The sequence below is a fragment of the Chanos chanos genome, chromosome 2 (genome assembly GCF_902362185.1).
Source record: "Chanos chanos chromosome 2, fChaCha1.1, whole genome shotgun sequence".
In the NCBI taxonomy this organism is placed as follows: Eukaryota; Metazoa; Chordata; class Actinopteri; order Gonorynchiformes; family Chanidae; genus Chanos; species Chanos chanos.
This window is the reverse complement of record NC_044496.1, coordinates 27170974-27243062: the sequence shown is the minus strand read 5'-3', so window position 1 is coordinate 27243062 and position 72089 is coordinate 27170974. Positions and strand designations below refer to the sequence as shown.

General features: G+C 40.5%; 2 protein-coding genes across 2 annotated transcripts; one reads left to right on the top strand and one right to left on the bottom strand.

Annotated features, from left to right (window-relative positions):
- Positions 1-21817: 21817 nt before the first annotated feature.
- Positions 21818-29313, top strand: ttc36 (tetratricopeptide repeat domain 36). Its single transcript, XM_030766439.1, is given in 6 exon segments — positions 21818-21960; positions 22494-22683; positions 28878-28908; positions 28911-28959; positions 28962-29020; positions 29023-29313. Coding segments are annotated over 6 exon segments (564 nt in total). The 5' UTR covers positions 21818-21851; the 3' UTR covers positions 29149-29313.
- Positions 29314-30570: 1257 nt separating this feature from the next.
- LOC115804707 (F-box only protein 40) lies at positions 30571-69252 on the bottom strand. The gene is given in 7 exon segments (XM_030765214.1): positions 30571-30741; positions 32082-32324; positions 32326-33978; positions 58258-58458; positions 64197-64225; positions 64490-64597; positions 69204-69252. Coding segments are annotated over 7 exon segments (2454 nt in total).
- Between the last annotated feature and the right edge of the window lie 2837 nt (positions 69253-72089).

Genomic DNA, 72089 nt, shown 5'->3' with positions numbered 1-72089 from the left:
GCACCCGGAGAGACTGCGGATTTGCTTAAATAATGCATTAACCTAAAAGGGGGGAGAGAGAGAGAGAGAGAGAGAGAGAGAGAGAGAGAGAGAGAGAGAGAGAGCAGTAAACTGAGGACAAGTAAAGATATCTCAGTAGCTATTCCCTTAGGTTCAGGAGCTGCCAGAGGCCTTCAACCAACTGCTGATGCCGCTGTAACCAAGACATCCTCCTGGCAAGGGCGTGACAAGACAGAAGCCAAGCAAATAAGCGGCAACTGACGCACTGTTTAAAGACTTTTAAAAAATGAAGCGCGGTGTTGACACGGGAGGCATTCTGCTACCCAACATTTATACACTGCCCATTTAATCAAGCGTCCCACCTCTCAATCCCTCAGACACTTAATAAATGGCCTTGCCAAGTTTCATAAATTGAGGATCAATTGTAATTGATTTCATAGTCTGATACATTTATTAAAGTGACACCCATTTATGCATTCGCTTACTCTTTTTTTGTCCGTGTATGCGCTCAGAGCTCCAGAGATGGTGCCCAACTGCTGACTAACCGTACACTTTGTTAGCAGTCTCAGCCGGAGAATTTCATTACAATAAAATAATTGCAAGTGAAAACTGACAAGGCGAGGTCTGACACGCGTCGAAGGCAGCAGTTCATTTTTCATGTCGGGTGGTCCGCAGACGTATCTGCATAATTTGCTAACTGCATGTGTGCGTTATTGTGTGTTCAGCAGACAGTTTAAGAAATGGAATTTCCTTTTAAGAGCAGAATAAATTAGCTCCGCAGTGTCAGTCGCTGTCACATTTAGTGACACTCCCCCGGAGACGAACCCTGTCATTCAAATGCGCGTCAGGGAAACCTGCGGTGATTATTCCATCTTAGCAGTGTTGTCTCCTGTTTGTCCCTTAACATCAGAGCCGAAACATACCCCGCAGAGAGAGAGAGAGAGAGAGAGAGAGAGGGAGAGCGAGCGAGCGAGCGAGCAGGAGGTATGCACACAACACCGTTCATTCTGTTTTACTTTTCGCTGCAGTGGTGTCCGGACAATTTTTCGTATTAATGTTGTGCTGATTTCTATTATAATCTCATCCATGTTCCTAGAGCGGGTCTTAAAACGCTCGCATGTCCATAGATCTCCTACTTATAGATTCTAATCGTGGGGGCCACTAATCGTGTAAGCGCCATTTAAGGAAAAGAGGGCTGGCAGATGCTAGTAAAGCGGCGCTCATATTTGTTTGTTAAATACTGTTCTTGATGACACTCGTGCTCATCAGTGAGAGATCTGGAGGAGGCCATGAAAAGTTCTACAAATGAATATGTATGCCACAGTAAGAAGAGTTTCCAATGCAAATTATGCAGATTTGAAAATATGCAATAAGGAAAAAATAATAAGAGTTGTCGATGTGGAGTGTTTTGAAAGAAGACCATATGGTTAATTGGCCATTCATGTCAGCTGAACGGAGAATACGCAGCTGATGAATGTACAGCCGAACAGTGTCGGCTTATAGATTAGCATTCATGCATAAATATAAGCATCATAGAAGTAAAAGAATGTATTCAGTATGATGTGTTTTACTGCTTTTATGCATCGCGCTAATATATTCAAACGCGACGTTCACTCTGGATAACAGCCAATCAGTGCACCCCGAAGGTCTCTTTGCTTAGTGAACGCCTTGTTTAGACTTCTGCTGTGGGCCTACTTATCCTGTTGAGGAGTTGGCTTCATCATATTTGATTTCTCGCATGCCTAGATTGCTGGGGACAATCAGCCAACGCAGGCATGATGAAAACAAAAGCAACTGATAATCGGTTGAGCGAAGGCTCCAAAATACATTTGAAATTACAATTCAACTACGGAAGAGCATTTTGAACAACAAGGGTCGGCCTCTGTCTCTCTTCAAACCCATGTAATTAATGAACTTCTCATCGGAGTAAGATTAATAATGGGAGACGTCGTACCGTTCGTTTGATTAATTGCTGCCGCGACGAGGTCATTCCTCCCACCTTCGGTCTGGAATGAGGCTGTTAATAAACAACTGTATTTGCATTTCAGCACCACGGAGAGAGCCGCAAACCAACAATAATTTACAGTGCAAAGTCATGAAGCCCTCGGAGGCAGCCAAGCGTTCGGAAATCTATTAGTCCCCTGATTTGTAATAATGCTACAAATGATCTGCGATGCCCGATAACCTGGAATTTAGTCAACACATATCTTGGTCTAAACGCTTAAATGTTGCCCTAACTCCATACGTTACTAGATAAAATCTATTCGCAACGAGGTGAGCCTGGCTGAAGAGGGATATAAATCTGTTCACGGCGCAAAAGTGGTTTAACTTTCTTATTGTGCGTAGGCTTCAGGAAAATCCATGTTCAGGTCACCATTTGTACCCTATGAAACCCACTCTGAATAACAACTATCAGGCTTCCTTGTCTCTACTTCATCATTCTTCTTCAAATTTCTCTAATAGGCTTCTTCATACATTCCATTTCTCTTTAATTCATACATTCAGCCATCAGTTCTGCCAAACAGATATTCTGAAGCACATTAGCTTATGATTCAGCCAAAAACTTGGCGTTTGAACCATTGTTATATACATCGCCTTTGCCTCTTATTCTTGTCGTGGGGCACCCTCGCATGGTGCATATGTATAACTGCACAGATGACCCGAGGACGCGATGGTTTGGTGCAACCCCGGCTTTGTTTTCAAATTTTTTAGGATAACTATAGGTCGCTGTCACCTATCTTCAGAGATAAAACAACTGAATAGTCTTTCATCACTCATGTGTAATGAAGGCAAAGAAAATAATCCGCGTACTTCATGCATACATTTGCTTATTTTTACTTTCGAACGAACTCATTTTAAGATGACAATGGAGGAGGTATTCAGCTATGAAAGCGTCCAGCATGGATACACAAAGGGATGCTGCAATTCACCGTCTAGCGTAGTACTCGTCATACAGAGGAAAATTTAGATTACCTGTATATGCCTCTGATCTGGGTTAAAGCTGTTGTTTCTCTTTTTTTATAATGAGACTGTGTGCAAAAGTAATGTTGTCGACGATTCTTAATCTGTCGTTCTTTGAGCACAGCCGCTAAGCGTTCTTGCGTGCCATAGGGACCGACAGTTTGTCGTTATCTGTGGTGCTTATGCACTTGTTGGAGATTAGACATCCTGCGTCACTTCAAGGAACTTTACATTTTCCAAATGAGTTCTCCCGCCTGCGCAAATGATCTGGCTGCCTGACATCAACTGTTAAATAGGCTCGAGGTCCAAGCTATTCATTCTACTTTGCAACTTCAATGTAATGTCTGCTCCAGCATAAAAATCTTATTTTCCAGCCTGAGCAGGTAGAAGGTTGCCCGAATGGTCCCCCGTGCACGCATTTAACATTCTCATACAGCACTTTGAGAACATGCAGATACCTCTTACAATGGTATAGATAGAGTCCATCAAGGGCATCCATGCATGCAAGTATATTTTTTTCCCAAATACATCAGAGACATTTAGATGGAAACTTAGTCTTCAAGCAAACGTGTCCTCCTGAGCAAGAAGCTTTCAGAAACAACAATCTGATGGATATGATTGGGTCCTGCAGGTGAATGAGTAATGTGTTCCTTGTTCAGTTAAAAATCCCAAGGGGAGTGAGGGGTGGGGTGTCTTCAAAAAATAATGGTAAACGTTGCTATTTCAATTGTGGTCTTCTTAACTCATGAGGAATGTTTTCCACTCCCTGAGAAGAAGAAAATTAAAGAATGAATATAAGTGCATTTACCACTCATGAAATGAAAGCATTGCATTGTTACATCTCCCAGGAGCTACTCAACAAAATACTCAAATGCACATGTACCACCTCTCAAGGATCCGTAAGCAGGCTTGAGTGTCTAGAGGCTACTGCAAGCTTATGTAATGGAAAAGTATTCAGTTGTTGCCAAGCAACAAAACTGGAAAATTGGTGATAATTTCTGATGACATTGTGCCTCGTGGCACTGGCAGAAGTTGATTATTCAGAAATTTGTCTATTATGTGGACCTTAAATTATAATTTCTGAGGGTTCTATCTGATTGGAAGAAGAGAAGACCATTCATATGCATAGGATTTGAAATAAGAAAAGTTATTTCCCCTTTATTTTAAAATGATTAATTGAACCGTTAGACTATTAATCCTAATACAATTTGTAATTCAAAGAAAAAAGAATGACTGAATAGGACACTTTCCTCCAAAAACTGTCTTATACCGTGAAAGACAGATTACTCATTCAAAAGCCTCATTCAAAACAACAGCGCAAGTCATTTCTCAAACCCAAAGACAAATGGCTCATATTTTTTAACAGTATATGAAGGCAATGCCACATAGTGCTTTAAAGTGGGGAAAAAATCCAGTCTGAGGGCAGCAATCTAATGCAAACAAACAATTAAATAGTAAGTGTTTCTGATTTTCCAGCTGCATCATCAAAATGTGATTCAATTGCCAAACATATATTTAGTAAAAGTGAGTATTCAGGTTTTAGCTTTAGTCCGAGTAAAAGAATAGCAGCAGCATTTGTGTGAATCCAATATGATTCTCCTCCTTTAGAGGGCACACAGTCCACTGGGCACTGTGTGGTGATGCTGCTCTCTGAGAGCAGCATTGCAATAACTCTTACTTTCCATGTGCCTTGATTTACTGTAGTGTCCACACATTCAACCAGATGATCCATTACAGCCCAGGTCTATTTGCATAAATGAATTACTCAAACAAATAAAAGAAATCAGAATAATAAGTGTGTTATTTCACCAAAAGCAACTTTAAGCATGACAAATAGCAGCTCAGCAGGTACCGTGAGGATGCCTTTTGAGGGCCAGTTCTTTCTACTTAACTTCTACTCTTCACTGAACTGTCCCTGTGAGTCGCTAGCCGATTTGGTCTGTGTCACACACGTCACATTGTGATCCGGGTACTGAAGCAAGTCTAACATCAGTGTCAATCACCTTCACTGTCTGTTCTGTTCTGGGAAGCATTTCCATTTGGAGTGATTGTGCTTCAGTGTGAGAGTTTTCCGTGTTGTGTCTACTCTGTAAATGAAAAAGGTCAGTGAGAAGTTTCACACTTTTCTCTCTGATACATAGTTGGTGGTATGAATATTTTCCTTCAAGTAACATATTAGGCTACTGTAATTAATTTTCCTTCCTACAGTAACTTAATTATTTGGTTCAATGCATATCCTCTCAGTGTCATGTGAGATAATTCTGACATGGTACTCATATTCGTACTGAAAAACATTGTGTTTATTCACTCATTCCATCTGAGTCAGGGTAAATTCAGACAGTGACATTCATGTTTGAATTGTATGTGCAAGCAAGCCACTCTGTGCACAAAATAACCTGTTTAGGATCTGAAACACATAGTTCTTTAATTAGAGCTGGAGGCCACATTGTGTACATTCTTGTAATACACAATGTACCAAGTACTTAACTAAATGAGCATAAATGCTTTTCTATGCATTACATTATCAGTAAGGCTATATTATTTTGTTGACTGTGTACTTAAAATCAGGCTTAAAATCTCTTCGGGGGGATGCCATGAAGTCTGGGCTTGGGCCATAGGGACGAAACTTTCCTTCTCCTGACTGTTTGCCTGGTCATGAGGCTGAAAGACTTCAACATAGAAACTAATGTTACAACATAGTAATTAATGCTACAACATGGCAACTAATGTTACAACATAGTAACAAATCCTACAATATAGTAACCAATGTTACAACATAGTAATTAATGCTGCAGCATCAGAATGAATGTCACAACATAGTAACAAATCCTACAACCTAGTAACTAATATTGCAAGTAGCAACAATGTTACAACATAGTAACTACTGCCAGAATGTACCAACTAATGCTACAACATGATAACTGCTATAACATAAATAATGCTACTACATAGTAACTGAACCTTGTGTTATACCATGCTGCAAGAGACAATGAGAAATGGAGAGATGTAAGCATCTGCATACATTTTCAAACATTCATACATTGTGGCACAGAATAAACAAGCAAAAAGTGTACTGTGTTTACACTATTCAGCTAGTAACAGTTTGACAACCATATACAGTATATATATACTTTTTAATGCAGGAATATCTGGGAACTTCACCAAAACTCAATCCTATTCTTTTCTGGTGCTGAATAATGGCTTATTTTCACAGCCTGGTGCCGCCTATACAGAGCATGGAAAAGAACAAAGCAGCTGCCCAGGGCTGAAAAATCCCATTCCACTTTTAATAAGAGGGTCTCTGGACTGCCCTTCCATTATTGAGCGTCTAGGTAAGGAGGACCTCCTGACCTGGCCGAGAGAGCGAGAGAGTGTGTGGAGGCACAGGTGTTCAGAGAAAATACACACACGCACACACACGCACACGCATACGCACATGCACACACACACACTCACACAGACACACACACACTCACACAGACACACACACACACTCACACAGACACACACACACACACACAGAGACACACACACACACTCACGCAGACACACACACACACACTCACACACTTGCACATTGTTGCATCTCCTCCAGAAAACTTGAAAATTGAGTTCAGAGGCAACACCCATCTGATGGGTACACAGGTGATGTATCCCTACTGCAAGTCTCATAAATTCCTAGAGGAATGGAATCTCTTCACCCTTTTCATCTAATTTTAATTCATTGTGGATTTTTTATTTCTAAGCTTCAGTTCATACCATGAACTTAAGCTGCTGTTTCAGTCTTTTATTTTGCTATATATTGCAATTGACAGCTCTCCTCTTTTAGTCTAAGAAGCTATCTACATGTAAAGCTGAAGCTAACTGATTATTTGAACTCACTGAATAAAGAATTAGTTGCTCATGTGCTATGCTTGCAATGATAGTTAAGGCTTTAAAGTTAAGTTTAAAAATTAAAGGCCAAGCTATTGGCACTGGTGAATTTGGGAAGGATGTATATGCCATGAAGTAGCTTTGCTCTCATTGGTCTTAGCATATCTTTCCAGTTTGGTAAGCACTGACGTCCAATTCAGTATCCAAGTATGATCAACTCCTCCAAAAGTTTGCCTTCTAAAGTCGGTGTTGTACATATGTACGTATGTATGCATGTATGTATATATGTTTGTAGGCATGTATGTATGTGTGTGTGTGTGTGTATGTAAGCATTAGAGGTGGAGCTGAACCCGAATACGGTATTCAGCAGAGCACAAATAGTGGGTTTTTACGAATATTTATTTCGTACAAACATATTAAAAATTATTTGTTTTTGGGAAGAAAAAAAAAACCATGTCAAATAGCTTGTATTCCTCATTACGACAGAATATCAGGGCAACATTGAGGGGAAAAAAATTCTATTACAAGAACAAGGGCGTAATGTGGTGCTGATGTTCCAAAAGATTAAGTATTTCCTTATTCGTGAAACATATACTACAGTATAACTTCACAAGACGCTCCACTTTCCTCATTGTAACGCAGGTGGAAGGCCGCTCTTCTCATATTTCCACTCTAAAATAAAACATGGCAGAAAATTACGATTTTATTCTCGTAATTTTACATCTTTTTCTTATAAAATTACTACTTCATTCTCATGTTTAATTACCTCCAAGTCCGTTTGGTTCTTTTCTCGGAATAGACACAGTTTCTTGCACAGTCTGTTCAAAGTATTGATACTTATGATAATGTGGTGCTTTTGAGCAAAAAGATTAAGTATTTTGTTATTTGTGAAACCTATACTAAATAAAGTGTATCTTCACCAGTTGCTCCGCGTGGGAGATTAGCCTACCTTAGCTCTGGTGGTGTAGTTCTTAGCTAGGTCACCTACACGCTGAGCTCACTGCTCAGTCAGCATGTGTGTCACGGTTGTGTCCTCCAATTAGAGTGGGTGGTGGGGTTCACAGTGTTCACGTGGGCATTTATTAGTTTAGAGTTTAGTTTATAGGCTTGGGTGTCGATTAGGAACTGAATGTTAGTTTTAAAATGATTTTCCTTTCAATGATGTTTATGGTTATACATGTTTATTGCTGGATTTATGAAAACCATAAACCAATATTACATTTAGCTGTTCATAATTATTTTACTAGTTTATTGAAGAGCACTTATATTAACACTTAAACATCCTAAAATTAGAATAAAAACAAAAACAGGGTCGTTATGCCTATTTCCACTTTTATTCGCATACAAATACAAATACAAATAGTTTTGCTGCCTCAACAAATACATATACAGATACAAATACGGGGCTCTCTGCACATCCCTAATAAGCATGTATGTATACATCTGTCTTCTTAAAACTGAAATTTTATAGTTGTATATTTATGGTTTTGTAAAGGCCTGTTTTTGTCTCGTTATAGATGTGAAGTGAAGTATTTACACAGTATTCTAGAGCAGACAGTGATAATGTTAGACACTTCTGGTAAAGACCATCATGAAAAACATCAGCTCACAGCAATGACAGAATTCTTTTTTTTACTGGCCCATTTTATAATTCAGTGGCGGCATTGTTTTGGAAACTGTTGTTGTTTACATGCTCCACACCATTAAATACCCCCATAACCATATTTTTAGCCAAAGAAAGGCTACAGGTTACTGTTGGACCGAGTGTCTGATATAGTGGTCCTTGTCCTTATTTGAAAATAACTGTCTTGGCTGTTGCCCTACAAATTGAATTAATTTTATTCCACAGTTTTGAATGTTAACAGAAGACACATTCATAATGGTTTTCTTTTTCCAACTGGAAAATACAGTACATTCCAGCTATTTTTTTCACAATATAATTGGCAATATTTCAATGTGAACAGTTGGAAGAAATGAAAACTCTTTCTTTCCAATTATTCATTGTCGTAACAATTTAATTCCATGTCTTTGCAATGATTTAATGTAATGCTACCTTGTTTTGACAGGATAGTTTACTATAAGCACAAAATAATGCAAACCACTATGTCACAAATCAAAATTTTCATTCAGTTCATCCGTCACATTAGTTTTACACAAATGTGGTTATTTTACATGTTCATGAAGCTTTCATCACAACCTATTTATTTATTTATTTTGCACAGGACTAATGATGTCACACCAGTCATATCACATTTAAACCAACACTCTTATGATTCTTGGTCCTCAGTGTCCCTGCCAACAACTCAGGCAGAAAGTACATTAGTCCTTTGAGAAAATGTCTTCCTTTTCCTGTGTGTCTTACATGAAAACATCCACTGTCTCCTTTCTTTTCCTTTTTTTATGTTTGGTTTAGTCTACTCAGTGTAGATAGACTGCTCTCGGCTAGTTAATATGTATGGTGGTGGCTTGGCAGTTGGAGTCACTTGGAGTTGATGTTTTTGGTCTTGATCCCCTACTCCACCCCCCACCCCACCCAGCTATCGAAATTAGAACATTCTGAAAGATTGTCGTGGGCCATTACAAATTTCTGCCTTTATATAAATATAAATATATATATATATATATATATATATATATATATATATATATATATATATAATTGGGGACCAGAACAGTACTGTACTGTAAATTGCCTGCACTCCTCTTCATGTAGACATTGCTTCTTTATGCTTTGGCGGGTGATTGCAGTGCTCTCTCTGTTGTTGTTACCTGGTACCAAAACCCCAGCAGGGTTGGCATTTTTATTGATGGGAAACATCCCTGTTGCTCTGAAGCCAGTTTGGACATTTTGCACTATTGCAGTTTCATCAAAAAATGTGTAAACAGAGAGAAAAAAATAAAACAGAACCATGGGTAGCTTCATGCCAGCAGACTTCCGATTCTATTGTGGACCCCGCAAGCACCAAATGTGCTTCAGGCTTTGTGAAGAGCACTTTGTTGGCTTGAATTATGGGCCAGCTCTGGATAGGAGTCCTTTCAGGGTTCCATCTGTTTTTTATTTGTTCCTTTTATTTATTTCCTTATAAATGAAGATATCCAGTGTCTGTGAGAGTTGTTTTTTGATGGGATAGTATAAAACAAATATTCCATCAGTGTGTTAAGGGTATATAGAGCTGTAGTTTTCCAAACTAAAGGGAAAACAAACATCTGTTATAAAAGAAACTTTCATCTCAGATGAATATCTCCCACTTAGAAATGGGGAACAGCTATGATGGTGAAGCCACCTAGGAAAGATATTTGTACACCACAGAGAAAACAGCACTTGTTGTAGTTAATTTTGAAATTATTTACAAAACTGTTTACAAAACAGTTTCAAGGTTTTGCAGGTAAATTTCAACTTTTTCTGTCTGTTTTTGCTGTCTCCCCCAACCTTGCAGTCGGAGACGTTATGGCTGATAGGAAAAGAGAGGAGAAATCAGGTCCCCGGCCATTCTTGGAAAGCTGACAGCATTTTCTTATTTGTGCCCTGACATTAGAACACACAATCAGTCATTATCTGGCATATCTGTATCAATCTGGCATGATATTAAGATTATTTCATGAAAAATTAACTATTATGGAAAGCATATTTCAACAGCAAAGTACATTTTCATGTGGAACCCGTGAAATACTTCAATGCAAAACTAGATAATACCCCCAGTTTTTCTGAACTTTGAGGACCACTGGGAGCTTAGAATCACAACAGCTCCCTCTGTAAGACAAAGGAGGAATAATAAAAAAAAAAAGAAAAACAGAATACAACATCTTTGACTGGGCCCTCCCTGATGTACTTTGGCCCAGCACGATGCTAAAGCAAACTGCAAAAGCAAGCTCCAGAATGGATTATGTGTAAGTATTAGACACAAATCAATCAATTACACTTTTGAAATAATTTATTGATTATCTTATGCAGTGCCCTAGCAATAGTCCAAAAGAAAATAAATAAATAAATAAAAAACAGCGCTTGAGCTAATACTTAATCAGCTCATTCCTGACAGCTCCTCTGTTTGACCATGTGCTCCTTGGATGACAAGGGTTGATATAAAGGTCTTGCGTGTGTGTTGGCATCTGATGGACAGAAGATAAAACAGATGGGTGATGCTCTGCTAAGGACTGACTGACCATCTGTAATCAAAGTGCCGTCAAAGCCCATATTATTATCATTATTCTCAGTGATCCTTCTTTTATGCATCCTTTCTTTTGGTAGTGGTCGTCTGAATCTAACGCTATCAATATGGAGTCCAGTGTCACCCCACAGATACGTTTATTTTTTAACAGTCCACAATTTCCTCCTGACTTTTCAAAGCTGAAATCTAATTATTAGTTTCAGCAACACTCAATTACATTTGTACATGCAAAAAAAAAAAAAAGAAAAGAAAAGAAAAGAAAAAAGACTTTTGCCAATCATAGCTTAATATTAGACACCTAGCGGATAAACAGCATTGAACAAAGCTGATGACTCTCAAAAATATCAAATATCAGTTATGGCAGCTGGAGCTGAAGGATAAAGCAGGTGTAACTGTTTATTACAATTTACAATTTACAATTTAGTTATTTGGCAGACGCTTTTTACCAAAGCGACTTACAATCAGTGCATCAGTCGAATTTCTAATACCTTGTGAGCAGAGATCACAATAAGACTGAGCGTCAAATTGCCCCTTCGCATTGCGCCCCTGGAATACTTTGACAAACACAGATACAAGACAAAGGTTTTTTTTTTGTTTTTTTTTCTGGGAAAGGGAGGTTAGGCATTGGGGGACAGGTGTGTTCTAAAGAGGTGGGTTTTCAGTTTCCTGCGGAAGATGGTAAGAGATTCCGCAGTCTTGACTGCATGGGGGAGGTCGTTCCACCACCTCGGGGCAATGGCGGAGAAGAGGCGTGGTCGGGAGGAGCGGCTGCCGGGTTCCCGGAGTGAGGGGACCATCAGTTGTCCAGAGGTGGTAGAGCAGAGGAGACTGGAGGTATGAAGGGCGGAGCCTCTTGTGGCCTGGTAGGCCAGCACCAGTGTCTTGAACTGGATGCGGGCTGCTACCGGAAGCCAGTGGAGCACAGTAAGCAGTGGAGTGACATGAGAGTGCTTAGGGAGGTTGAATACCAGGCGTGCAGCGGCGTTCTGCACGAGCTGGAGGGCCTGATGGCGCAGGCCGGCAAGCCAGCCAGTAGAACGTTGCAGTACTCCAGGCGGGAGATGACAATCGCTTGGACCAGGAGTTTATCTGTGAGCATACCTCAAAAAGTGCTTGTAAATGTTTATAACAATTAAATAAATGAATAAATGGTTTTCCTCACTAGCTTTTAATATGCAAAACTCTTCCACAGTGGCATAGAGGGAATTCCGAAGATAACCACAGTTCCTGGAGTCAGTTCTGAAACTGCAAGGCAAAAGAATTGACCCTTACTCATTTTGCTTGGTGTATGAATATACAGGGCGATAAGTTCTCAACAAGGATTTAACTAAGCTGTTTCTGTATTGAACACTGATCTGTGCTTATGGCTAAATCTGACAATGAGAATCTTAAAGCAGCTCTTTACAATCAATCTGCCTGTCAGTGATGGGTGGAAAGATTGGCATTTGGACCAGAGCCCAGATGAAGCTTCATAGATGGGAATTGCAGGCTCAAGGCCAAAAGTCTGCAGTGAACATTTATCCGCTTGATCTGAAGGTCTTTGGTGCTTTGAATTGGGACCTAAATTTCATTTTTTGATTCGTCTCTGTGCGTTGTGTGCTTAATTTATATATCTACAATTCATTGAGTGTATCAGCTCAACTGTCAACTGGATCATTCTGAAGTACAAAAAAAGTTAAAGTCAAAATTGCTGTCAAGGCTAAAAGTTGAGTCATCATAATTACTTTTCAGTTATGATGACTGAAAATGTAGATGTTTTGATTGGCTTAACTGAATGTAAAAGTTCTATATGAATTACAAGTGTGCACAAGAGTGGGTATGTGCACTGGTGGTTGATTTGGAATGTAAGACAGACAAATTATAACTAAGCAAACAGCCAGGTTTGAGTGCCATCAAGCTCCCCTAGGGAACAAAAGAAAGAAAGAAAAAAAGAAAGCAAGAAAGAAAGACAAAGGCAGTGCAGTGCTTTCATCAGGCATACGTCCAGAGACACAGCAGCAGCAGTCATGCACACAGGCCCTTTTTAATTCCAGAATGTTCCCTGAAGTGAACTATAAATCATTTACGCTTCAGAAATGCCATTCCTTCACTTCACAATCGCATTACTTAAGCAAAACACCTTTGTAATCTCATTTTTCCAAACTTGTGCGACATGCATTTGTATTTCAGATTCCAGTCCGTTTGCATTTTTTGTGATGTCTTTCTTTTGTGTTATCTGATAACAGTTTAGCAGTCACTCAATTAAGTGACGTAAAAAAAAAAAAAAAAAAGTGGATTGTCTTTCCTCTGGATTGATGAAGTCACATTTATGATGTATACTTATCAGCCTTCCATATCTGGTGTTAGTGTGTGTGTGTGTGTGTGTGTCTGTGTTCATGGCATGAATGTGCACAGCATGTGTATCAGACTTTTTTCCCCCTAGGTTGTGAGTCCATTACTCTAGAACAAGCACCACTGAGCAATGTGTCTCACTATAAACTTGTCAGCTGTAAGTCCCCGTATTTGCATTAGGTACTGCAGTTGCCTGTTCAGTGGCTGACAAAGTTCTAGAAGCATCCATGCTGCAATACTGCTTAAACTGTGTTTAGTGCTTGGGACTAAATTATTTGCAGGTATTACAGGTAATTTTGAAATGGGTGTATTTAGAGTGGAATCCACATGCAGCTAAATCAAAATCAAAAAAAGCAATAACAAGGAATCATAATTTAACAGATTTTGAATATCACTTATATAGCATTAGCTAATTCAAGTAAATGTGATTCTTCAGTGTTTAAATATAAAATGTGACTGTTCTCATGTTTTACTTGTGTGTTTTGTTCAAACGTTCATTAAAATCGCTGTCATTAATTGTCATGCTGGTGGTGTGGTGCAGGACCCAAGCGCAAGACACGAAGGTTGTGGTGACAAAAGGAGGACTTTACTTACAAAAGAAGATTAAAATACACGCGCAAACTGGAATAAAACCGATAACAAAAAGGTGCAGCAAAACAGTGTGTTCAAAACACAAACAACAATAGACAAGAGACAGGGGAAACACAAGGGCTTAAATACAAGAGGAAAACTAAACAGGGCAAACATGACTGGACGACATTAACAAGGGGAGAACGAGGTTAATAAATACAAACAGGAACAGGTGAGGGGCGGAGACAGACACAGAACAGGAGCACGAAGACATATCAAAACAAGAGTCCAAATTAAGGTGCAGGCTGTGACATTAATAAAGGTTTCTTGACAACAAACACAGTTAACCAAAGGGTGTATGGATCTGTTTAGTTCTTCATTAAAAAAAAAAAAAGTTAAAGGTGGTGTGTTACATCCATAGCCTGTGAATGAGTAATAGTAATTCAAACAATTTCTATTTCACAGGAGTCCTCACTTCTGCTCCAATTTCCCCAGTTTAGCTTCATGAATAGTGTGGTCCAAATGACAATTAGGTTTTTCTTTGGCAGTGCATTTAGTCATTATAATAATAAACATAAGAAACATCGAAACCTAGTCATGCTTTTGTCCAAAGCAACTTACAAAAGAACTTAGCATACAGGCTTAAATCAGCACATCTCAGCACACATAAAATAGGACCAGGAACCACTCCAAGAACTTGTTTGGTTTCAGCGCTTTATCAAATAATTTCCCCTCGTTCCTTCCAGCTAAAGTACAGACAAGCTAAGTTAGTGCATAAGAGGTCAGACAGACGCGAAAGAGTCGAGTTTTGAGGCATTTTTAACGTGTTCAATGTTTCTGAGCAGCAGATGAAGAAGAGCAGCTTGCTCCAACATTTTGGAGGTAGGTGTGAAAAGACTTGAGTTTGAAATCTAAACCCATTCCTATTTGGTTACGGTCGGGAACGACGCCTTGCTGAAGCTGACCTGAGCCCACTGGCTGCTCTCAGTACGGTTAAAATTCCTGAAAGCTGATTGGTTATTGAATACAGAGTACTGTAAGCTAGTGAATATATTATTATCAACAAATCATCATTGCACATGGGCATACCATCAAGACAAGTTCTTTTAATATATTAAAAGGATCATTCTATATCATCAAAATAACATTTGTTTACAAATGTTTAGCTAATATAACGACTTACTAAAATCTAATTGTTTACAAACATTCATAAACAATTTGCTGCTGCGGAACACTGCGCTCACACCGGCAGTGACAACAAGCGACAAAGCGACAGATAGTCATTCATTTCAAATGGTCGCTGGGCAACACTGAGCGACAAGGTGCGACTAGTGTCCTGGTGACAATTTGCCGCGACTTGGCGACAAAAGAAAGGTGAGCAACATGCAAATTAGCAGTGACAGAGTCGAGCGAAAACCAATCAGAAGGCAGATGTGTTCCTCCTATATTCTCTAACTGTGAAACGTTTTCTTAAACTTGGGTCCCAACATTGTATCCGCGCATGGATAGCGGCGATTGCGAATGCTACTTTGCGGTCCATGGTGATCACATTATTTAAAGGAAAATTAATTACAAAACATGATTTTCTGCGGGAATGCACCTGATTTGTTCACGCATATATTGGCCGATATATTAATAGGATTGCCTTTCACAAAATAAACATACAACTATACCGATGAATATTGCAAAGACGAAGTAAACATAGCATATAAGTAAATATAATATATAATATATATTCATAATATTTATTAGTATATACTTTTTTTTTTTTTGCATCTCCTGCATTTGACTGATAGGCGACTGCGACACAGCGATACAGCGATACAGCGACAAAAAGTCGCTGCCGGTGTGAGCGCAGGGGAAGACTCACCGATCTAACGTTACAAGTCATGTTACTTTCAAAATAATGACTGTCTTTCATTCGCACAGAGTCTGGTGCTAACCTTTTTTTTTTTTACCTTTCACGAGAGTAACGTTAGAGTTCCCCCGCAAGAACAATATGTCCGAAAACGGCGACACGCTTTACAGTGCACCATCGAATCTAAATTCTAAAATTTGGAAGACATTTGGATTTTATAAGAAGGAAGGAGAACTGGACAAAAGTCTGGCCATTTGTAAGGTCTGTAGAACAGCGATTAGTACAGCAGATAAGTACAGCTGTAGCACGACCACTCTTACCACTCACCTGAGATGGCATGGAAACCTATGCGAGCGTACAGCTGACACAAGCAAGGACACGCAATAAAAAGACACGGATATTAAACACTCTCCAGCTCCAATGTACCCACAACTCGGTAAGGGCCAAGGTTATCGCGGCATCTGTTGCCCCAGTGGCATGTTATTCTGAAATAATACATTTGTCTTCCATTTTTTTCTGTGCCATAAAATGACGAAAATTCTTGGAATTCACTGGTCTTGTATGAAATATATTTGTCTGAAGGTGAGCCGTGCCACTTTTATAGAACTGGCTTATTTTATCGTATCCAAGCCCATGTATCTAGATACATATCGGATCGTCTTATAAGGGAGAGACGCAGTGGCTTATATAGGAAGATCATTTTTGCTCATATATGATCATAATTTTGATGTTTTACCATATTCACTTGTTCTCTTCCTATAGCCAAACTACAGAGCCTGACTTTGAAGGTTTCAACACAGAGTAGTGTTCAGCAAAAGCAAAGCTGAAGAAGATTAGCCTGTGTTGAGTTCAGTATTTATCGACTGAACCTCTGGCCTCTGCTGTGTCTGTTGTCTGTGTGTGTGTGTGTGTGACTCTGTCTTTCCAGAGTGGATTACTTTTTTTCTAATCCTGCACCAAGTGCCTCCCTACTGCTGAGAGACAGCCTCCCTCCCCACAATCACCTCCCCATCGTCCCTGCACCACGTCAGCCCAGGTACCTAATCTTGGTGCCCCGGTACACCTCCACAGGGTATGGAGGAGGGTGGGTGGGGGGATTAGGAGGCACAGTCTTTGATGTCAGATTCTGCAAGAATGTTGGAACAAAGTCAGAACTCCCCTCACCCCGTTTGGAATTATCATAATATTCACGTAGCTTGTTTTCAGTGGAGTGATAATGAGCAGCAGTAGACGCTTAGAAGAGTGAGAGAGAAAGAGAGAGAGAGAGGGAGAAAGTCCAAGAGAGGACAAGCGCTACCCTTGCCAGATATTCTTTTAAACTCCAAGGATTTACTCCTACTGCTCCATTTCATGTCTGAATGCTTTCATCAATTAATGAGAGAGAAATAGGAGGAGGAGGGACTTGTATGATCCCTCTACTGTACTCTGTTCACCCAGTCATGGCAGACAGCTGCAGTGCTGATCTTTTGACACATTCCCAACTGTGTTCTAATTGCTCTGACTGATTTAAGTGTGCTAACCTACTATATTTGTGACAGTTTTAATGAGGAAACCTTCTCCTCCGCAGTCTTTATGTTCCACTTCATCTCCAGTCGATGATTTTAAATGTCATTTGGAACAAAACAGATATTAGTCTGCCAAAAAAGACTGTATTTCGTCATCTCTTTCGCCACGCTAGGCAATGAGACCTAGCTGCTTTTTTCCTGTTTTCAGATTGAAGGAGCCTTTCAGACAAACGGCTGTCTCAGAGGTTGCCTTTCTTTTATTCCTTCTTAATTTCCCTCTTGCCTAGGGGTGATACGGCCTCGATTAGACACTGGCTGTATTATCAGTGAATAGCACAGATGTCAGCCTGCACTGACATAATCAGGTAGGGGTCTGGTGTTGCTGTGACATTTGCAGTAATAGTGTGGTGCTAATACTCACTCTAAGGCCACACCACAGGGAAGCAGAGCAGGAACACACACACACACACACTCACACACACACACACACACACACACACACACACACACACACACACACACACACACAGACACTTGCTCACATATACCCTGAACACTTGCAGAATCAGACATGAACAAGTTAAATACAGTCACCTGTATAAACACACACATTCTCTACACAGTACACTCACTCACACACACACACACACACAAATGTACACTTACAAACAAAACACAATGGCACTTACAGATAAACACACACACTCACTCACACACGCACACACACACTGTGTTTTTGTGACTCACTCCATATGATATTCACACTCTTCCAATGAAATATAAAAACCCAAAAAAGTTTGTCATGCCTGCTCTCCTTAAGATATTTTTAGGTGTCTTCCCTCTAGCTAACTGTTTGATGGAATGACAGTTGTTAACATTGATGGAAACACTTCAAGACTTCATTAAAAATCAGAAACTAGGAGTTGTCACAGCTCGTTACAGGTAATGGTTTTGAAGATGTTTCATAAAATGACATTATATGTATCACCACCACCTGCTGCCAGGCGTCTTTAGCGCAGTCAGGGTTGGTGGCGGAGTACGGACTAAATCTGAATCAATCCTAGCACTGAGTCATCGAGTAAAACATGAGAAACGAGAGGCCATGCTGTAATGAAAAGCTTCTACAACAGTTACTCTTGGCCAATTTTTTAGCAAATTAACATTGTCAGTTAAGCTGCCTTTGCTATGATAACCTAATCAGAGAGGGGAAGAAATATATATCTGGATGAAATTTCTGAGGATGTTTAAGGATAACTCAAGATATGAACAAGTGATTTAATTTAGCCAGATATTTCCCTTTTATGTTTTGTTGTTTAAAGGAGGTGCAGTCGTGGTTTTTAAATAACTTGCATTAACATAACTATGTAATTTTTGTGTAAGGTTTCTTATGTTTGATGTCACCCAGTCAAAAGGCATAAAACGAATCCATAAACTGGCATCAAACTGCTTTTCATTTGTATGTATTGATATTTGTAAAAGTATTTGTATTTTATTCCATCAGCATGTCTTTACGTAGACATCTTCCATAATTTATGAAATGAATGCGCATCATTGTATTTTAACAATGAGCAACCAAAGTGTTTACTCTGCTATCTTTCAACAAGCGGCAACGAGAAGACACAGCCTGTGATGTAGTGTGTCAATCTGCATCACTTCCATTCTCTTTTAAATGCGGAATTAAATTACTGCTATGATTCTTAAGAGAGGAAGGTGATAGTAAAAAATAAAAGTTTTAGGTTTTGATGTTAGACACTGTGATACTGAATACCTTTAAGCCAGAATGCTAGACTCGTTTCACTGCAGTGAAATTGACAGATGATATTACAGTCTGAACCGTGAGAGGAATACATTCACCAGAACAAGAGCTCCCCCATGTGGTGTAATAGAGAACTACTTCAATAAGACAGTGTAAGTGACTGTAAGCAAGATCGTAGTTCTGTGTGATAACAAATTGATTTTCCCTTAAATATGAAAATACTTTTTATCCATATTTGCATCCAGAACTACTCACAGAAAAGTCTGAATGATCGGCATTGTACTGTTTATTTTCTTCTAAAGCTATGTGATTTCTCTTTTCCTATTTTAGAATACCGTTAAGTTCACTGTCTGTGAAGGTCATATTTCATCATTAAATGTTACCGGCATGAATAACCTTGTAAAGTGCCATTTTTTAACCTCTTGATATCTTTATAATTAGTGTCATCATACACTGACACAACACCAACTAACCAGAATTAAAGACAGTCATCGTTACAACATAAAATTGTAACATCAGTGTATACATTTGAGCCTTCCACTAAAAATGATTTGTCTCTGCCTTAGGGCAGTTAAAGACCTACTCATATTTTATTCAACTGCTTCCTTTTTTTTGCTTTTTTTTTTTTTTTTACATAATGCAATTCTCTTGTCAAACACCAGCTGTGTTGCAGAGTTGATGGTGCCAGGAGTTTAATCATAGATGTAAATTACTCATCATTGTCCTTAGCTGGAGTTCATTCATATTAAGCGGTGGGATGTGTGAGAAAGCCAAGACACTCTAGGACTGTTCAACCTCATGCTTCACAGAGAGTAGCTTAAAAGTACATTAACACAATAAGTGTCTTTTTAAAATGATCTTTCCAATACTGTCAACATGGGGTCGAAGCTATTAATCAGATAACTGAGTGTTTAGAGGTTTATTGTTGTTTTGTATCATGAAAAAAAAAAATTAACAGCATAAATATATTTGCAAAAAAGTAGAATGCCATCCATGACTTTATCTTTTAGATAGCTTGTCTTGCTTTGAGGATTGAATGATTTGCTAGTTTGGTGAGGGCTGAATAGTACATTAGGTGGTACTGTTTATCTGAGAAACTGAGACAGATGTTGGCAGTACTTCTTATTCTGTGTGTAAGACAAAGACAATATTTTTCATTTTCTCTCAACACACAGACGTAAGTCACTTTGCCTTGAGTTTGCAGTCAGTTTTTTTTTCCTTTTTTTATTGAGAGAAATGGGCCTATTTTGAATAAGATATTCAATTCTGCATGTCTTAAGATGGAAATATATGCAAATGAATGCGCGTTGGTTATGCAGATGTTCGGCATATCATTGGCAGGAAGGGCAGGGGGAGGTGATTCTTCTCCTCCATTCATTTGTCACCATCAGTGTTTCACACTCCAGCTAGAGGATGAGCCGACCCCAGCAGATCTCCTCCTTGTTGCTGCGGTGTCCTGGGTGTCTGAGGAGAGAGAGAAATATGGCCAGCATGTGTTAAGCAATCAGACCAAACATGGTGAATCAAGTCTCTGAGCCATGGCCGAGAATCAGCCGTCTCTGTGCTATGTCAAAACCACAGGTGGATGTTGCTAATTGTAGAATAAAAAGCTTGTGGAATATGCTGCAAAGCCTATAGAAACACATCTGAATTGAATGCTTACTCTATAAAAGAAAGCGTATAGCTTCAGTTAAATAGGCCCTAAGGATAAACACGTCATAATGTTGTAGGCTAGGTTAATTTTACTTCTACTACATTGCCTTGTTTGAAATGACCCTCGTCACTGCCTGATTCCCCCCCCCCCCCGTGTACACACACACATATATATATGGGTCATTCCATGTCAAATCAGGTAAGGTTGTTGCGGCGCTGTCTCAGATTTTGTTCAGATCTTGTCTATATCATGAATAGGTCCCAAAACCAAGGCTTGTAAAATATTTCTGTTCAAATTCTATGTTCCTAGTCTCACAAAACTTTGAAGGATGGAAGACAAGCATGTTTTCTGTATGCCAAAACTATTAAAAGCCTGTACTGGATGCCATTTTATTTTTATAGGGCCCTAGATCTGGAAAAAATGTACAAAATTCTTAAACAAGAGTGACATTGAGGGTACTACAAACCCACATTTTTGCACCAGTATGATATCAATCATAATTTTTTCTGCAAATACAATCTTTTATTAATCTTGTGGCAATATTTGAGGTCTCTGCCACCTATGGACATGAAGATATTATGAGTAAAACAAGGTGTGGTAGCATATTTTGGTCATTTTCATAGGACCAAAATGGTATATGGGGTGACTAGTAGGAACATAAGGATTTACATGGAAATTGCTTGATGTATGGTTATTAAGGGTACAAAGCGCCCTTAATAATACTGATATACTGATATATACTGATTTTGGAATGAAGATGTAAAGTAACTCACAGCTACAGATACATAGGTGATTACACAAGTGTGTGTGTGTGTGTCTGTGTGTGTTACAGATATTTCCATATCTACAGTGCAAGCCTGTCTGGATTCCACCGAAAATTACACACTTTATATTTACCACATTTTGTCAAATGCAGTGAAATATGAGCGTGGAGTATTCGCTGGCTCCCTGACATTTCTGTGGACATGAGTAATCCTCATTCAGCCCCACACTCCAGCATTTCTGACTTAACCAAATACAGATGTGTTTCATGCCAAATGATTTCAAAGTCCTCCTGCCTCCACCCCCTGCTCTGATTGGCTGGAGCTTAGTTCTGGAGGAGGATCAGCCCTGGTCCTGTCTGTTGGGTAGCATAGAGAATTGAGAAAGTGCATTTTTTGAGTGTGGTGCCCACTGCATGATGGCTTCAGCTCACGACAGAGCAGTCTTACAGGCCATATTCAACCCCACCACTCCATTTGGAGACGTTCCTGGATTAAACCAGGATGAGGAACTCAAAGATGATGGTAAAGTGAAACCTTTATTTATCAGAGGCATTCATAAGAGTAATGTTTCATATTGTGTAGACTGGTGTTACATCATATTGAGTTAGATGGTGGTAGGCTAAGCATAGGATATATTTTTATTTAAAGCAGAGCTTTTTTAAGCAAATGTTGAGCAGACACAAGTAGACACTTTAAGTCAAACTAAGGTTATGAGATTACTTACTTCACAGCCTTCTTTTTTTTTTTCTTCAATAATTTAAATTTGTGGGTGTGAAATTTAGTTAGAAAGTGTCATGAATTTACCTTACATTTTTAAAATAACATTTCATGAATTTCTCACAGTTTAGCTTAGCTTAGTTTAGCTTATCTGTGCCAAAATCTTTAAAAAAAGACTTTTATGAGTACATGTGACTGCACAAACCCCTGTTGTTAATTCAGTAATTATCAATGATACCTTGTTTCAAAATAATATATCTATAACTTCTATGCATAAACTTTGAATTTGTGTTTGTCATGTCAGCATGATTCAGCAACACTCTCTCCCCTCATTCCAGACAGTTCTTTTGACCCCGGGCTTCTGAAGCAGGTGAAAGACCTGGAGCTGCAGGGTGTCTCAGAGGCCGAGTCAGGGAAAGTGGACTCTGCTCTGCGGACGTTTTCCCAGGCTATTCAGATCTTGCCTGACCGAGCCTCTGCTTACAACAACCGGGCCCAGACCAAACGGCTGCTTGGAGACGCTGAAGGTGAGACGTTTACATTACAGAAGAGGCCGACTCCTAATCAATTTCCTGTGTTTCTACAGTGGCACCAGCAGTTTACTGGAACCTGTAGTCCAAGACTTGGACTGTTTTAAGAGCACCCTCTACACCAGGACTACAGGTTGTACTAGTGCTTCATCCTGCTTTGTTATACTTGGAGGTCAGGCTTTAGACATGCTTTACTGATGCTGAAAGACATTGTTTTCTTTTTACCCAGATCTGATCAGACCTGGTCCTTTTAAACCAGGCTTAAGTGGTTTGAGATTAGCATTTTGTAAATATCTCGTTATAAGTGGCACAACAACAGAAACAAACAAGCATTTAATTTTGGAGCCAAATTATATGTGACTGCATCAGCAGATCTGCAGATCGGGAGATAATTAAATTCAAATTGACTCAGAGTGTATGGATTTTTCACTGCATTTTGGAGCAAAAACAGACAGAGGAGAAACATGCTGACAGCCACTCTTAAGGGAATAGCTTTTACATTATAACAAAGGGAAAATTCTGTGGCTCTCCAATAAAATTTACACAACTTAATGTACCACATAGGAGATTAAATGAGTTCTGTCAAGGCACACTATTTAACAAGAGCACTGCAGAAGGACAAGAATGGTTCTAACCACCATATACTGCACACCTCACAAGATGTGCACAAACAAAACCGCTGTTAACAGTCCTGAATGTGTTATTTCTTCTGTTTCCTTGTACAGGGAATGAGCTCTCAAGCCTTTGCCCCTGAGTTCACTGCTTCTGATGTGTAGCTTGACAGACCTGCTTTCGGTGTTGTGCATGGTTCACTATGTTTACCTGTGAGGATATGTATGGACATTCTGGGAGAGATTTTGTTTGTGTTGTGTGTGTGTGTGTGTGTGTGTGTGTGTGTGTGTGTGTGTGTGTGTGTGTGTGTGTGTGTGAGTGAGTGTGCGTGTGTGTGCGCGTGTGTGTCCCTGCTCTGCAATGTGTGTGTAAGAGAAAAAGAAAGTGAGTGTGTGTGAGTGAGAGAGAGAGAGAGAGAGAGAGAGAGAGTTTAGGAGAGGAGAGTTAGAGTTTGTGCTTGGTATTGTGTATATGTGCTTGTCTGAACAGCATCTTGGTTTTGATTTATTTGTGTGTGTTTTTACATTTTCTCTTTTTACTATGGTTCACAAATACTGGTCCCTGGTTTTTGACTTCATGATGTTTTTCTGTGTAGCTTTTGGGGTAGGATCACTTCGGGAGGAATAAGTTTGAAAGAATAATTATTTAATATGCATACAGCCATTACATACCATACTGTTCCCTCCTTTGAGTCATGCATCCCTGTAAGTGTGCATGGGCTGAACCTTTTAACACTTGGGTCTTGAAAGGGTAACCCTGGGATAGAATTCTCTACTCCCACGGAAAGGAGCACAGATGAATGCTGTGTTAGTCATTCCCTCTCTGAAACTGCTTACTTTAATTTTCTTTTCTTTTTTTCTTCTTAAGATACAGTGGGTCTGCTCCACTCGCTTACACTCATCTGTCCCATTAGGCACCAAATTCACCAAACTTTAGCATGTCCTAAAGAGAAATGCAAAGTATTAATCACAATGTCAGCCAACATGTTCTTTTCCACATATTATCTTCACTAATCTATTCCCTCCCTCCTCATTTTCACCCACCATCACTGCCTTTCCCTCTCCCTTCTGTGCGTGGGTGTGTTCCATTAATGTGGGTATGGGTTTTCTTTTTGTTTTTGTTTTTTTCCTTTAATACTGACACTTGTCTTGTTGCACTGCCAGAGGTACTGCTTTGTCTAGTTCTTCAGCTTTGTCGTTGTTGTTGTTGTTGTTGTTGTTGTTGTTGTTGTTGTTGCTGTTGTTGTGACCTCCTGTAAGTCAGGGATCCTGTACAAGTTAGCTCAGAATAAATCCATAAACTGGATTTATTACACACGGACTAACAAGCCTTGGCCAATTCATACAGTTCTGCTCCTTCATTTTAGTCTGTGACCTTGAGCCCTGACATTGTGTCTATCCTTGCTGCTGTTGTATTTGTGCAAGCATGCACTGACTGCAGTGTTTGTCTTTTCCTCTCAGTATTGTGTTACTGCTACTGTGATATCCATACAAAAATTGTTTGCTACTTTATTTTGGGTGGCAGAAATATCAAGTCGACTAAAACAGATAATCTGTACATATTTCTTAGGATAGAAACAATCCTCTGTTATATACACGTAAGAATATATTGACTCTCTTGATAGTCCAATACATTATATTCTCTCTGCTGTCATGGTTTTGTTCAGTTTGCCATTGAAATGAAATACCCAGAGTTTGAGTTTTAAAAACAAATCCTGCAGACAAGAGTAGGCCTCATTTGTAGAAGTGAAATACTAGTAACCTCAGAGGAACCTCACAATCATCCACATTCTAATGAATTACACAGGACTGCTGGGCTCACCCAGTCAGTTTCCTTTGTTTATTCCCATTGTAAATAGAACTATGGGCTTATTTTTAGTTCAGCCAACTCTAGCTCTCCAATACTATCGTATCTACAAGGATAAAAACTCCTCTGAGGTTCTGAGGTTCAGTTACAATACTACATCATTCTAATTGGCTGAACCAACCAGTTTAATGAGAAAAGGCTATTGTTTTGTTTAGATGATTTAGAAATTGTAATTGCTTGCAGTTTTTTTATGTCTTTATAACTAATGAAGCCATTATATCGCTGTATTCCGCTACATCTCTAGGTCTGTCTTTGCACAAATGGATGACTTTTGCCCTCCATTACGCTAAGTTGAACCGACCAAGTGACGACTCACAGAGAGATAAATCCCCTCTCTCACTGCGTGAAAAGAGGTGTATTCGGCCTGGAATACTCCTGTATATTCTCGGATACTCCACAGATTATCGGCTGTATCCGTCAGTTTGCAGCTCTGTTACGCGGCATGGAATACTCCTGAATATGTACCGTGTTTTGGGGTCTGCCTAGAGCCCTTAGTTGCCATGGTGAATAATCCCTTGGGGGTGCTTGGAAGGGAACATTTGCACTTCACACCTTGGGCCACAAGGTATCCTGCAATTGGTCAAAAGTCTTTCTTTGGATTGGTGGAGCAATGTCTTGCCCCTCCTCTAAAACCCTTCCCCATTGGTCCATTGTGGGTCCCCAGACATGAATTCATATGGTTTATATAATAATAATAATTATTATTATTAATATTATTATTATTGGTGGTGTTGTTTTATGTTCATAGGTAGATTGTATAGATAGTCTGGCAAACAAAAATGAATTACACAAATTTTATTATAAATAAAGCACATACAGTATAATATAAGGCATATAAATTGACAAATTTTATATAATAAATGTACAATATATAATAGAATAGAATACATTAGAACAGAATATACTGTAATATCATAGTATATAATACAAATGCTTTTGGGAGCATAAATGAAACTCTAAATGTTGAGCATTCCAAGAACAACCAGCTTCCGTGGTCTCTATTCTGAATGCAGACAACTCTGTGCTAGGCGGGAGGGACCCACGCTGGCCTTCCATCCAAAATGGCGGCGTCCTCTTCAGAAATTATCTCTACTGATGCGGTCCTCCATATGGCAGCCTCTTCCTCAGATTTAAAGACCACTAGCTCTGGCCTTGAGCAGATGCAAAACACAGTGAAAACAGAAATTAGATCACTTGAAAATAGCAAATGGAGAAAAAGTCTAAGTACTACTAGGGAAATGATGTTTTGACTTACTCTTCTCCTCCTTTGCCTCATTCGAGTGGCGATCCTGCCCCCTTTTTGTTCTCTGGATTCACCCGGTAACTCTTTCGAATAGTCTCAGTCGGTCTTTCAGGATGCTAGAGAGAAAAAAAAGCGGAGAAGAAAGGAAGATTGATTAAAAGTTCGTTTAGAATTCCAAGCATTGCTATGAAAACAATCGCGACGATATAGTCTACCAACAAAAACACGCTGTCCCTACCTTGTCCGTGGATCATATCTGTGGCGTGTTGTTTTCAGCATTATGCATTATCCGCACAGATTCCTGTAGAAGCAAAATTAATACAAGAGTTAAATTCAACCACCATTAAGGGATAAAGCAGATAAAGAAAATGTGAACAGAATGCGCGGCAGTCAAAGACGAAAGCCAGAAGGTTACAGAAATAAACTTACCGAAACAGAGTTATTCCCCGCTCGTCTTCTTTCTCGGGCAGACTCCTCTTGCGCCTCTTTGATGGGACTCCATCCTGTCCAACCGCCGATTAACATTCTCCATGAGCGTTACTGCTGTTCAGACATCTTCGTTAAAAAATGCATTTAACGGGGACACCAGTTGTTTGTTTTCGTTCGGACTCGGCGTTGGAAAAATTGGATATTCCCGGCGCACGAGTAGCCTCTCCACACCGCTGTCCGTTCGAAAACTTAAGTGTTCTTTTGCAAGCCATCTTCAAAATGCACACTATCGGACAAAATACGGAGGTACAACTTCTGTAATCCTTCAGTGACTCGCTTCTCCTTACCTTACTACTTGTAACCCCTTCCCCAAAGCAAATTTCGCGCTGCAGTTGCACACAATGCTATTGGTTACTGTCACCCTACGCCATGCACGCACAGAAAACTGATTGGACAGGACTCAACCTTAGATTCTAAGTGGGTGGTTTGAAAACGGGGCGCGTCCTCGTACTGAGGAGAGACATTCCGAACAAACAAGCGAGAATCAACAACAAAAACTCCTATGCCCTGTAAACTTTTTTTTTTAAGTCCTGTATCCTTTGTCCCGCATCCTTCATACTGAGATAATGTCCCGCATTTTCGCCGGTCGTTTGGTTTTTAACTGTCAGAAATAACAAATATATGGATCCATTATTTTAACCCGCCCGCACATGAGCATAGTTTCTAATCTATTTAATAGCGCTATGTCAAAAGCAGTAAAAATGCAACATAGGCGAGTTTTTTTAAAAGCCTTGCTTTCACCAAATGGCTGAGAGGAGAGCGTTGAGGGCGGTCATCAAGAGTCTGTGGCGGCCGTCAATCAAACTGTGCAGCTGTGGGGCCGACGAATTTCTTTGCTACGTCACAAAAACCAAACTTAGTAAAACTTTACAGATATGAAGATAAACGCTGTCAGCCGACGTCATGGTCAAAAAGAAAGGAAAAAGTTATTTTATCCCTTCTGACCATGCTCTCATCCAATAGAGATTTTGGGCTTGATATAAAGATTTGCATTGAAATTGTTTTATTTTATGTAATATTTTATTTTGAGCCTTATTTATTCTTATAGTTGGATTTGGTCAGGGGTTTAAACTTGAAAGACCTGAGCTGTAATGATGCCTGCTGCTTTGCTTAAGTACAGTTGCCTTTAATGGGCCTGTAATGGCCAATGCATGTGGATGTCTATCAATACAAGTGTATACAAGTGTTTTCTTATACAGTTTAGACTGACATTATATCTAAGTTTTACATCATCTCTCAGCATTAGTAACATGTCCCATATTGTCCCACACAAACTTACTACTTGTCCCCCATTGGTCTGTTTGCATCTGGTCACCCTGTACCTTTGACCCCAAGTAAAGGACAGCTGCATAACCATCAAATATGTAATTAATGAACCTCTCATTTAGACTTTTTTTAAATTATGTTTTCAGTGTGTTTTTGTATGCTCCATTTGAAGTGTCCATTGTAATTTACCTGCACGACAGAGCAATGACATAAAAGGCTACATGGGCCTACCACTGCTATATTATACACCATGCAACACCTAAGAAGTTTGTGTGGTTATCAAAATATTGGCTAAATATTACATATAGGCTAACTGCTAGAAAGTTACAGTGAGGAAGGGGGGCAGGCTTCTATACCCAGTCCCACCTAGACCACTGACTGTTATTAGCATTTGAAAGGCCAAGCCATCAGCTAACGACTGTGGTCACGCGGATGCCTGAAAACTGCCGTCTAACAGCTGTATTCGGACATTTGCAGGAGTTTTCAGGTCCGCATGACAAAGTTCTGCGGGCATCCGAATACCTCCGGAAAACAGCAGGTTTAGCGGAAGTTTACTTTGTCCGGACATTTCCGAATACACCACTTTTCACGCAGTGTCTGATCCTGGGATGATCCGGAGGGGTCTGGGAATGCTTAGGACTGATCTGGCAGGAGCAGTGAGGTCGGTCATCGGGTGTTTGTGTGTGTGTCTAAACCCCTGTGTAATCCTCCTAGGATGCGGTGGAGGACCTGGAGCGGGCGATTTCTTTCTAAGCCGAGGTGTTGGGCGTACGGCGTGCCAGGCGCTCGTCCAGAGAGGACTCTTGCTCGGCTGGTGGGCAGGGATGAAGAGGCCAGAGCAGATTTGATACGGGCAGGCCCGCGCTGGGCAGCGAATTTGCCCGGCAACAGGCAGTGGCTCTAAACCCCTATGCAGCCCTGTGCAACCGCATGCTGTCACAAGTCATCAATAAACTACGTAACCCTGACGTTCCCGAGACGCTGTAGGGAAACAGTGATACGTTAGCACTCATCACATCTTCTGTACACACAACCTGAAGCAATAATTACAGTATGTACATTCACATTCATTCTCTTCTCATTCATGTATGCTTTCATATTTTAGCCAGCGTGTCCATGAACCAATGACGTAATATGAAAATAAAGCAAAAATGTGTTTAGACCCCAAAGAAGAGCTCAGTGTTTTCAGTCTCTCTATAATCTTGTAAAGAATCTTAAACAGAGTCGTTGAGTTATGGCATGAAAACATTCTAGACTATTTATTTATTCACCAGCAGAACGCTGTCAATCCAATGAACATTAAATTTGATGACATTTAACGCCTGGATTAACACGCATAATTCATAGGCTACGGAATATCGTCTCATAAAATTCATACAGATTAGGTTTATGATTTACTGAAAACATGTAATCACATTTTCGTAATCTAATACTGGGAATAGGTGCCAAATGGATAACCCAAGAGTGTTTGTGGTGCACACTGTATATTGGGAGGGCATATGGAGGTAGTTTATGTGGTCAATAGCGTTTGGGGCCATCTGTGATTTAGAGCAAATCAAAGGCGAAATACAATGAGAATGAGTGCAGTCCTTGATAGTCCATAATGTGAATACTTTTAGAATTATTATAATACTACTGTAACGTAATGCTATGACACAATCTATATTATACTGTATTATATTATATTATGTTATATTATATTATATTATATTATATTATATTATATTATATTATATTGTGCTAGTTTTGAAGGACAGAAAAAGGAAAAGAAAGAAAAAATTATGTACCTGTCTTTGTCTTTGCAACAAACATGCATCACTAGCCACTTTTTAAATTGTCCTTCTCACTTCGTTCACGCAATTACTCTGTGTGGCACCAGAGGGCAGCCTTAGTCCTCAGATATCTGTAAGAGGCACATTTCCAGAGACTCTCTTTATTAGAAATTGTTGAATGATTTTCTAACCATCCATTCTATGCACTCATCCTTAGTTCAAGTACAACCCATGCATTTTCAGTCAGTTTGCATCGATTACATTTTCAGAGCAGTTAGCCAGAGTATATCAGTATGATAGTCTGAAATGGACACATATTAGTGCCCCATTTTCATTTTTAAGTACAGATATCTATTGAAAACAACTGCAAACACCATTAGGGACTAAAATGAAAGACAATAGATGGGACTAGCAATTCGATCTCTGACAGTCATCATCATTGCTCTTTGTTGTAAGAGATAAGAGTCTGTAGTCCTTCACACAAACACTCTGGTTCTGAAATGCAGCCGTGTGCTATCGTAATGGCCTGCAGAATGGATATGCATGAGCTACATTTTCCCTTTAATCAATGTTTGTCCACAGCAACCAGGGCCTCCAGCCATTCTCTGTGTGTGTTGAAGAGAAGTCTGGCTGAGCGTTAACTCTTAGCCTCTTTGTCTGTGACGTTCCCCATACTGACCAAAGCCACAGGTTCACTCCTGCTCTCTGTATGGTAGAAAGGGCAAACCCTCAGGTGTTCTGCGATGGATGGCATGTCCTCAAACCTCCATTTATCCACTCTGGAGAACAGAGTGCTGAACTGCCATACCTGCAGGGAGGACAGGAAAAGGAGGGGGAGGGGTGGAATCTGTCAGAACTATTTAAATCATAAAAAGCGCCTCATGAAATCAAAATGTATAATAATGATAATACATAGCAGGCAAACTAAGCAAAATCTCAATCGGACACCACTGCAATTTTTCACTGTCTGTGTGGTGTAAAAAAATAGTCCAGACTAATCGAAAAAGAGAGGCTACTGTAAATGAATTGTGAGATAAGATTACACAGAACTTTTGCTCTCCTTTGATTTCAACAGCGTGTTCTTTAGACAGTAATGCCATAAAGATTTTGTGAGGTGTTTTATTTTTGCGTTTATGTGAAAGTAAGTGATAGATATTTGAATACTATCTCGATCCATCAGTTCTCAGCCCTTGCCTACTGTAGTATATCTCAGTAAATCCAAAGGCCTCCATGTTGAGGGCTGTGGGGCGATAGACGGTAGCAGTGGTGATGACTGGCGACAGAGCTATGGGAGCATTCCAAAACCCTGATACCATTTGGCTTGCTGAGAATCCCAGGGGCCACTCAGTCACACATTTACTGCCCAAACAATGAGCTCATTTGCTAATCATACAGGAGGAACTGGATCTGCAATGCAGCAGCTGCCATTCTGACCCCCCCCCCCCCCCCCCCCCCCCTCAAAAAGCTCTGTTTCCACTGGTTGTTTGTACTATGTGGCCAGATTTGATAGAAAACATGAACAAACATCAGACATAGCAGAATGGCCTGTAAAATGTGTCCTCTCCCTCACACAACTCTGACCTAAATACCACAGTAAATGCTCAACACCACAAAATATATATTTATAGTCTTTACTGTGACTGAAATTAAAACATAAATTTTATTAAAGCATCTAAAGTTTGGCTAGGCCTACCTGGAAACTATGACAGACATTCCTAAATAGAGTAGATGAAACATAGGATTTTTAACTTGGCTCTGGGTTTGAATGTTTTCCAGAGAGAAACATGGGCAGAAATTGTTGAAGAAGTTCAAAGTTTGTTTCAACAGAGTTTCAAACACACCTACTTTTCTGGGGTTGTTCCATTACGATTTTAAAACTATATTTAAAGAATATTTAAGAATGATTTAAACAACATAAGCAAAATTTGAAGCCCGTACTGCAGATCTGTCTGTTTTAAACTCTATATTTAGAATACATCTTTAATTTGCTCTGCTGAACAATTACAACAAAGTTTATAATCAAAAATAAGATTCTAAACTTTTCATTCCAAATGCTCAGTATATGCCAACACCATTTACTTGTGAGCTGGGAAGCAAAATCTCTCATTAAAAAAACATGAAAAGACACAGAAGAACATAGTTACTTACCTTCTTTCTGGCTTTCCAGTGAGACTCCCCATGTGAGTAGGTTTTCTTCTCCCACTTAAGGAACACCATACCCCTCTCATGCAGTAATGTTCCACACACCTCCCTCATGAGCTGAGATACCTGGGACAGCTGGGAGAGGGACTGGCTGTCCAGGAATCCAGCAATGTGCTGCAAGAGCTCAAAAGGCAACCTGCTGAGGGGATCCAGGTTCCTAGCTCTCTTGTGTTCACTGCTAGTGGTTTTCACCCCCCTGCAGTAGCGATGGTGGAATTTCTGGTTGGAGGCTGAAAGTACCCAAGTCCTGGTTATAGGTGACGACAGCCCGATAGGTGGAGGGCCGAAAACGTCTTTGGCTGAAGGTACAGCCTAGGTAGGCCAGTGGACATCGCTGTTCAAACCAGCCGTGCAGGTTGGACTGTATATCCGCATGCACGTTTTGGAAGTGCAAAGGGTACTCGTCACGCCGAAATGTGTGACAGCACAGGTAGGTGAACGCTGAACTAGCTTTGTTGTGTCTCCTGGTCACGCACTCGGTCTGGACCTGTAGGTGAAGGCTGGGGACCTTGTCTACAACAACATCTGCTAATGATGCTGTGGCTTTGAATGGAGCAGAAGGAAAGTCATAGGTCTGAGTGCCAAAGTCGACATACAGCCCATCTGTTGCCACGGTTTCACAGATCTGGTGCCCTCTCCATTCCCTCTCCAGGGAACACAGCAGTGTTGCACTGACCTCATCTGACTTCGGGAGATCCTCAGTGGACACTCCCAAATCAAACGTATCCACACTTTGGTTGACTCTCTTTGCCCTTTGGGAGGGATCTTTCATATGGTTGCGTTTGGCCCTATAACTAGTGGGAACAGTATATGAACATAATGTTTGTACTTCGATGGGCTCTAGATTCCCATACACAAAGTCTTTCTCCTTTGGGGTGCAAGCAGCCAGCTGACCAAAATTAATCAGCATGCTACCGTGGTGCACCAGGTACATGTTGTATTCGGCGATGTTGGCCTCTTTGCGAAGTCGTTCCAGAACACCATCCTGCCAGGGAGCAAAGCCCGTTTTTGTGACATCCACCGAGTCAGAACTGCTAGAGCCCTGGTCACCCTGAGGATCCTCCTTGGGGTCATTGTTTTTCAATGATGATCTGTCTTCTTGCTCTCCATCTGGATTATCTTTGCTCTCCAAGTTTTTCACTGTTTGCTTGCATCCTCCCATCTCCTTCTTGAATATATCCTCCCACATGTTATAGCTCTCCAGACAAGCTACATCTTTGCTCTTAGCCAAAGCTTCTCTTTCCTCCTGGCTCAGCTCCTGCACCCCTGCCCAATCAGCACCCTCTCCTGGATTTTCACCTGTGGGTAATAAGGACTTAACTTTACAATCCAGCAGATCATCACCCCCTGAAGCCCCTCCAGACTCATGGTTGACAGGTCCCTCAGTCCGTTCAATCAACTCTGGGAACAGTGTTTTCATTTTAATGGAGCTGAAAAGACATTTTTGGTCCCTGAGGGCCATGGCTATATCCAACTGATCCATACAGTTGGGGTCTTTGACTGCACTCTGGCAGAAAGTGGTGTCAGTTTCAGCCACGGGCCAGCGGTTCCACTCTAGAGAGCAGCTGACCAGACTGGCTGGGCATACCTCCAGGTGTTGGGCGAGTCGGTACCGTGGCATGGAAAACGGGCAGCCGTAATGGGCATTGAGGCAGGGCACCTTCTCGTTGGGACATAGCAGCCGATGCTCATCCTCTTTGCAGAGGTGAAAGGTTGCACCGCAGTGCAAGCGACACGATATGACAACACATGAGACTGATATCTCCACAGCAGCTCTGCAGTGACGGTTGAAACACTTCTCACAGTGCTTGTGCAACTCAGTTGAAGACCTTCCATTTCTTCCCTTGAGATTAAATACAATGTTTTTTTACAACAAGGAGTTTATGATAGTGTCAGTTGTATAAATATGATGATACTCATCTACAAAACATGTGTCAATTGTTCCCTAATTTTTACTGCTATTTTTTTTGTTTGGATCACCAGAAATTACATAACTACAACTACAACTAAAGGGCTCAAAGAAATGTACAGAATATGCACACTCACCATGGTTACAGATAGTTTATGACAGGAAATCACACTCTTAAAAAAGAGAAAGAGAGAGAGTATGATTTTGATTGGTCTACAGCACATTTCAAGTACCACTGAATTTAAGCATTTTTTTTCACTGCATACATTCATTATAAACAAGCAAATACACTGTTCTCAGCGATTTGTTTCTTTCAATGTGTAAAATCTTGTTCATGTCAGGGAATTGCTTAGATAACCTATTTGACCTTCCAAATAAAAAGCTAACCACAAAACAAATGTAACTCACATGATCTGTGAATCAGAACATACTGTACGGAAATGAAGGCAGAAAAAAAACAACAACCTGTGCTACATAATGTGAGTATAAACATATGACATATAAAAGTGTCTGTCCAGTGCTCACTTACCTTCCTTTGCCCTGAGCTTATTTGTGTGAGTCTGTGTGTGTCTGAGCGTCTGTGTGAATGAATGGCTACTGTTTACTACTATAAATAGACAGAGGTTCCAGACAGGGCACAGTGAGTTAGCTCTTCAAAGACAAGGTCATGTTACACCAAAAAGAGTTACACCTTATTGTTTTGTTTGTTGTGTTAACTGAGTGTGAGACACGATTAAGATCCCTACCCCAGTGTGACCCGTGATCTGTGACCTGTGACCTGCTTTTTTTGCACGGAGGACAGAGGCAGTTTGTCTATTTGTCAGCGTGAGGTTTTGAGTTTATTTTACACTCACTAAACAACATAGTTATACAGGTTATACAGCCACTTGGTTACACAAAATAATCAAAATAGTAGGGAAAGAAGAATATTGGCAAAGTAGTCACATGTTTGAAGCAATGGTATTCAAGAAAATGAAAGACTGATTGGGAATTTTTTGTGTTTACTGAAATAAACATTCACAGGCTTTGTTTAGATGCCCGTCATACCAGTCGACCACCAGATGGTGGTAGCTATCCTTGGCCTCTCAGGAAGCGCAGCATTGTATACCCAAGAATTACCTTTAGCAACACCAGTGGCTGGTTCAGAGATGAGAGAGAGAGAGCAACAGAGAGAGGGAGAGGGAGAGAGCAACAGAGAGAGGGAGAGGGAGAGAGTGAGAGACAGAGAATCAAAAGTGAGTGCTTTAAACTAGTTACTCAGTACATAAATTCATTATAAAATCATTGTGTGATTACAGTGAAAGGCCAGATGTTTTTTGCTGTCACGTTGGGCTATTGCATTAATCTTGTGTTTTAAATTCTTTTGAAGTGGTGGCCTGTGATTTGATTGTGCTGTTTAGGGAGGTTTGAAGTGATTCCATGTAGTTTATAAATGAAGCCCCAAGTTTTGTTAGCAGTGATGAGTTCAGATTTCATTAAGAGTGTCCAGTGTAATCACAGACAAAACAACTGATATATATCGTTGCCAGCATTACATTATCATCAACTGATAATTAGGATGGTTGAAATGAACAATCCAAAACATTACTAGAACACTGTAAGGCAATAGTTCAGATGAATGCTTCTCTGCAACGAAGGACCAGCAGTTCCTAAATTACTGACTGCACTGAAATCTGCTCAAAGTTCCTGTCGCTTGCCTTCTCCTTTCTCATCAAATTTTAATAGACAGAAAAGAATGTGTCGAGACAAAGAAGGAGAGGGGGAAAAAATCAAGCTTGCAGATGTTTATGGTCACATAAATTTCACTCCTAGACAGCCACTCGGCGTCCAATCTTCTGCTTTCAATTTCAAAAAGTAATTAAAACCACCTTGCAATGATGTCTTCACTGCTATTACAACTTAATTAGGGTAGGGATTTTATAGGTACCCCCACCCCCCACCCCCCAGGGCAGGGGAACTTTGTCTAATTTCGCCACATTAATGGAGGAAGCAGTGAAGCGCAACAGAAATCTGGAAAATTGCAAATGAGGCATTAAAGTGAACCTGTTTTTACACTGAGACAGGGCACTGTTAGTGCAGAGGACTCCAGTGTGACTCCTGGGATCGCGCGAGTCAACTGTTCAGGTTCTCCAGCAGGTCGTGATGTCACATGGAAGAGAGAGACGCTTGCTCAGCTTGCTTTACTTGGCTTTCTGAAATTTACCATTCTGCAACTGATGGATCACTGACAAGATGGAACTTCTAACGCAAAAAAAGTAAAGTGAATGTTCACAAACACTGAGTAAACTATCACACGCTTAGTTACCTTGTTTTTGTTTATAAGGAAAGAAAATCTATGCACCGTGTCATTCTCATAAACCTGGATTTGACAAAAAGGCTCCCAATGTGCAACTGCATGTTGCAAAATCAACTGCTGCTTTTTTTTTTCCCCAAAAAGGATTTTATTGAATGACAAATGTGTAAGCAGTACACAATCCAGAACTTTCCCTCAAGGTTTACAAACTAGAATCACAAGGTGTGACAAAGATTAGCATCAAACTCCACCTGTTTTTTTCTTTTTTTCCCCCCATCTCTCAGCTCTGTCTGTCTTGGGGGAGTGCAAAGAGATGTGTGTTTGTTATCAGACACTGACAAAGAGGCTACAAAATGTCACCTCAGCCAAACACTGATGAAGATAATTTCCTGCATTACCAGTGCCAAGTGTTTGTGTGTGTGTGTGTGTGTGTGTGTGTGTGTGTGGTGTGTGTGTGTGTGTGTGTGTGTGTTGTGGGGGTGTGAGCAGGTGTGTGCATGTGCACTGCTATGGAGCTGACAGATAAGGGTCTGGATCCTGATAAGAATGCTGCACAGCGACTGGTCTCACGTGTTTCACCTTGATGGAAACAGTCTATGTAGAATGGCGCTGTCTTCGGCACTCTCCATGCCCCCAGCTTTACCCCCTGATTTTTCCCCTGTGTGGTGAAAAGGCAAATGCTTCCAGCAGTGTACCTGGTTAATCTCACTCCTTTCAATTGATTATTGTGTTTGTGAAGTTTGGCTTGAGGAATAGGTGGGTAATCTCCTTCCTTTTATGTCTCTAAGCTTCCTACAGAGCAATATGCCTTCCTCAGAAATCACATGACTAGATCTGATGCTTCTGCAATGTATGCTGTCTGTACTTCCAGTTATACAAACCTGTTTTGTGTGAACGTGTGTGGGTGTGTGTGAGTGAGTGAGTGGAGGTGAGTGAAGGGAGAGTAAGAGAGAAAAGAAGACATGACAATGGACAATGTATGCAAGTAAGTGCTCAATCACATTCAGCTGGAGAGAAATACAACTAATTGGAGTCCTAGGCTATTACATACTGCTGTCAAGAGTGAATATGCGGATGTAATCAAAGTCAAGGATGTCCATATGAGTGAAAATAAAACACTGTTTTGAGTGTACCATTGAAAAATGGAGTAAACCTGTCTCTGATCAAGGTGTGTCACCCTACGGTGACTAGGCTTCTGCGTTACTTTACTTTGGTTGTAAAGGAATAAATAATTCATCTGCAGGAGCAGAGGAAAGAAGACTTGTATCTAGAGATGCCAGGTGATCAGTGCTCTCAGACTAACAGCACTATAGAGACTTAGACTGTAGAACGTTTAGTGAAACACTTACTAAAGCCAGAAATGTGCTTCTGTATGCATCAGCTCTGATGGTGCTCCCCTTCAGTTCTTAGTTCACAGGCAGAGGACAAACTATCTATCTATCTATCTATCTATCTATCTATCTATCTATCTATCTATCTATCTATCTATCTATCTATCTATCTGTTTAAATCGACAGACATACAGGCAGGCAGACAAACAGACAGACAGACAGACAGACAGGCAGGCAGGCAGATAGATAGATAGATAGATAGATAGATAGATAGATAGATAGATAAATAGATAGATAGATAGATACATGCATATCACGTGTTCCATATTACTAGTATAGTTAAAATGTAAAGCCTGCTGAATCTTGACTTTCTGGTTTTGAATCAAAGAATCAGTAGACGTCTCCATTTGCATCCAAATGTAATACTGAAAAATGTCCAGTAGTGGGCAGAGTGATACTATGAGAGCATTCAGTGTCAGGCTATAGGGCTCAGTCAAGTGAACACTCCTTTTAATATCGTGAAAAATACTCCACATGACGCATTAACATTATGCTTGGAACAAAATAAATGATTTGGTAAGGCTGTCATTACCTCAGATTGATTTTTCCTCTCACCACCCTGGAACTGGCAGAAATGAACTAATTTGGAGTACTTTTTCTCTTATTCAGACACATATCTAGATTGCTAGCTTTAGCAATCACTCTATTGCCTATTCATCGCCATACATCTTTTTAAAGATTCATCCTTCAAGCTCCTTGACTGATCTTTTAGAGACCGAAGACAAGATTTTGCCCTGGTCTTTCATCATTGCAATACTCTCTTTGAGTTGTCCCATTGTCAACAGCATGGTATGTCTGCTGTAAATAAAGGCGTGCTCTCCTTTGGAGATATGGTGTGTGGACTGGCAGAGTTTAGCTAGAAGGCATCAGAGGGCCAGCCTGGCACCCAGATGGGTATCACTTCTGTTTATACGTGCAGTCACAGCATCTTTGGCCAGCCTCTCACAGGCAACATGGGATAAGGAATTGACTTTAGAGGGATCTCGCACTCTCTCTGTTTCTCTCTCTCTCTCTCTGTCCCTCTCCCTCTCTCTCTCCTTCTCACTTGTTGAAGGACTGAATGATGAATTTGGAAAGGATTCCTGCACAGATGACATACTTGCTTCACTTTCATAGGGGACAGCAGAGTGATAAGAGCGTTTTCTTAAAGAAAACCAACTGTCAGTCAGGACATCAGAGCCAAGAGAGCAAGAGAGAGAGAGAGAAAGAGAGAGAGAGGGAGAGAGAGAGAGAGAGAGGCACTGTTCTGGCAAAAAGGAAACAAATACAAACATGGGCACATGCATAATACGGTCTACGGCCTTTTAATTGTACACATAAGTATAGTCCCATACAGAGAGAGAGAGACAGAGACAGAGAGACAGAGAGAGAGAACCATGATATAGGCATAATCACCTACGTGTGCCATACTGCCACACAAGATGTCACACACACACACACACACACACACACACACACACACACACACACACACACACACACACACACACACACACACAAGATGTAAACATTCACATTCACTCAGAAGGAACAGTATCAGTAGTATGAACAGACAGGCCAAACCCTCAGACATATACAAACGTACAGATCAGACATATACAAACTTTCAAATTTTACACATACAAACATACAAACACAGGTAACGGTTTACAACCAGACAGAGAAACACAGATAGAGCATCACACAAGCACAATACACTTAACACATCAGTCACACGTGAACGTGGAATTAGAAGGTACAAGAACATATATTAACATACAGTTCACACATATGTATGTGGTGATCCACACAATCTGGCATGATTTTATGAGAGAAATATTTGTGCTACACTCTCTTGTGATTTTAAGTCATGCTTTTCAAGAGCTGTGATGTTTCTTACAATCTGTGTCAGGTACTTCAACATCTGAACCTCAAAGAATACCATTAACATAGTGTTTTTCTTTCCTTCTTCCTTCCTTTTTCTGCTCTACTGCTTCCCCTTTAAATCCCTTTCCCAGAGGGTATGTGGCAATCAAAGGTTTGGCATGTTGTAGACTTTTTGCTATCTTTTCATTTATTTCTTTATATATTCAGTTAGTTTGTTAGCTAGTTAGCTATTTAGTTATTTGGAATAAAAAGGCTTGTTAGTTTGGGGGGGGGGGGGAGCATTACAAGTCATTTTAAATTCTTCAAATATGCAACTGTAATATCAGCTCACATTAATAGAAAGGCATTTAAAATTAATGAATTTTTTTTTGCATTAAAAAAAAAATCTGTTATCCAAAGCCTTGAAACATCACACAGATGTCTTATTAACAGTTCTTGAGATCAAAGCACAATGAAAGACAGAAAGGTATAAACATAGATAACAAAGAGGGAATCATATCTTCTCTTTCTTCCCTGTTAATATTTCACAGAGACATACAGTATATGCATCATACTAAGCATGTGTGGGCATGTTTGTGTCTGTGTTAGTTTGTACGCTCATATTCAGGTTCACTGTTCATATGTCCTACAGGCCCCTGATGCTCCTCTGTACTGTTACTGTACCCCTGGGCACTTCGCTAATCACTATCACTTATACTTACCCTCTCTCTGACTCACCCAGTCACCTACTCATTTAATCACACCTACTCTGCTCTGCTCTCTTCTCTTCTCTTCTCTTCTCTTCTCTTCTCTTCTCTTCTCTTCTCTTCTCTTCTCTTCTCTTCTCTTCTCTTCTCTTCTCTTCTCTCCTTCCTATCAACTCATCTCCCCACCCTCTCAGTATCTCTCTCACTCTCTCTCTCTCTCCCTCTCTCTCTCTGTCCCTTGGGAGGTTTCCTATCCTCCACCCTCAGGTCTTGCTCAGCCACAGCTGCCCAAGGGGAACTGCCACTCTTATGCTCCATTAGGCTGTGTGTCTCCTCCCGATGAAGAAAAATGTATTCACAGTACAACTGGATACAGCAACAGCATCGGAAACTGTTTCGAAGAAACCCCTGTCTCCATCTTCCACAAAGCACCGTTGAGTCCAAGCTCCGGTTTACTCCAACCGACACAAAAGCAGAGGGGACAGAATGAGAGGGAAACGAGTGAATATGGAAGAGAGAGAGAGAGAGAGAGAGAGAGAGAGAGAGAGAAAGAAAGGCGGAGGCTGGATTGGATAACAGAGTTAATGAGAATGACTGGCTGGACTAAAGGTGACGACTGATGGAGGTTTTTGTCTTCCTTCAGTATTGGAGCCTGTGACAGGTTATAGAAGGGTCTCTCTCTACTGCTTACTGCCTTACCTGTAATACATTTATACACATAGACACACAACCACATAGTCTGGGCTCAGAGAGAAATTGACACATTTTCCTGTTCAAAATGACATTGTTTTCTCTTTCATTTGTTTTGCCTTATGTTTGCTTCTGTGCTAAAGCAGAATTGTGAATCTTAGTCTAAAACAGTTGTTGTTTGGCACAGTGTGCTGTATCACTTTATATCCAGAATCGATCACAGCTTTGTTCTAAAGGTATTCTTTTCTTTTCTTTTTTTCTCACTACTTCTAAGTCCCATTTAGCCCTTGAAACTAAACTGCACACACACTACAGTAATTTAAGTTAAATATGTGTGTGTGTGTGTGTGTGTGTGTGTGTGTATGTGTGTGTAATAATGATAACAGTGGGTAGCCTCTTCATTGAGTAATATCTTCATAGTTGTACAGCTGAAATGATCATTTTTTAATGTTTCTTTTTTTTAGATTTTACACTGAACCAATTTAATTAGCCTTAATTGTATTTGATGTACTACTGAAGCTTTTCAAACCTCAGTTTGTGTAATACATATACATAATGAAATAATATATGCTCTCCATTCAAGATTTTTAATAACCCCTTCATGTGCTCAGAACAAAACAAATAGTTTTGTGGGAACATTTTAAATAAAATCCTAATTACAGATTCACACTTCCACACAAGAGATTTTTTAACAATGTACACTGAGTTCCAACAGCTAACCAAGCTTACAGTTCAGTAACTCTAAACAATAAGGAACAAATTCATTCAAGGACAAACTGCGGTTTAAGAGTTGTGTTCTGCTGGGCAGGGCAGCTTGTTGCAGTGGAGTGTGTCACTGGGTTGGGGTGATGTAAATGTGACAGTAAGGAGGAGAGTCAGTGTGTTGCCTGGTGGGTGGAGAAGGATAGGAGTCTTCTCCTATGGGAGAGATGGTGCTGTTTACCCACTGTCAGACAGCACAGGGCCCTCCACAGTCCAAATGGGACAAATCAGACAGCAGACATTCTGCTTACTGCTGCACTATCGATTACCAATGGAACCCCACAATCTGTCTCTCCCTCTATCTCTCTCTCCCTGTACCTCACACACACACACACACACACACACACACACACACACATGCGAACACACACCCTATGCCAGCTCTTCTCTTCCATCACAAACACTCTCTCATTGTCTCTTTGTCCCCCTTCCCCTTTACTCAGTTTCACTCAATCCCTATGCATGTGTGCTAAAGCAAATGCACACCCGAACCAGAGACACTATATCAAGAAAATTTCAATGACTTGAAAAACATCTTGTCTAAACAACGTTTTTATGTCTGATTGCTGCTCTTCACATAAGCATGAATATGTTTCCAGTGCAATTTTCAGTATGTTTTTTTTTTTCCCTGTGGACTACATAACCCGTCTGATGTAATCAATGACAGCGTCAAACAGACAAACATCCCCAAACTCTGCCCTTTCTCCGACCACACTGAGAAAATTTTTAGCAACATTGTTAGATCAATGAGTAAAAGAAAAAAAATATGTCTGAATTTTTGAGAAATCTCAGGAATAACTCAAATATCAGAACAAGTTTCCTTTCCACACATTGCGACTAAAAGATGCAACCCTGTGAAACTATGAGTCATGAAACCAATTAGTTTGTCGAGTTTTTTTTTTTTTCAATAAGATTCATTAAGCAGTGATTTAAAAGCCTCTGAGCCCAGTGTTTTCGCCCAATGTCATTGAGTAATGGTTGAACTGATCAGCTAACTCATCTCGTTGTGGGGAGATGCAGTCTGGAATAGGTAATGCAGACAGAGGAGATTCAGGCAGCTGCATGCAGTACGTTTAAGAAGATGGGTTCGCCAGTTCTGGAGTCTTGAGTCCTCTCAGGGTTTGCTAGGGTAAGTACTGTAGCCAAAGGGAGATTTTTTTTTAACCTTTTTGCCTCAGGCATGCTCACCACAAGTCATAAACTGGGGACTCCGTAAAGCTACTTTATGATGATGTTAAAAAAAGAAGTAGAAAAAAAAAACTACAAATTGAGCTGAATTTTAAGTACACCAAACGTCTGATAATCTCAGTTCTAGGCATGCTCATTAGATACATTTGGGGTGCTTTGGTGCTAAACCCTAAGATGTCCAATGGCATAAACTCCTTGAAGATGTGGATACAGAACAAACTGACCTGAAACTGAAGCAGGAGTGTTCAAACTTAACACAGCTCAGGGAGACTGAACACAGTTTTTTTTTTTGTCTTTGCTCTTTGCTTTTTTTTGTCAAGTAAAGATGGGTGCTGACTGGTTGGACAAGCTCCAGGATTGAAACTGGACATCTGGTCCAAACGGGGACATCAGAACTCCCATTCCCCAGCATTCCTGTCAAATTCTATTCCATCCACTGCCACTGAGAAGTCCATGGCAATTATTATCGTTCCTTTAAATAGCCCATTGACGCACACTCTGTTCTTTAGCTAAACTGAATTAATATTCTGCCATTTGAGACAACAAACAAAGTCTGTTTTTCCTGACATATCAGTCTTCATTGCTAAATAAGCAGAACACTGAACAAAGTTCATCCACAGTAGGAAGGACAGTATCTTCCAAATGAAGAATAAAAAAGTTTACTTGTTTTTCCCACTGGTGGCATGGCCCAAAACCTGTTTATGGGCCCTGTATTGGAGGTGCGGGTGTGGAGAGGGTGGAGAGGATTCAGAGGGCTGTTTATTGAAGTCCTGCTCCCGTCCGTCTCTCATTAATTTGATTCATGGACTCAATAAGCTGCGTGCAGGCAGCAGGTGTGCGTGACAGTGTGAGAGCAGAGGGCACACACATCAATCACTTTCCAGCAGACGGGTATGAGTGCAGCCACACGCGCGCACACACACACACACACACACTCACATGTACGCGTTCAAACACACACACACACACACACACACGCACACACTAAAACACATGCAGAGCTTTGTCCTGAAGGGACAGTGGGTCAAATACTTGATCAAATGAGGTTAAAACAGTGGCAAGAACACTTGCCAATTTCTGAAAAGACTTCTTGTCTTTATCTCTCTGCCTGATATAAAAATTCTGCTTCATCTTTATCTGTGCTGATTAGATTCATTTTGGGTTTTTTTTACATTAAAATTACATATTTAAAAACTCCTCAGAAGTGGTTTAAAGAAAAAAGTATTAATTTAACCACTATCATTTGTGGTTGTGGTCTTGTGAGTATTTTAAGTTCAACTCTCTCCCTCATTGTGTTTGGTTGAGAGCCTTTTTATTTACATATACTGTGTCAACTGAGAAATTATCATTCTCTGAAAAACACTTTCCATTACAACACTGCAAAGATTTTCAAATCCTCAATAATTAACAATGCAACATCTTTTAGCCTGCTGTCAATGTGTAGATCTGCTGTTAAAATACTTATGTGAATATAAAATACTATGTAAAACATTAATAACTGAAATGTGATTTTAAATGCTTGTTAATCTTTCATATCCAAAGGTCACCCACTCAGAGGTAAACCAGCCATGATAAAGCATTAATAATCACAGTTCATCATTCGGTCCTTTCATAACCACATAAAGATTCTGATATGCTCCTGTAGAGGCAATGTCTTTAGGATGGAAAAAAACAAAAAGTTTCTTGTTGTTGATCTGTTTTCTTAACTTTTAATTGAGATGTTATCTGTTTTTAATCTATTTATTTGCCATTTCTTCTGAGATAAATTCTCCTAAACAGTAAAATTTGGCCAAACTTTTAAGTGGTTGAAGTTCTATTCTCAGCTTTTGTACTCTGCTCCAGTTTTTGTTCTGTAGGAGAATACACTTTTTCAGAGATGCATTTTACATACATGTTCCATGTTCCTGTTTCCTGAGTGGTACTCAGTGCTACTGAGTTAATGTACTATAGTATTTTGACAAGGCTATGAACAATATATTCTTGGAACGATATTGAATTTAAATGGTCTGTTCTGTGAAATCAGCCTCTATTTGGTAACTGAATGTATGGCTCTTCCTTCATAGAGCATTCACCTTAAGATTCCTATTCCATTTTTCTCCATTCATTTTCACAGGTTTCAACCTACATCACCAGTGACTGGATTACTCTGAACGTTTAAATGCTTTCTCCTTTAACCAGGCATCCAATATTTCCCTCCTCATCTCCAGCCACCTCTGTTTGAAACCATCCTGTGTAACGTTGCCCAGTGTAATAATGACTTGGTCAGTGCAGTGACGGATGGTACCTTATTCCCAGCATAAATACATTCACTGCACCATTAGAAAGGCCATAGGGTTGAGGACGTTTATTGAAAACGAACAGCCCTGCCAGCCTCCCACCACAGGTCTTACTGATGTGTACTGGTAAACATGGGTCTGCAATGGAAATCAAAGAAACACTCCCAGTGGAGTCACACACAGCCACATACAGAGAGAGAAATAGAGAGAGAAAGAGAGAGAGAAAATGGTCTGAGTGACTCTCTGACCATTATCATCATTGTGTGTGGCACTGGGGGTCAGTCTTCCCAACATACATGCATTTACACCATTACGTGGAACATTTTTATGTATGAAGTGAAAGGTGGGGGTGGAGGGTGTTTGTGAAGACTAAGAGAAATGGAGGGGAATTGGACTTCATGGACTGGTTATTTGTTCGACAAGCTTCCACCGCTTTTGCGTTTCCTTGGAAACCTCGGGTGTGCCGATGAGTGTGGCAGTTAACTAATGAAGGTAGACAAATGCAATTATGAAATGTATACTTATGGATTAGACTTCAAACCCTGCTATTATTGATGTCTCTGACATATAATGGAAGTTGTACCGCCAATCAAAATTGGCACATAATCCATCTCCAGATAGTAACTGTGACCAAAGATGAAGAATGAAGATTTATTAATAGAGTCATAGTTTAATATTTCTCATACGAATGTCAAATGATCTCTGTTCACTTCACACATATATAGTGGCTCATCTTATGCAAATGAAATTCATAAATTAATTAAATTGTGAAAAAAAACCCTCTTTGATTAAAAAACGAACAGGCAGTGCTAAGGCTTTCATAAGTATTCTTTTTATAGGGAGAGATGTGATTTTTTTTTTTTTTTTTTTAAATATTAATGTCACGTTTGAACTAAAATAACTGAACTTGTGGTCTAACTCTGAAAGAGAGCCTTACATATCAAATATAGTCAGATGAAACACTACTTTTTTCTGTCTTGATTTAGTAAAAAGGAAAAAAAAAAAAAGCAGTTCCATATCATGTCCTTGGACATGTTCAATAGGGCAAACAACAGCAGACGAAAATCCCAAAAGTTTGCAGACGAGTTGGCCAATGCTTTATACATATGAAGAATTCCAAAATAATAACAAGGGTAACAACAAAACTAGATTGGCTATATTGAATTAGAAATTTTTGAAAGATTAAGATATAAAAATACAAGAAATATCACTATTAAGATTAAGACAGTTTCTTTCTCTAGAAAGATAATAATAATAACAAAAAGAAATAAAAATCTCAAGATTTTAAGATCTGATGTCTTCACAATGACTATGACCTTTTGTCCTCGAATGTATCTTTATTCTTTACCCATGGTGTGAGCAGGTATGGGGTAGGTGCACTTAGCTGTTGCAGACAGCAGGGCACTATGGTGTAGCATAACAGACAGCTGAAACCTGGCTTTTCTTCAGCACCACGGTCAGCTCTACCTCTACCTGTGCCTGCTACCCATCTGCCCTCAGATGCCTCAGACACTGAGCTCAACGGACATGGGCTACGGTGCTCAGTAGCTCAGGGGCTCCTCAGCCCCTCCCCCTGAGCTGTGAGTCTCAGGCTGCCTGCCCACTGAGGAACATCTCCTCCATCATCTATCCTCTCAGAGGTGCAGCAGGGGGGGGTGATCAACCAAGTGATAACAGAGCTTTTATGATCTGATCCACCAGTAAATGAGACAAGGACCAAACCCCCAGTATCCCACTGGGATTTTTTTTTTTTAGTTATCTCTTCTGAAGTTGGCAGTTGATGAGCTCTCAACTAAAAAGGGCTGAGAAATAAATGAAGTAATCCCTGGATAGATAGAGGGATGGATGACAAAGTTCATGCAGAGGGCATGACTTTCCTACCTGAATGATTCCCAGCATGCCCCCCTCCCCAAAAAGGGGGGAAAAAACACAATAACACACCAAAAGGCATGACCATTACGACAGAGCACAAATTCCTACAAAACCACCCGTGAATGGAAAAGGAATGTGAAAATTAAGGTGGTGAAAAGAGCACTTTTCACCATCTGCACTGCTCTGGTTACTTTATCATTACCATTATACTGCAGTGCTACGGTCACTTTATCATTATCATTTATCATTATGCCTTTTCATTATATTGTTGTTTCAGTATCACATTTTTTGCCATTACCACCTTACTGTTACTATTTACAATTGCTATTATTATCACTGTTCTGCACTTGGTCACTTTACTACATTTTTTTGCACCATCTGCCATAGCACTATAACTCTTACTTAGTCACATGACTCTCCTTAGTCCCTTATAAGTATTCTACTTATTATGTACTTATTTATTGCTTAGTATTTATATCTGGAAGTGATTCTGCAGGAGTGAGTGGGAAGTAAGCATTCCATTGTACTTGTTACACATGGAAATAAAGAATCTTGAATTTTGAATCTTAAACCTTGTGCATTCACAAGCTCATTATCAGTGGGCCTAAAATGCCTTGATTCTGATAAAAAAAAAAAAAAAAAAAAATTCTTTGCTGTGTGCAGACACAGAGATTTCTCTCCTATGATTACACAATCTTCACAAGTCAAGGATCAGTCAGTTTATCCAAAAAGAAACAACTGACAGAAAGTGCTTTGAAATCATAATTAATTTGAGACCATAACTGGACTAACTCAGTGTCCAGACTTTCCAGTCCATTTGCAAATGATGCAAACCAGAAAAAGAAGCATGCTAATGATACCTAGTTTCAAGTCATTTAATCACTCTTCTCAGCTTACTATCACCCCCCAGCCCCCACCCCTGTTCACAGGGAATACACAGGAAACTAAAGTAAGTGTGTAAGAGGCTGTCTTCCGCCACAAATGCCTCATCCTTCATCCTGGAGAGTGTAACATAAATGTCTGTTTGGCCATTATGGTTATTGATGGCTTTGATGGGGGAAGGTCATTATATTGTACATGCTGTGGGGAGCATATGCTCTTTCTGTGCTCTTGAAAGTACAGTTGGGCTTTTGGAGGACTCCCTGGAGGACAGAAGTCTGAGTCTAGACTTTTATATGTGTACCACATCCTGTCCAGTCAATCCAGAATGAAGCACGGCACTACAGGGTAATGCGCTCTGCTCATTTGTGACTCCTGCGGTCTGAAGGCTGAGGGCTGCCTTTAGTGTCAGACAGAGGAGAGATTACAGATGAGAGGTTACAGATGAGAGATGTCTGAACATTCTCCTTGACTGACCTGTACAAGGAGGCAACGTTACTGGACAGTGAGTGCAGAAGAGGCCTCTCCACTGGGAATTGATCCAAACAGAGAGATGGAGGACTGGGCACAAGTTTCCACCCATGACATTTGGTCATGACATTTGTCTATCGCTCTGTGTTTGGACTTGAAAGAAAAAGAAGTCAGTCATTGCCAGTGTCAATTAAGTTTTGTGAATGAAAAAAAGAGAAACAAACAAGCTGCAAGGGAAAAAAGGAGAGAGAGTAGTGACAAATAACGTACAGTGCTTACAGTGAAATACACCCTCCCAAACTTACACTCACACACGCCCACCCACACACAAACAAACACACAAACAGACACACAGACACACACACACACACGCAAAGATGCAGACTTAGACCCATACTGGTTTGACTGTTTTCCCATTTCTATGCTAGTCTTGTCTGAGCACATAAATCTAGTCATTGACTTTCAAAGCCAATGAATGGAATTCCACTCCTGAGTTCAGAAAACCAAACACATTTAAAGATCTGTGTAGCACGCTTTCACATACAGCTCACCTGAGATGTTGTGTCTTGGTATATGATATGAACTTTTGAAACAGTTTTTTTTTTCTTTTTTATGAAAGTGTCAGAGGTGGATTAAGGAGTATTCATTAGTGTAGTAATCACCTGCACTATGAAGTCCAGACTTTCTCACAGTTTCCTTTCATTTTGATCTGTATATTCTAATATGTTCATTCCAGTGAATAAATAAGAGACATAAATTACTTTGGTGTGATCATTTGTCAGCAGTCCACAGAGCTAGTAGCTAAACATGTAGAGCAACAAACAAAAAGCACAAATCACACCCAGTGGCCCTTCCAGTAGTATGTTTAGCTGCAAAGAATTTTTAGCAAAGGTTTTGTTACTGTTTTTGTCCTCTGGTTGAATTGTAGGGTCAAGTCAGTCTCAAATGTTTCCACATTCCCATTCTCAGAGCTCTGTTCTCTGGAGAACACTGGAAAGACGCACAGGGGTAGAACATGCTGGAGAACACTGGAAAAACGCACGGGGGTAGAACACGCTGGAGAACACTGGAAAGACGCATGGGGGTAGAACACGCTGGAGAACACTGGAAAGACACACAGGGGTAGAACACGCTGGAGAACACTGCAAAGACACACAGGGGTAGAACACGCTGGAGAACACTGGAAAGACGCACAGGGGTAGAGCACGCTGGAGAACACTGCAAAGACGCACAGGGGTAGAGCACGCTGGAGAACACTGGAGAGACACACGGGTAGAGCACGCTGGAGAACACTGGAAAGACGCACGGGGGTAGAACACGCTGGAGAACACTGGAAAGACGCACAGTGGTAGAGCACGCTGGAGAACACTGGAAAGACACACAGGGGTAGAACACGCTGGAGAACACTGGAAAGACGCACAGGGGTAGAGCACGCTGGAGAACACTGGAAAGACACACAGGGGTAGAACACGCTGGAGAACACTGGAAAGACACACAGGGGTAGAACACGCTGGAGAACACTGGAAAGACGCACAGGGGTAGAGCACGCTGGAGAACACTGGAAAGACACACAGGGGTAGAACACGCTGGAGAACACTGCAAAGACGCACGGGGGTAGAACACGCTGGAGAACACTGGAAAGACACACAGGGGTAGAACACGCTGGAGAACACTGCAAAGACACACAGGGGTAGAACACGCTGGAGAACACTGGAAAGACGCACAGGGGTAGAGCACGCTGGAGAACACTGCAAAGACGCACAGGGGTAGAGCACGCTGGAGAACACTGGAGAGACACACGGGTAGAGCACGCTGGAGAACACTGGAAAGACGCACGGGGGTAGAACACGCTGGAGAACACTGGAAAGACGCACAGTGGTAGAGCACGCTGGAGAACACTGGAAAGACACACAGGGGTAGAGCACGCTGGAGAACACTGGAAAGACGCACAGGGGTAGAACACGCTGGAGAACACTGGAAAGACGCACAGGGGTAGAACACGCTGACATGGGATTGGAAACCAGCCCCTCCCTCACAGCACCCCTCTGTATTGATTAGTGACACACAGCTGTGTCTGCAGCCCTGTGGATGCTTCTGTGCTCCTCAGTGGGTGGTTTGTTAGTCCTTCATTATTGGCAATATTTCAACAAGTAGTGGTTTATTTGCTTTGCAGTGTTTTTATCAAAAAATACCTACCATTCCAACCACCAGTCCATAATAATAATAATAATAATAATAATAATAATAATAATAATAATAATAATACCACTATTACTATTACTGCTACTACTACTGGTTATAATAATAATAATAATAATAATAATAATAATAATAATGCTTTATGAGGACTTTGGTTAGGATCTTTGATTTATGACCCCCTGTAGAAGGCAACCTGAGACCATTTCATTTTTCTGTTTCATAGGAAAATATTTACCTTGTTTTTAACATTGCCATTGCCTCTTTCCACCTCTAAAAATGAAATTGTGAAAGAAAAAAAAAAGTAGGTCCTGATAAGACCTTGAACAGACCTTGGGTCTAGTTTAAAAAATCTATCTTGATGTCCATAGTGTGGTAACTGATTTCTTATGAATTTGACTCCAGTTTTGAGACCACATAAAGATCTTGGATGTTTGGGTCCAAGGCTTTTGGTTTCTCAGCGTCTCTTTGGTAACAGGGTTGTTTGAGGACACTGATGTTCCTCACAGTTACTTTTGATAGACATCGTTAACTAATTAATTTTGACTTTTGTTTACCACCTACTGGGCTAAAGCAGGGGCGCTCTCTTCTCTTTTCTAACTGCCTTAGCCCCTGTCTTCACTGCATCTGGGTCACCTTGTGAACATATCCCGTCAGCTCGACATAAACTGAATATGACTTGAAGTTTCCTTTGGCTAACAGCTGGGCTTCATGCCTGAATAACCACTGATGTCCAAGAGTCAAAGTTCCTTTGGAAAAAAAAAAAAAACAGCCCCTGACAAAAGGTTGTCTCTCAACAGCTGAAAAAATATCATTGCTTAAAATATTTATGGCTCCAGGTAGCAAATACAAATGAGAAACCGTTTTATTTTTATTTTTAGGAGTGCAATGTTAGCATATGATTGTGACAGGAGAAAGTCAGCAGTCGCTGTGAATCTGTATGACAAAGAGCTTTTGGGTGACTATTGCATGCTGGGTAAAATTTTGATGTTTGCCATATTGCCAGCTTTGATCTCCTCTGCGGTCTCAATTTCCTTTTATGCACACGTCTTAATTCCATAAATTATTTTTTTCATATGTATTACTCCACAGTGTTCCCGATACACAGCCAACGTGACACCGCTCCCCTGAGCTGAATGAATTATTGCCTCTGTTTCCCTCAGATTTCAAACCAAGGGCATCTGATCCGTCTGATTAAACAAAAAAAAAAAAAAAACAGTTGAAAAGAGAATTTGCATACCATGGCTGCAGATTCATATGTGTACTTGTTGTTTGACATTTAATTCAAATGCGTACATAAAAGAGCCGTGCTTTTGCACTTTTCTTATCATAACTGCCCTGATATACTCTCATTTTTAATCGTTCATATTCTGTGCAATAAGGAGCATGATACTTGTTAGACAGAACAGTGAAATATTAGTGAGTTATTTGTTTCTTCATCCATCATTAATTAATAAAGAGAGCTCTGTTAAATCCAAATAGATTTGTAGCTGAAATAATAATGTAATAACTTTTGGGGGGTGGGGGAAACAGCAGGATTATTCCGGAGGTGGGAACCGAGCACTTAGACAGGATGAATAGCCTCGGCTAATGCTGCCTGGATTTTCATTTGTGAAACGAGAAATTTCAATCTATTTTAGAACAGGCCATGCTATATTTGCCTAAGGGGAAAAAATGTTCAGAACTGTTGGTTCTGATATCGCATACTTAGGTCAATAACCCAGTTAGCCAATACAAGTGTAAAACACTACCTCAGGCATGCTTTCATATGAGCATTGATGGTAGAATTTTCCAGAGCACTCAACCATCATTGACATGCTTAAGCGTTGAGTGTGAGGTAAAGTGTTTGCAATCACAAATGCCATTATCTCAATGAGAATAATCGCTCTAACAAACAGAAGACGAAAGACAATTTTTAATCAGGGATTTCCAATAGTTTGTCCTTCGTGATAACACAGAGGACCTGCGAGGATAGGAGAATGAAGTCAATACAATCGTTCTGGTTCAGGTGCCACCAATCAAGCTCTTGTTTTCACACTTGCTGCTGCAAGTAGAAATTCAAACTCTGAAGGCTAAAATCTCAGTATCCTCTGTACACACATCTCATGGGCCTGCTATATTTTCTCTTTTCCGTTTTCTTCTTTTTTTTAACTGTGACAAAAGCTTTTAACTGACACCGTGTTAGTGGCTGACATTTGCTTTAAAGAAAAATAGTGTGAGAGAGCGTGAGAGAGACAGAGAGGGAGAGAGAGAGAGAGAGAGAAAGAGAGAGAGAGAGAGAGAGAGAGAGAGAGAGAGAGAGAGAGAGAGAGAGACTTGTATGTTCAAATGATTTGGAAGCCAGAGCAAGACTTTGTCACTTGGATTAAGTTCAGAATGCCATTACTTTAACATCCGCGTGGTGTTACTTCACTCGGAGTGCTAATGGCTCCGTATTGACTTTTCCTTCCGCTTCAGCTAGCAGCACACCAATTTTCCACTGTGTTTCCAGAGATGCAGTGCATCTGAAAGTCACACAGGAAAAAAGCCCTGCTATAATTATATGTGTTAGAGCCGCCCAAAAAACCTGAGGAGGAAATGACACTCCGGTGTTTAATAGCCAATGCAGAGGAGAAGAGATCAAAGAGAAAAAAAATTGTGGATTTTTATGTCGTAAACACACAACCAACCCCAGACCCTCAGTGCCACTTGGCTAGTTCACCTACTGTTACTGTAGTAGTGGTCAAAATGTTGTCTGGAAAGAGTATCATTTACCAGTCCACAGGTTATAACATGATCTGAGGCAAAAATCGAAACGATAATTCAATATGAAAAATAGACCGAAATTACACAGACTGAATTAACTGAAATAAACAAAGAAGGTACCTGTTCACTTTAAGAACAAACTAAATGGCAAGACTCCGCCTGTCAGTATTTTGACAGGACACACAAAAACATGATGTATAACAAAAGTCGATTTATAATACACAGCAGTGGGGAGGTGAATAATGCTAAAAAGTCTTCATTAACATATTTTACTTTCAAAGTAACAGCAATGAATCTGCTTGATTTTGTAAGCTGTGTTGTATGCTATAGCCGAATCTTTGCTGGCTGTTACATTAGACTGGAATAGCTTTACATTTACAAATTGCAAATTTGCTTTTAAAAGACAATCATGCCCGCACCTCAGAAGGTAGTGTTTAAATGAGAGGAAAAGTCTCTGTTTAATTTTGGGTCACTGGAATACAAATGTGTCTGACAGGTTCCTTTCACAGCGGCTGGCCTACAAACACTTTGCTCTACTCTGAAAACGACACGGCAATTTCAAGCTACATTAAACTGCAATGACTAGGAGAGAGAGAGAGAGAGAGAGAGAGAGAGAGAGAGAGAGAACTGACAACATTGCTCTTGTGACTGAGTCCTGTTTAGTGGAGGTTTGGCTGGTCTCCATAAAAGACATGGGTGTTTTATTTACTTATTTATTTATATTTATATTTCTGTGTTTTTCAGTATTCCTAATTCCTTTTGCTGGGATTGGAATGAGGAAAGAGATAGGTCGTTCCTGCCGGAGCAGAGCCACAGGGAGTCTTCGCGGGTTTAAAGCAACCCCTCTCTCTGAGGCCACGCCTCTGAAGGGGATTTCACCTCCACCTCCTTTGCTGCTGCTTAGTCAGAATCGCCATAATGTGATTGAAAGCTTGGACAGCAAACACAGATAATTATCTATAAAGTTCTATCTATCTATCTATCTATCTATCTATCTATCTATCTATCTATCTATCTATCTATCTATCTATCTATCTATCTATCTATCTAATTTATTTATTCCTGCCTTTAAGTTGTTGGCCTGTAGTGAGGAATTCACAAGAATTTACAATAAATAAATTGAAGATATTACCTTCAAGTCATATTCAGTTATTTTGATGCTCCTGAAATAAAATCACACACACACACATGCACGCGTACGCGCGCAAACACACACACACACACACACATACTCCCACATGCGTGCGCACACAAACACACACACAAACACACACACACACACACACACACACATAGACACACATACATACATGCCCAGTGTTTGTGCGAAACACACTGTGGAATAATATGATATTTTGTACTTATGAGTTAAGAAGTGTTTGTGTGTGTGTGTGTTTGTATGTGTGTGTGTGTGTGTGTGTGTGTGTGTTTGTGTGTGTATGACAGAGACAGAGAGACAGAGAAAGAGAAAGACAGAGAGAGACAATTTAATGGAGGGTTTTGGGCTCACACACACACATTTATCTGGAAAACCTGCTCCACAGTTGCTTTCACAGTATCTGTGCTACTGTAGCCCAACACCCCCATGTTCTTTGGTTCTACATGCGTGAATCTGAGGTGTCATTTAAAGGCAATCTCAAAATCTCTCTGGTTAACTGTGACAATTCAACCCTCCTCTCTGTTGCTTACATAACTTCCACTTTCACCCCACTCCACTGCACAGAGCTGTTTCATTTTCACTGTCTCTGTTTTACACATATAGTTCTATGTACAGATTTGTGAAAATTTCAGGTAGAAAAAGTACCAGTTTGATAAGAGGGGCCAGGTGGTAAGTAACAACATACATGTAGATGTGTATGTTATTGGGAAATTTATACTTTCACTAAATATCAACAGTATTTAACTTTAACTTCACTCTCTATCTGTAAGAGAATTATGTAATTTTTTATCCAATACATTTCCACCGATAACTGTCCCTGTCCTTGGTATACACTCCATGCAAGATGAGCTTATTACAGTTTATCGCAAGTAAGGGAAATATGTGCCTTCAAGGACTCACCATGAAATCTGTATCCACACCACATGAAATTTACTGCTTTAGTTAGATGGGTAGAGAACGCATTCAGCTAGTCAGATAGAGAAAAAATTGGGAATATAAATTTTCTTGTAATGACCAATTATATGTTGTCTTCTTTTCACAGTTTAACAAACTTGTGTTTATTTATTAGATTAGGTGGCTAAGTTAGTGAACCTAGACAGAAGGCTAAGACATCAAACCCATGACATTAATTATCTAATAAATTAATTATCTTAATTTAATGTTAATCACTAACACTTTCAGCACTTTTGTCGTATGGCAAATGGCAAACTCTTTTGAATTATCTGTGTGTGTGTGTGTGTGTGTGTATGTGTCAGCCTGTTACAAAAGGACCTATTTTATTGTTTTGTCAGAGATACTTTTCTTTGCTTGTAATTTCAATACAGTGCCATTTCCTGAAATTAAGTATGGGTTAACTGTGTTCCCCATACTGCATGTTAAACGCTACTACTTTGTGTAAAATAGGTCTCAAAACTGACAAATTTGTCATAGTTCCAGGATTTTTATCGCCCACACCACACCCAGGCCAGCTTACTCAACAGAAGTATTCAGTTAGGTGGCATACCTTGTGGTTTAGCGGTGGACTTTAATCCTCTGTGAATTTCTGTGAATTCCATTTGTTGTGAAAATGCAGCTTGTGCAGTCCCTGCTGCGTTTGCTCTGCTCATCACTTCTCTGTGGACTCCCGGTGGCACATTTGCATTTTCACATTCAGCGGAGGTGAAGGATCATCAGGGATGAAACATTTAGATTTACTTAATCAGTAACCCTATCGACCTGTAGACTAAGACAACCCTAAATCCAGCTCAAATGAAAATGCAGCATTTGTGAATTCAGTCACAGGAGAGATCCGTGGCCACAGCAGTTACAGATACTTAGACTTTGCTGGGTGACATTGTACATGACCCTGCTTTCCTGTCAGAGCTGTTTGATTGTGTGGAGCATCAAAAGATTTGTATTATCATGCAATTAATAGATGGTCTTGGAACATTCATTTAATTTCTGCTTTGGCCAACAAATCGATTCCCAGAGGGAGGATGAAAATTCAGCTGACCCTGTCCCTTTGGACACTGCCCGTTGCTCAATGTTTTTCTTTTTTGTTCTGGTTGTTGTTGTTGTTTTAGTAGTTTGCATGTGTGAAGGTGCAAATGTAAAGTATCAAACACTGTTGTTCTCAAAATTTTCTCTTTAAAATTAGTGTGACATTTTCCAAACATGAACAGATTTACTTTCTTTGGTGGTCACTTTGATGAACTGCTGAAAATCTTCTTTTCATTTCTTTCTTTCTTTCTTTCTTTCTTTCTTTCTTTCTTTCTTTCTTTCTTTCTTTCTTTCTTTCTTTCTTTCTTTTTAAGCAGAGGTTGGCCCTCTCTGTCATATTAAAGCCATAACTCGTTGAGATGGTGCCGGTATCTGCAATAATGGAATTAGATTTGCTTTGGATTACTCTTAAAGTCCTTCTGTGTTAACAGAGGAAATTGATTTGTAAAATGACATTATGGAGAGAAGAATTGATTTATTTACTCTCTGCTACAAGAACCCATGTGAGCACAAGCCACCAAACTATGTTCATATTTATATTTAACATGACTATTGATTGAGACGTCACTGCGCTGCATCTCATTAGAGTCCACCGTACAATAAAACACGCGCTTGCATTGGCTCATTAAGATATGCCTCTGGCAGCATGTCTGAATGCTATCAGGAGAAAGAATTTGTATCGATTCAGGCTGTATAATTGGTTCAGGCTTTCATACAGGAAACGATGTGCAATGTTTGATTTAAGTAGTCGTGGCTACTTAGGGCGGGTGGGGGGTGGGGGGTGGGAAGGCATCGATAAACTGATTGTCAAAGCAGCCACAGTGGCTGGCCGAATTGGCCAAAGTGTTTCTGTCGGCCCTAATGAGATGTCATTTGTATTGATACATCTCCGAAAGCAATATGTGATACTGATCAATCACATTGATTGGAGGTAAAAATAAGATGAGGTAAATAAAACAGTGGAATGGTGTTTTGCACTTTCAGAAGTGCAAAGCGTGAAACAGCGTGAACCAGCAACAGGAGACAGAAGCCTCTGACAAAAACTACTTGTATTTCTGAGAGTTAATTAGTTTTTATCTTTGCTGTTTGTTGGGGAGCTGTTCACATTTGAAATTCATGTAGATAATTATACTACAACCTAAAAAAAAAAACTGAATAAAGGCAATTATAAAATGCAAATGCTTTCAAGAAGACTAAGTCTGGAGTTGTTATATTAGTGTTACTGAAGACGCTTAAAAGCCAGAATATGCAATCATATGCATTGAAGTTTAAAGTGAACATTGATTGTCACATTTTATTAGATGTTCTGACTGGAGAGAAATGTGTTGTTTAAACACCTGGATTCAAATATGGTGGTGAAAAAAATTCACTTCAGTTACAAGCACAATCATTACAAGTAACTCATTACAAGACAGATTCAGTTCCAATGCTAAAGACTTTTAATACATAAGTTCATGAGGAGATGTCTCAGATGCTTGAAGTGACAGATTGAAATGAAAATATGACATGTCTTGAAAACCAGTGTCTGAGTTGTATTCCTACTCAAACTGAGCTATCGAGAGGAGGTGCCACAGGTGTACAAAACAGGCTGACCCCATATTGTACTCATGTGAGATTGAAATTACTCTCTGGTTGGCAATAGTTACTGTACCTTACCTTGTACCATTTTTTTAGACTGTAACACCTGTGCTCTCCCACTGGTGCTTTCACAGTGGCATTGTTCAGATGCATTAGTCTATGATATTATAACTGTCATTACCTGTGCTATTGTGCGGTTCACTCCAAAGGAGAGTTGAAATTTGCTTTTGAGGGCCTTCGAGCGTTCGTCTCCATGTTTGCTCTGGGCAGTGACCACGGCGATGTCGCAGCTCTGGATGATTTCAGCTTTGGTGACGCGGCCAGTCGGGGGATGGCCATTCAGCGGTAAATCAGAGACAAGAGAGAGGGAAGATGGCGCTGACTGTAATCAGCAAGGGTCAGGGGGCACGGAGGAGAGGAGAGGAGAGGAGAGGAGAGGAGAGGAGAGGAGAGGAGAGGAGAGGAGAGAGAACAGGAATGCTTGTGTGACCACAGAGAAGATGAAGGGCCATCAAAGGTAGTTTTATGGTGGGTCACCAATTAGAAAATATCCTTGACCGCTTCACATGGGGGAGGTCAGAAGTGCAGTAAAGGGGAAACGGTTTACTGTGGTCGTGTGTACTGCTGTGCATGAACAGGTTCATGAAGTTATTCAGCATGTTTCACTATCATTATTGGTGAGGTGTTCATAGCTGTGTTTTCATAGCGTAAACAATGTTTTGTCTGTATTCAAATCAGCAACATTATGAGGTGTGACTCTGATAAACAGAAATTACAATACTCCAAAGACAAATGGAGGAGAAACAGACAAATCATTCTTGATTTGAAGATTGTTCGTGATTGTCTGGGATCTTTGATCTTTCTGAAGAGCAACTTACCTCTTGTCACTTTTTTTCCACGTAGGACTTCATACATTTATTTAATTATTTTCCTTCCGATACACTCTTTCCTCCCTTCGGAAGCTGTTGATTGATACTCCCATGTAAATAAGTTATGAGCACGCATATGCTATTTCCATGCATATCTTGCAGACTTATGAATTATGCATAAAACAAAATCACATCACCATAAAGCAAGAGTTTTATGACAGTTGCAAATGGGACATTGTATCGACAACCTGCAAAGCAGAATGGGGCATGAACAACTCTTTATTGATATTTACTGGGATGATTCCATACAGAGCCCCCTGAAAAAAGCAACTTATCAGTGATAGTATCTAAAGGTGGCAGATATATTCCCTGGTTCCTGGCAGCACACAAAAGGGCCTTGTTCTCTTGGGTTAGCGAGGTGGGCGTTAGCTTGACTGTGTTTGCATATGTAATGGAGCATGAATATGCTCAAACACAATTGAAGGCCTGCCTGATTCTATTGTGCATAAACACTATCAGCCTTAGAACACCGAAGCGGAAGATTCCAGTAACAAAGCTCTGCTCCCCGGATGAGAGAAAATTACTAACATAAAGACTACAAAGGAGATATCTCTGTCTGACAGAATCGAACGCATTACCTTCAAGGGTGCAAATGTAATTGTTTGTTAGGACTGTTAATTTATTATTTAATAAAGCAAGCCTCATACTGAGACACTCTGGGCTCTTTTTCCCCCTACACCCTTAGGTCAGAAACCTGTTATCTTACAGTGTTTCTGTTTATATAATCTTTTAATGAGATTCAATAGTGTAGAGCTGCAAGGAAGAATATCACATTTCATCTGCTAGGCCTTGGGAATTTAGATGCTGCACAGATAGATACACCACAGCAAAATTTCTTTTTACCTCTTTTTTTTTGTGAATTCATCTGCAGACTGAAAATTGCAGTCTTAGACGCAGAAGCTCCAATTCCGCTGTAAATGGGTTTTTCTCTGAAACTGCTCTAAAAATGGAAGAGCCATGAGACTTATTCCTTTTCACATCAACTCGTATTATGTACGGTAGAATTTCACGGCTGTTTATGGTTACGCTGTGGTGAAATCTAATTGATAATTTGGCTTGATCAATATCAGGCTGATTGTCTGAATATATATGGTTAAATCAAACCTTCAAGGGCTTGGCTTCTATGTTTTGTTTTGCTTTATTTCTGGCTCAGCCTCTGTTTGTGAGGAATTTCTATTTTTCTGATAAGCAGCATCATAAATCCAGCATGGTAAATAGACATCACTGTTTCAGTGACACATATCCATTTTCATACTGGGGATGCACTGATAAAGTAGTGCTGGACAGCTCATGCAGTTTTCCCTTAGCTCAATGCTAACAGCTCAGCTGGTAAGATGTGTAACATACACACACTTGCAAAGACACACACGCACACACGAACACACACGCTCACCAGACCTTTTTTTCTTTTTTTAGCATGTTTTGAGGGTTTTTTAAAAATATTTTTTATGTTTTTTATTTTGGAGAGCAGAGGTTCCACACACTCTTCCCCACCCATGCAGGGATGGGATGTTAACAGTGGGACAAGAAGCACCCTGCTGTTTTCCCCTTTGATGTTGGCCAGCAGTTCACAGCCACTGATACATATATCGATCAGCTAAAGCAACAGAAGTTTCTCTCCCGCTGCTCTGTATTTCATTTGTTCCCTGTGGTTCCTTCCTCGTATTGATTCCCATGAAGGGAGCTTTCAAACCGGCAGGCCAGAGAGAGCCGTTTACAACACCACACATCATTTTTTTCCCCTGTCATTTTCACTGGTGTGGAGGAAGGGAGGGGCTGCTTATTGCTTTTTACTCAAGATTTTTATATTTAAGATGAAATGCCAATTTGTAATTTGAATCTGTAGCTTTTCTTGTAACTTGTTTATTTTCTCTCCGTGTTTCAGCACAGATTCACAATATCACATAGAGCTCTGCATTTTCTGTAGGTGCAACAATTAGTATATGATAGTCTACTGAGTATCTGAGGAGTATAAGTAAAGGTGTCTTAAAATGTTAATAAGACTAAAATAAGATTGAAATATCTAAATGGAACATGGCCTGAAAAACGATGCTCATCTGAATAGCATCCATAACCCCATTTTCACATAGGCCCTTTGTTCTTCCCCGTCTCTGCTTAACTCTGGAAGTCTCTGGAACCAATGGGAATTCAGGGTTGGGGATGTAATTTGGTGGCACATGCTGAGTTTGAGCACAGACCAAGGACACCAGTGTGAAGACTTCATTTGAACAGATGCTCCTCGTTATATGTGGTCTGACACTGTGTCTGCACGTGCTCACTGGGGCCGCCAGAATTTCCACAAGCGTTTGTCCTTGTCTGCGCCATCTTAATAAACTTCACGGCGGCAATTTGGGATACAATTCGCTCCAACGTTTAGGAAAAAAGAATTTTGAAAAGAAACATCTGTTATGAAATGTGTTAATAGTTCTCCCGTAAGTGTGGTCCAACAGGGTAGAGGAAGATTCAGTCTCCCTCACAGTCTCAAATCCCCATGGGTCCTTCAACCCAGACACGCATGCTGAGAGACACGTCTAGGAGCGACAGGTTCCGAAAAAAAGAAAGAAAAAAAAAAAGCTTGACAAAGATGTTGGATCCCTTTTCTGCATGTGTAGCACTGCTCAGAAATGTTAATACACATTATTCACAGTGCCCTCCTGGGAACCGCTCTGGTTCAGGCATGCCGTGAGCTATTCACAAATCCCATTGAATTCAACTGCTGTCATTCTGTGTGAGACATTTTGGAGGTGCTGGAGTGACTCCATGCACCATATACAAATCCTTTGATGTATTTTCTTCAGACTTTCTAAATAAAACATGGAAGGGCAAACTGAAGAGTGAACAGCTGAACAGCGTACAGGAGCTGTCACAAAAACGAGGTTGACTCTGAGAATGGCTGAACCCTACAATATCGCCAGCGAGGAAAGAGAGACATCCAGACGTATTGAAGGACAAAGCCATCGACATTCAATTTTGATAGTTTGTCTATTTGTTTTCGAACCTGAAAAGCTTGAGGTTGGTGCACCACACCTTAACTCTGTGAATGAAGCAGCTATTCACATTGGCTTAACCATATCACCATAGCACACACCCACAGGGTATGCTAGACCATAACAATCACTATTTTCCACCTGCCAAAAAAGCGGCCCCATCCTCCTTTTCACTGTCATATATCTCACTGGCTCAGCCCTTCATACGTCAGCTGTGTCAGGGGTTTGCCAGCGCAAGAAACCATCACCTTGGCCCACTCACTGGGTGTCAATCTTGATTAACATCCCTGATTCATCTTCACCCTACTGCCGGACTGCCAGCCTCCCTCAGACAGTGGGCGAGTGAATGGGTGAGTGTATGGGTGAAAGAAAAAGATCAGTACTACTGGAATTGCAATGAAGGTTGTGATTGTTAGCGACACTCTCTCTCTCTCTCTCTCTCTCTCTCTTTCTCTCTCTCTCTCTCACACACACACTCATACACACATGTGTATCATGCATGCACACATACACATACATGGACATGCACATGCACACAGACACACACACACACACACACACACACACACACACACACACACACACACACACACACACCCACACGTGCATCATGCATGCACACACATACACATACAAATACACAAATGATTACTGTAAACTGTCTATTTTATCTGAAAGCTAATTTTGCTCATTTCGATGCAGGTCGCAGGACTGACCCGGTCAGTCTCTGGGAAGCGGCGGGAAAGGTGATAGCTCACTCCTGGGAGCCTGGAGATGTCTGCCACACTCTTCCTTCAGTGACAGATTACAGCAGCGGTGGATTAACTGATGAGGGTTCATTTCAGTTGACACTTATTAGAAGGCCAGCACAGAGAGACTATCAAGTTGTACGGAGATGCCTCTTGTGCATCGTGTTTCATAATAGATTTCTGGGAGATTTCTGCTGTGGTTATTTTCATATTAAAAGCGATGTCACGTTTATGCATGTTGAACATGTTTATGAAGCATTCTCTTTCATCTGTCAAGATACTGAGGTCTTAGGTCTTAAGAAAGAGATGTTTTTACACATAAGTTCAGGTAATTTTGCCTGACTTTCAAATGCATCATCACACATTTTACAGGTTAAGTTGGTGTATTGTCCCAGCTCAGAAATAGTTGTTCTTCATACTAATGTTTTGGTCAGGCAACAGTCATTAAGGACTTTTCGCTGAGTACATTCAGCCGCTGTTACTGCAGGAGAGAGATGTGTTTAAGCTCCGTCTTAGAAACGTGTGAGTGCATTCGCTGCTTTCAAAGAATACGATTACACGTCTCAGGAGCAAAGGATTGCCAGGCAGCATCCTGCACCACACTGTCAATAATAAGCATGAATCCATGAGCACAGGCTCAATCCACTGTATTTCCCCCTGTTATGGAGGGACTTGCAATTTCTATGTATAGTGATATCATTAAAGGTCATGGACACTGACCAAGCAGACACTATTTCACATGTTTCCGTGGCTGTTTAACCTGGCTTGGAAAGCTTGTCTATTGATCGTACAGACTTGGCCGATGCTGCTTACATGTACTTCAACCACAGTGACTCACTCTTTATCTGTCAACACAGAATAGACTCTGTGGGTTTGAATGTTTCTGTTCTCCTTACATAAAAAAAAACACATTAACATTAAATTCTGTTTATGTGTATTCTTTTTGCATCTCCCATTGCTCATAGGATATTTTTGATAATGGATTGTTGATACAATGCATTATTATTTATATAATGTTTGTGCTTTTCACAGCATGGTCCCAGCTGTTATGATGTTTTCACATGTATTGTTTGCTACTCAGCAGGTGACATTACACATGTATTATTTCTGTTTGTTTGTTTTTGGATGAGTCTAGGGAGAAGCCAAACATCACTAGTCAGGATGTGGCAGCCTTTCAGGAGTTTAAAAAGTGAGCTCACTGTGTGGCCTGTGGGAATTTTGGAAGGACAGGGTACAGTAAGGTAAGACAAAAGAGATGAGGATACCAACTGACATTTTCATACAAGCAGCTAATTGTTATCCTCTCCACAGCTACTTAAAAGTGCTTGACAAGGGATGGTACAAAGGCTGGATTTTAAGTTCAGTTACAGCTGTTCTGAACCACTGTGGAACTTCCGACATTGCGGACGAATGAAAAACAGTATTTTGCTCTAGAGCTTGTGAGAGGAAACTTACGCTAGTGAAACAGTTCGGCACAAGCTCATCTACAAATGCAAGATGGTTTCCAAAGAGATCAAAAGAACGGTACGGCAGAGGTCACTGAGCGAGTCAGGAACCCTGGGGTAAAGTATGGACACCTGGATGAAGTAATCTGTCACTCGGCTGTGTTTGGGCTTTCTCCAGCTGCCAGAGGCCTCCACGCCACTGGGCCTGATAACACAGGCAACACTCTTTGCCAGGCCTCTTCCCTTGCCGCCTGCTTATTTCTCAGGAGGAGGACACGTCTCTAATCCATGCTTTCCCGTCACCTGCCATGTCCAGTCGGCTCCTATGGCACTGCGAATATTTTGCACTCTCTGGGGCCTGTTTGAATTTCTCCCGCACGAATGTGGGATCGCCTGTCGGGAGTTGCCCCCCTAGATAACAAAAAAAAGAAAGAAAAAAAGAGAAAGAAAACTTTGCAATTTGTTTTCACCCAGCGGGCATGGGTAAACATGGCTCTCTCCAGGGGGAACTCCATGTAGATTATTTTCTGCCATGTGTTTACGGAACAGCGTCCACGTGTCGTGCTATCGCGCCCTCCCCCCCCCCCCCCCCCCCCCCCCTTCTGGTTAGCTGATAAAGCCACCTCTTGATGAGACTAATACACTGCCTGCACTCAGCATGTGAGGAGAAATCGCATTTTACCAGCCAGTCGCACAGTAGTCAAAGGCACAGGTAACCGAGTAAAGCCATACAGATGAGACAACATACATAAGCCTTACTGTGTCTGTTCATTTTTTATCTATTTATTTATTTATTTTGTGGTTATTTTCTGTTTGTCTGTTTGTTTTCTTTTTGCTAGGAGACAAAGAGAGTGATTAATCATGTTAAAATTTACAAATTCATCCACTTCTAGTTCTATGGTAGAGAGCGACTACATTGCCTGAGGGTTTGAAATCCAGCATTTTTTCCCCCAACATCTGCCCAATATTCCTGCTGCTGACACATAAAAAAAAAATCAGTAGTTGAATTTCTTTTATTTGACCACAGATTGGTTGGGCTTTAGATGTTGTCCTGTATACGTTTACATAAGCGTATGAACCATAAAGAATGACAGTTCTCTGCCCCCGAGGACACAGAGATGTGAGATTAAACGTTATTAAAGTCATACGTGAAGGTTGAAGAGCTCTGTGCTCTCCATGGAGCAGGTAAGAGTTCCTCAGTTTGTCTGTTTTGATGAATGGCCTCGATAACAGAGGTAACAGACAAGCTAGTGTGAAAGAGTGACCATGTCATCTGCTTCAATTAACGTGGCTCTCTGGATAGTAGGGGACCTTTTTTTTTGTTTTTTTTGAAACCTGAGGTTGAGTCAGGGTTTGTAGATGCTGTCAGAGTGAATTAAGGCTGAAGGAATGACAAGCATGTAGCAGCACTTAGGCCACTTTCCTCCTCACTGTTCTCCAGGGGCCTGGTCTCTTATTTATGACTCAGTGACCACAGAGAGGACCACGCAGCAAAGCCTGCCTTCTGCATGGAACTTTTTTTTTTTATTTATCCATTTTATTCTTTCTAGGGCTGCCATGCATTAAATAGCCTCTAGTAACCTGTGAATAAGTGGAAGAATGACTGACGTTTCTCTGTTTTCTTCTCTTTTCGTCGTCGTTTTTAACAGATCCTCTGATTGAACTTTATGTTTTCACTCTCACAACTGCTAATCATATAAATGCAATGTAAACGGGATACAAATAAATATGAGTATTTTTGAGGGAACGGTATCTGCAGTTATTGAGATACATCACAGTCTAAATCGATCAAACATTTGTGTTTCACATTGCGTTTTTGCTTGTTGAGTTACTTGTTTGTTTCTTTGCTCTTTGCAGACACTAAACGATCACAACACATCAATAATGTATTTTCCTTTTCTGTGCATTCCAAGTACTTGGTGTTTCTGTAATTCAAAATTGATTAGGCGCTGCCACCAACACCTGTGCTGCCCCGAAGCACTGCCTTATTTCACAAAGAGGAGAATTCTCAGGGGGTCAATTCCAACAAACATCAGCCATGAGATTTTTGCTTGTTTACCTATTTAATCTCAAGCTGAAGAACAAATCAGATCATGAAAGGTGGAAGATCCCATGTCGCAGGTTAAAATAAAGACTAACACCAGCACATGTGCTGTAGAGACCAGTTTGTTTTAGACATCCACTCATGCAGGATTAACAGCAGGTGTGAAACAGACAAACTGGCATCACATCAAAGGGAAATGCTGAAAGTTTATTAAATAATTTATTCATTTATTCCACCGCACTTACACCTCATGAATCTTTATTGGTTTGATTAAGATATTTTTCTTTACATCACCATGCAGAGGTTTATTAATTTTCTTAGAATAAGATAACTCCCTGTTGGCCATGTTCTTCTTTTTATTTTCTGATAGATAATACATAAATTCAATTATAAGGCTAACTGAATGAAATATCAGTGAGTGAATGAATAAACAGATAGGCCTGTCTAATATATGGAGGGGGTAAGAGCTGTCTATAAGGGTTTATTTAGGACTAGTGACCTTACTGTGTGCTGTGTGCTTGTAAGGTAATAGGTGCAAATGATTTTGTCGCCATGCCAGAACTGAACTGGAATTTCACATTTTAGTCAACATCTTTCTGTAATAGTTGTATAAACCGTATAGTAAGTAGACAAGTTCTATGGGAGAAGAACTCAGGAATCCTCATGTGGCCACATACTTTGCAAATATCTTCCAAAAAGAAGTGTCCACATGCGCGTGCGTTTTTTCACATCTATGGAATTGAGCAAAGCTTTTTCAAAGAGGGTGAGTAAAGAGAGAGTGTCTCAGAAAACTGGACATGGAGTACATACAAATATATATAACTGGACATGGAAGGTCCAATCTGTGCACCAGTAGGTTTTCTAATCCTTCCATAGTTCAGGGCAACGGCAAGAGTTACGGTATGATTTTTCTCCGAGCTCTGCTCATTGCAGTTATCTCAGAATTACTCACCAATGGCATTTGATCTTTCAACACAGTCAAGTCAAGAATCAACATGCGATTTGAAGTGCCTCCAAAACACATGTACACACAGGCCTAAGGGGGAAGTGATATGTACAATTTGTATGTGATTCTTATAGAAAGCATAAGTGTTGATAAAAACAAACAAACAAAAAAAAAAAAACCCCACAACGCACAATGTTAACTGTGTGTTATTCAATATCAAACTGAGTAAAAAAGCATTCTTGAACAAGGCAGTGATGGTTTACACCAATTTCAATGGTGCGAAACGACCAGGCGGCAATCGTCGGAAAGGATCTTTAGTCCATTTACTTGCCCATAGCTTTCCCCAGTCCTGTGGGTACACCAAGCAGGATGGGATTAAGGCTTTCAGCTTGAAGCTCAAGAGACGACGTAGAGGGAAAGAAATGAGCTCCTAACCATTAAATGAATCATTCATGCTTTCCCACAGATGCATTTAGAGGTAGAGTACTCCACACCATGGTCTCCCCACTGGCCCAGTTCATTTGCACCGTTTGTTTTCTTCAAAAGATGGAAGATATGCATATTAAGATCTAAGGGAGGAGTGGGAAAGGGGGGAGGAGGGATGAAAAACGGAGAGAAATTGCCATACAGTGTGAAAAACGACACACACAGACAGGAACAGAGGAAGTTACTGACATCCATTTGGTAAGGAAACTTGTAGACAAATACTTCCCTAAGACTAAAAGGGGGAGAATAAGGGAGAGAAGGAGGGAAAAAAGAAGAAAGGGGAGAAGAAGCGGAGAGGAGGTATTGATTTATGGGCTCCTGCTGTGTTACTGTCTCATTCATCGCTGTGTGTCCCTGCGCAACCAGCCGATCTGCCTTGCCGAGGAATCCCATCGCAACACCCCCACCCCCCACCAACCCCCACCCCCACCCCCACCCAGCCAGGTTCCCCTGTCTCTTTTTACAGACCTCTCTCACACCCGACAACCTTCTCTACAGTGAGCAACATGCAGCATGAACATGCAAAGCCCTCCCCATTTCCCTCCTTCACACAGAATTATTGTCTAGACCAAAGTACCATGCATCCTCACACCAGAACACACCCAGTCAATGTCATGCGTGTATGTGTGTGTGTGTGTGTGTGTGTGTGTGTCTAGGTCTATTAGCCCTAAGCATGACTCATAACATCTTCTCGTCAAACAGCTTTCTCAGCCTAGCATGTCGTTATCATCATCACCCTCTAATTTTATTTCCCTGTTCCTTTATTGTTATTTATTGCAGCTTGTATTATTGGTCATGATCTCATTAATGATGGGGAAATTTTTCCTTATTAGTCAAGGTGAGGCCTGTACCTCAGAGGTTTGCTACTGGCATTTGCACATCCAAATACATCCTTCAAGGGTCTATTTTACTGGTTTCAGATGAAGGGAGAAAAGGAAAGGAATAGAGAGAGAATGAGAATGAGAGAGAGAGAGAGAGAAAGCGAGAGAGAGAGAGAGAGAGAGAGAGAGAGAGAGAGAGAGAGAGAGAAACACAGAGGTAGCAGGGCCTTGGAACAAGTGTTGCTTGTTCTATTATTCAATAAAACAAAGTGGGAGTTGCACCTTGGTGCTATGGACTTATCCTTCCTCGTCTTAATGACTCCATACTGATTGCTGTTGGATCTGACAGCTCTGGTGTCTAAATAATTTAACAGCATCACTGTCTGATCACCAAGTTCCAGCTGCCATTATGTGCCCAAGGATTTATCCTTCAGTCGAAATGGAACAACTTCCCTCAGAAAACCGTGCTGCTTTATTGCATATCTACCACACCGAGGAGGTTTAAGAAACAGTTTGGCTCTTAATAATGTATTTTTAGTAGAGACCAGGGCTGAGGAGAGACACTTTGTATGAATATTCATAAAAGTCTCAAGGAACCAGAGATGAAGTTCAGAGCAGCACGACTGAGATGTATGGTGCTGAGTTTGGAGGGGGAGAATAATGGATATCCATAAGAATCAAGATCTCGCAGGGAAGCTGAGCAAGTGGCTAGTCGCTTACCTGTGCTGCTGTGGTCGGATTTATGTTCACCAGCCTCCTCTGGGTTCATGTGGGAAATCTGGCACTTTCTGAGTTGATAGGGTCATCTGATCTATGGCGTGGAGCTGGTTGAGGACGAGGCCATTACTTAGTATGCTAATCAACCCTCTCTAGCTTTTAGTCAAGGTGAGAGCAAGCAGAGCACGCCACGCTACAAACCCAGATGTCATTACAAGGCGAGAGGTCAGCAAAGGCAAATGCTTTTATCAGGCTATGGACCAGTGGAGAGAGAGAGAGAGAGAGAGAGAGAGAGAGAGAGAGAGAGAGAGCAGGAAAAATATTTTAAGGCATAGAAGATACCCAATAAATCACATGACTCTAATTCTACTGTCAGAGCATCCAAGTCAAATTTACTGTCATTGCCAACAGGTCAAGGACACTGAGTTGACCTCTCTCTCTCCCTCGCTCTCTCTCTCTCTCTCTCTGGCGAAATAGGATACTGTATGCCTAGATGAGGCAACTGAATAATCTTTTCCCGTTCTGTTTCAACCTTTAAAGTGAGACTGAAGTTGAGATGGCTAAGACAAGATGTCAAAAGAACAATAATGACAAAACACCCCATCCCTTGTCTGCCCTACATCTCTAAGTTGTGCAGATGATTGGCCTCTCCAGAGCCATGGAGACTGTCCTCTTGGAGGGGAGTGGTTGCTGCCACCAGCCTCTCTTTCTTTTGATTTGTTGACACCATCATCCCATGTAGCTCCTAAACCTTTCACATCTCTGTATCTTTTCTTCTCTGGACATGGAAAATAAAAGCTAAACTGCTCTACCTCCATTATTAAACCAGTTCCACTCTGTATGTCCTGGGTAGCATCTCTAGGTAAAGATCTGTCAAGATTACATTTTTCCCCCTCAGACTTTTTCTTTTAAGGTTCAGCTGCATTACCGCTCTTTGACTTTCACTTGTTATAGAGTCATCTTCGGCCTTTCAAGATGGTGATCTTTCGCAGTGAGCCGCACCTGTCCAGCCTCCCTTCACTTGATCAGACCTCGTGGATATTAGCGAGGAGCTTTCAGACGTGAAGGCCGCCCCTAAATGAAATCATCTGCGGCCTGGTGCGGGGATTTACTACCAGTGTGGCACGAGACTGGAAGATCTGGCGAAATGGTCCCCATGGATTGGGTTGGGCTGCTATTAGCAGAAGAAAATGATTCACTCTGAGTGTATTTTAATCAATACTTGGCTCCTCTCTTCACACTGATGATTGTGACATAGTACCTGTCAACAAGCAGCGGTTCCTCTGAGGTTTCCAGGGCAACCATTTTTTTTTCTGTAAAGATCAGTCTACACCATGAACGAGGGGAAAAATCATTGGAGAAATCATTGGATTCTTTCTTTCATCATTGCAGTTTTAGCTGCCATGATTTCACAATTCAAGTTTGATTAAGGACTGACTGCTTTTATTGTAAGTTTGATTTTTTTTTTCTTAATTCAGCTTTGAAATACTTGATATTGACACTCATGCAAATGCATTTCACAGACATGTGGGCAAAATTTCATTTGGAGAGGACAGGCATGAGTGTTTTACCTCTCCCAAGAATGTTGTACGTCAGTGATACAGAGATTCTGTTTACCCAAAGGACAAGTACTGTACTCATTTAATCAGTGGAATCCTGATAAAATTACGGTGGATGAAACTGCCTGACTGTGTGATGCTGGGCCAAGAGGTGACTCAGAGAAGCCAGAAACCATATCACAAATCTACTACAATAGCATCATTCAAAGAGGGAAAAATATATGGCAGTGACAACTGATATTGTAACTTGACGCCTTTAATAATTCATGAAGCCTGTCATGTCAGCCCTTCTTCAACAGGACAGACAGATCTACCATTCATTTCAATATGTGAGAAAATCTTTTCCTTTTGATGAGGGAGAAAGTTTTAGTGAAGGCGAAAGTGTATGAGTGTATGCCTCTGTGTGTGTGTGTGTGTGTGTGTGTGTGGGAGAGAGACAGAGAGAGAGAGAGAGAGAGAGAGAGAGAGAAAGAAAGTTAGTGTGTGTATGAGCAAGAGGGCAAGGAGATCAATAGAACAGTGAACTACTTTTTTTTTTTTTTAACTTCACACTTTACTGAACATTTTCAAATATTTACTATTGCCCTTAACCAACCAGATGATCCATGGGCATGGATAAAAGTGCTGAAAGTGCATTGGTGTCCTGCTGTACCATAGCAAGGCTAGATTTTCCAGTTTCTCCTAACGGAAAGAGAAGAATGAGGAGTGCAGTTTCGTTCTTCACAGATCTCACTCTGAGCGATGCCAAGCTACCTGTTTTGTCAAATGGAGCAGAAACAGACCTGTGCAAGAAGCCATCCATTTTAGATACACTTCAATACTGCTGTAATTCTGCTCCTCCCCTACTGCCAGAGCACGCACACACACACACGCACACACGCACACACACACACACACACACACACGCACGCGCGCTTTTACTGTTTCTTGTCCTTCATGTGCAATTTGCATCTAGCTGTTAATGAAATGGCGCTAAGTCTTAGACAGTTGTGTTGCATAAATCACACACACATGCACGCACCGTGGCAGAAAAATGTACTGCTCCGTACAGCATTGCCAAACATTTCAACACATTTGATTCTCGTCAACTGTAAGGAAATGCAAACAATCTTTACTTAGAGAAAAAATATATATATCTCTGTTGCATTTGAAAATTTGCTTTTGAAATCAGGTCACTGAGGATGTCTATATTTGTGAAGACTGGTATTAAGTGAAGTTGTAGTGATGAGGCCTTTCATATAAGTGTATATAAGTGACATTCCATATACGTGTATGTTGACTGAAGTGTCCAATCAGTAAACAATTTTTAGAAAATCCCAAGACCTCAGTT